Source organism: Ochotona princeps, chromosome 25 (genome assembly GCF_030435755.1).
Source record: "Ochotona princeps isolate mOchPri1 chromosome 25, mOchPri1.hap1, whole genome shotgun sequence".
NCBI classification, from domain to species: domain Eukaryota; kingdom Metazoa; phylum Chordata; class Mammalia; order Lagomorpha; family Ochotonidae; genus Ochotona; species Ochotona princeps.
The window spans coordinates 10,975,123-11,047,211 of record NC_080856.1 but is presented as its reverse complement, the minus strand read 5'-3'; the positions used below and the strand labels follow the sequence as shown (position 1 = coordinate 11,047,211).

General features: G+C 42.4%; 1 protein-coding gene across 3 annotated transcripts; it reads left to right on the top strand.

The window, feature by feature from the left end:
- Positions 1–21,301: 21,301 nt before the first annotated feature.
- TES (testin LIM domain protein) lies at positions 21,302–57,700 on the top strand. 3 transcript variants are annotated; one of them, XM_058681323.1, is made up of 7 exons: positions 21,302–21,842; positions 41,454–41,539; positions 49,002–49,254; positions 50,559–50,894; positions 51,577–51,792; positions 52,162–52,320; positions 57,396–57,700. In XM_058681323.1, the coding sequence occupies exons 1-7, from the start codon at positions 21,816–21,818 to the stop codon at positions 57,582–57,584; spliced, it is 1,266 nt and encodes a 421-aa protein (XP_058537306.1). In that variant the 5' UTR covers positions 21,302–21,815; the 3' UTR covers positions 57,585–57,700. The 3 variants fall into 3 exon arrangements, with proteins under 3 accessions (XP_058537306.1, XP_058537307.1, XP_058537308.1); XM_058681324.1 differs by lacking the exon at positions 21,302–21,842 and adding an exon at positions 22,580–22,975; XM_058681325.1 differs by lacking the exon at positions 21,302–21,842 and adding an exon at positions 38,982–39,001.
- Positions 57,701–72,089: the final 14,389 nt, after the last annotated feature.

Genomic DNA, 72,089 nt, shown 5'->3' with positions numbered 1-72,089 from the left:
GCTCTGGCCATGGTAGCCATTTGAGGAATAAACCAGTAGGTAGAACTGTCTCTCCCTCTCTCTGTGTAACTATGACTGTCCAAGCAAAATAAGTAATTCTTTTAAGATAAAGGACTTCACAGATTTCACTAAATATACCACACACACACACACACACACACACACACACACAATTTATAAATAACTAAATGTAATAAGGAAAAATATTTGTAAAATCTAAGCCTTTATCCACCACCTAATTTGAGATATAATGTTATGGAAAAATATTTCTGGCTCATGTTATAACTGCTAGAATATTTTATAATGATTATTTCTTTACTCTTCCTCAATATCAACAAGCAGTACAAAAATACTTTATGTTTTAAATAAGTATTTTGGGTAAGAAAATGACCATCTAACCCAACTAAGTCAAATGAGCTGGTTGCGTGAAAAATTATGCAAATGTCAGGAGCATGAATTCCCTCTTCTTGCTGGCTTCGTGTGATCTAACCAACTAAATGTAACTTTAGCCGGGTTTAACATGTTCACACCCTAACTATGCTCACTAAGCAAGTTATCTGCCATTAATTTTTAATTCTGACACAACTGCTCAGAAAGTACAAGGTGTGATAGTGGAGATCTTAATGATATGCAAAGGGGAAAACTTTAATCTCTGACCTACAAAAATATTGTGTGAAAATCATTTTGCCTCTCCTTGCTTAAGATAAACACTAGTGAACAAATAATTTGTATTTTTCTTTCCTTCTTATTTCAAGATAACACTGTATTGTAAAAAGGTAGCTACCAAGTCCTACAATATTAGTATAAATTTTATTATTTTGGAATCTCTCAAATCCTAAATCATATTATGAATTTAAGGAGAAATTTGATTAGTATACTTACTTTTTATATCTGCTCATGTAAAAAATATGAAGTAACAAAAGTCACAATAAGCTCATCTTCCATTTTTGTGTTTAAAAGGAAATAATGCAATGATTTATTATAGCATTTATTAAGCTTCAAATAATAATGAAAGTCCTTCTTGGAAGTTCAGATTTGAATACTGCACTTTATACCACTGATATCTAATTTAAGTGACTCATTTATTTAAAATTACTCATTTTCCTCTAAGAAATGGGCAAAATATTGAAAATATATTGAAATTGGAAAATAATAATAAGTCATTGCCTCATTTTCACTAAATTATAAAATTTGAATCTATTTAGGCTGCATCTTAGCAGAGCATAATTGTCAAAATGTCAAGTTTTAGGACACAAATCTTCACTAGTAACATACGCCACAAAACAAACTTGCCTTATGCTCTTTTTAAAAATTAAATAGATGATTAATAACATGTTTTGTACCGTGTAAAATAATTACATTTTCAAACAATTTCTCAGAAACACATTTTTACACAACATAAGGCAAACATATTCATGCCTAATTTCTATAAGCTTTGGCACACTTTAAAACCATTTCACACTACCAAAGCAAAACAAAACTTAGAAGTCTCGCGCATGAGAATACTTCAAAAAGCTAACAAATAGAGTGAAAACACGAATTATTTTAGTATGAAATATTTTGAAATTCATGCAGTTTTTTCAAAATATGCATTTTCCATAAAATTTTTTAAATGTTTTATTTCAATGACTCAATTCCCCATATGCTTTTTCTTCTAATTACTGAAGAATTATAATCAAATATATAATCAATAATGAGCAGACAATAGCATTAAAGTAGTATCCATTTCAAACATATTGGATAAATGTTAAATGTTAAACAAATCAAATATAAATAAATATTTTTCAAAGAGTAAATTGAAATTTAAAGTCATGATTTTAAAGCCACGAATAAGCAATTTTTGTACTTCCTGTTTTTAATTAAATAATTCAGAGGACAATTACCTTTGGTAACAGCGCAGGAGCATAATCCTTGAGCGATGCTCTGTCTATGTGCATTTGACTTGGTGTTAAACATTATCTTTGTTTACTCCTCCTCTGCTGTGCCTCCTTATAAGCAAGACTGGGTTGCACAAATGATGAGCTGGTTCCTCTTTTTTAACATTACCTTCATTTCTCATAATCATGACTACAGTGTTAAAGGGAATGAGATCATACCAGATCACGATGTGAGCAATTGGCAACCACAAAGAGAATTGCCTTGCTTTACTATTTTTCTCTATAAAATCTTTCACTATTCTATCAACCACTATTTACAAATAAAAGCTAGAGATGGTTAATATAAAAACTAAGATGTGCCTATACATATAATATCTAGTTAAGTAAGAGCTTTCATTTGTTAAATTGAGATAATAATAGTTTGTGTGTCTATATATGTATTGGAGTCTCAAATAAGAGAAAGATAAATTATCTCTCCATCATCATAATCTGATCTCAATTTCCCTGAATTTTACACATCTCTCCTGAAAAAAAAAAATCACAAGTAGAGCCAAGTGAAAAACATTTAGCTCACTACAGCCAAAGGGTCTGATAGTAACAAATTGTTTATTTCTCCAGAAAAGTAAAACATAACATAAAAATGTGTGTTTATGAATAAGTAGATCATTATCATATCACCCAGTCCCTCCCTTGTAGTTAGGAGTGACCATGACACAAACTCTGGTCAAGCAAGAAGAAGTGTTCAAAACATGAACTCTTCCTTCTCTGCCCTATAACTCTCTTCCAGCTGCCTTGCTGGTCAGTGAAACAAGGGTCCACACGGAGCATCTGTCAGCCCAGGTCACAAGTCACGCTAATGAACTGAGCCCCCATAAGCTCTGTTGGAGTTACAGCATCAATGTATTTATTGGTAATTCAATTACTAAGATGAGAACTGAGGATCGTGTGTGATTATCTAGCCAATCCTGACTGGCTCAGGGGATGAGATCATAACTAATCTATCTTCAGAAGGAGCATGTAGGGGCTGGCATTGCAAGTAAAGCTACTGCCTGTGCTGCCAGCAACCCATATGGGAACCAGTTCATGTTCCAGCTGCTCCACTTCCAATCCAATTCCCTTCTAATGGCCTGGGAATAGCAGCAGAGGATGGCCAATTGTTTGTATCCCTGCTACCCAGAAGTGAGACCCAGATGAAGTTCTTGGTTCCTGGCTTCAGCCTGGGCCAACACCATTGGGACCATCTGAGAAGTGAAACAGCGGATGAAAAATGTTTCTCTCTCTTTCTGCCTCTTTCTCTCCTGCCAAAACTCTGCTTTTCAAATAAACATGAATGAATCTTAAAGAGAGAGAAGTACGTCATTTAATACCCACATCTAGAACAACATTGTCAACTTGTTCCTGTGTGATACACAGCTACCTTCCCTCTTAGAGTAGATAAAGGAACATAGCAGTGTAATAGAAGAGAAACAGGACAAGCCAGGGGGAACCTGATGCTTGTCCCAAGCAATGCAAAGCTGTTAGTAGCAGAACCTGGATCTGTCACCAATAAGTTTCTATCACTGTGAGCAAGTCATTTAACACTCCAAAGTTTTTCATTTGTTAAATGGAGATAATAATAGTTTCTGTGTATATATATTTATTTCAATCTCAAATTCCTTTCCGTCGTCACGACTGGAAGACACAAGCATAGTCTATTATTCTCTAAAATCCTTATCATCTTAGTAATGTGTTCTATATAACATTAGGCACCAAACTGATGTTCATTAATTAATATTATATAGTCCTCCAACAAATATTTGAGCTTCTATGTGAAGTTTCATTTTGGTTTCTAGAGTACCTGATAACATAATCTTCATGAAGTGTTTGTTAGCAAATATTAGATTATTTTACTCTGTTGAATACTCAGTAATCACATACCACATGTCAGGCGCTACTCTAGGTGCAGGAAGGAAGGCCAGTGAACAAATGTGACTGTTCTTTTCCATGATGCAAGAAGCCAGGTGGTGAAAAGCAAAGATTGTGCATGGGAAGATGGAGGAAGGAAAGTGACTAGGAAAGTTTTTCTTCATTAAGTTGACATTTGAGCATCCAACTAAATGAAACAATGTCTACCCTTTGTTGCAAGCAGCCGGGGGCACAGCATTTGGAACAGGAAGGCTGCAGTGGGACAGGAATGTCAGGGGAGAAAGGCAGGGAAAAAGCAATTTCATTCACTAAAGGCTAGTTGATTTTCAAAAAGTTCTCATTAAATGGGGAAGATCAGGAATGAAGACAATCTAGATAAGAAGAGAAACATGGCTGCAAGATATGTGGCTTTAAAAAAAGGGGGGGGTGATGAAAGAAAAAACCAGCAACAGAAAAAAAATCACACACCTGTGTACCTCCTCCTGGACAAACCAAAAGTTATTTAGGAAGAACTGCCAGCAGGAGGCAGTGCAGACTATAGCAGCCTCTAAGACAGCTCAGCCTAGAAATCCAAGAGGAAAATTGAAATCAAACTTTCCATAAGTTTATAACCAACAAGGAGGCAAAGGTAGCATGAAATATCGCAGGATTACTATAACACTTCATTTTGTAAAATACTTCATAGCTGTTGGTCTCTATTGTTGCAACAGAATTCTGCTTTGTTGCAGACAATCATACAGGCAACAGTGTATGTCCTGGATACTCCACTTCCCATCCAGCTTCCTGCCTGTGGCCTGGGAAAGCAGTTGAGGATGGCCCAAAGTCTTGAGACCCTGCACCCATGTGGGAGACCCAGAAGAAATTCCTGACTTTGGATCCTGACTCAGCTCTGGCCATTGCAGCCATATGGAGAATAAACCAGTGGATGGAAGGTCTTTCCCTCTCCTCTTTGCACATCTGCCCTGGCAATCAAAATAAATAAACCTTAAAAAAAAATCACTAACATTTAATTCAAAAACAGAGCAGACACAGACCAATACTCCATAAGACAAATGACAGTCCCTTGATCATTATAGAATCACTTGTTCTTCCTGGGTCAAGAGAAAGAGTGCAGAATTCAGTCCAAATGAGCGTGAGGCAAGATGTTGGGATACTGGAACAAAGGGTAATGGCGGCCAGCATTCTGCATCACAGACAGAGGAGGACCAAGAAGCAGTTGCTACTTTAATCGCTGCTTGAGAGCATCTGAGACTGCTGATGCTGACACAGCCCAGACAGATCCTTACAACAGTTGCTCAGTTAAAAAAAAAGGTTCCGGAAACAAATTTTAAAGATCTGCCATATATCTAGTTGGCCAACCCTAGCTGTAATCTTATACTCCTGCAAATCCTGTTAAAAACTATCTGCGGTCCAGAGCTGAAAAACCATTAAGAATTATCAAGGATGCCGGGTAAATGTTAGCTGCCATTGGGTTCTCTGTTTCCTCTTAATAACAAAGTGACAGGGTTGAATTCATGTCTGTTGTCCACATCCTCAAAGGAAAACCCCTTTGACTGAGAATGAGATAGATAGATGGCGTCTATTTCACTCAAGTCATCACTCCCATTATCAAATGAACGCACACAATTGCCTGTGGATTATAATTCCTGGTCTTATTTAAAAAGTAAACGTACAAGAAAAGGTAAGAAAGTAGTTATGAATTTCTATGCACTGTGATAACATTAGTGAGACTGTACCATAATGGCCTGGGGAACCAATATGCACAGTGCACACATCACCTCTAACTGTAATGGCACTTCAGGCAAGAGATCAAAATCCTGTTAAAACTTAGGAAATAGAAGCTTATGGAATTTAAGGATGTTTTCCAAAATTACACAGCTTGTGAATGATGGCGTAGCAAGGCCAATCAAGTTCTTCTGATACAGATTTGCATAGGACATGCTAAAGCATCTTTCTGTGTTGTTGGTGCTATTGAATTAAAGATTATGTTGTATTCCATGAACTGTTAAGTGCCAGCTCGGCAAACCACCCTGACTTTCACTGAAAGTCCCTTGTCCTTGAATTTTCACGGCTAACAATTTTTCCTTCACATTTTAAGCATCTGGAGAGAAAAAGAATCTAAAGAAACACACACTATGAATTAGGAAAACTCTCTTTGAAAAATGTTAAATGTTAAGTGTTGACCTTGGCTCTTAGACTATGAGAAACAGAGCCCACAACGTGAATTTTAAAATGATCTACATCTTACTTCATTATGTGAACCTATTTGAGAACAAAAGTGACAATAACCAAAATGCCCATCATTTGAAGATAGAGGTTAGGGTCTTCATACTTTTGGCATAATCAATTCTCTGGCACTTTTTAATTTTCACTATTATTCCTGCTTGGATAGTTGGTGTAATTATGGCAATAGGGGAATTTGAAGTGCAGTGATAAATTAAACAAACATTCTGAAAGCAAAACTTTTTTCAAGAAACGGACCTATTTTCATAAATAAAACCTACAGTGGCATTTACTTTTCTTAAAGAAAAAAAACTGTGAAGACATGGCAATTGGCATTCTTCACTTCTCTATTCTTGTTAATGTAGTTCCTCTACATTCTACTTGGGTAATAGTAAAACTACTAACAATCTTAGTTCTTGTTAGAAAGTCCCTGACTGGCAATGAGGAGGGCAGATATTGGAATTGCACTGCTGACTCACTCTCACATGACTACAATGTAAAGTCTTTGAATTTGGGGAGTCAAGAAGGAAAATTTTGTATCACAAATATACCACATAGTCACAAGAAAGAAATGAATTTTGAATTGAATGGACTGTGCTGAAGGGATTTTCCATAGTCCTGATATTGCTTTGCTTTTAATTAAAAAGACAAGTTTATTTTGGTGCCAAAAGCATTGAAATGCATGTAGAATATTTTCCCTAGCATTCAGATTTATTATTATTATTATTATGCTTTCTTTTTGTTTTTTTTTAACCTGTATTTTTCATGATACAGTTCCCTAGGCTCAGGGATTTTCTCCTCCCTCCCCTCCACTATTTTCTCCTATATTAGTATAACAAAATATTCCTTCAACAGCAGTCAGAAGTCCTCAATTCTAACTGTAAAATCTAAGGCTCATTTGTACCTTCTCTGAATTGGTGAGGGAACAACTTGTCACAGGTCATTTGTGAGGATAGCGAGAGGGAAAAGTGCTAGAACTACAAGTTGACTTAGAAGACTAGGGAGTGACACTCCATGGAATTCTACCAATACATTACCACGCATTGCCTCAGTGCAGAAAGAGGAACTAAAGGGTATAACTGCAATTCTAGGAAACCTTGCTGCAAACCCAACTCGCTAAGCTCTAAGCAATCTTTTACGCCCTCCTCATGAACAAGGATATCGAGTTCAGCACATCTGGGTTGTGTGAACAAGCCTGAGACCCCTTGCAAGACCTGCCTTGGTGAAATGCCCATGGACTATAGTCACCCTTTAGGCAGCCCTGTGGAGGAGGTTGCAACACTTGCTGTCCTGTCATGGCTCATTTGCCCTCCACCCAGTCCCAGGTCAGGCCCTGGCTGGCTGCCCTACTCTTTTTCCAGTAAGTGGAGCTAATGAGCTTCAGGTGCTGCGCTTCCAAACCTCGTGCCCAGTGTCGTCTTGAGCTGTTTTTCTTGGAGAAGGCCTCCCATTAGACAAATGCTTTCCCTCCAACAGTCAACGTTGACCAGGAGGCTGGATTCCACAAGTTGTCAACTGATGAGGATAAATAAAATTGTGTTCATGCCCAAGGTGTCCAAACTGTAAGCCCTGGAACTGTGAACATGTGACTTTACACAGCAGAAAGGACCAGTGTGGCCATGTGAGGGTTCAGTCCGCATGTGAGCAAAAACCCCACTCAAAATGCAGATCACATGGTAAAAAAACAGGTTTTACAAGATCATTGAAGTCAAGTAAAGATAAAAATGGCAAGGATAAGGGGAAGGCGATAAGAAAATGCTGGCTCTAACAACTCAGGAAATTCCCAGGAGTATAACAGTTAACCGCTGTATATTTCCTTCTGTATCCCCACTCGCTTGGCTTTGCCAATACTAAAAATAGCTCATGCAACTGCTCTATGCAAACTACAGAGAGAAGCCCATTAAGGCCCAGCCATAATGGAGGGATCCAAGCTGGTGTCTTCCAGAGTAAATAAAAGTTCTTCCTTTTCACAAGTGGCTATCAAATCTCTGGCAATCAAACCAGGAATGTGGATAGCATTTGGAAAAAGGATTCTCCCCAGGCTCCCTAGAAAAAAAAACAAGGACCTGTAGCTGCTTTTATTTCAGCCCAATGAGTCCTCTGGACAACTTCCACCTATAGAATTCCAAGATAATGACTTGTGCTTCTCTTCACCACTACGTCTAGAGCCATTTGCTATAACAGTGCCAGGAAATTCAGACCCCTGCCTCTCGTTGGATTTGGCCAACAGGAGCCATGTGAAGATCAGCAGCTATGAGCAAATCCCCACAGTGTTTCCTGGTTGCTCCCCACCTGCTCTTGAAGCTCGTGTCCAGGCAGGGTAGCATCTCTCCATAGCTGGCATTCCTATCCTCACAGCTGCAATCCACCTCCACTGTTCCAGCCCTCAATGGGACCCTGGGACCCAATTTCCTTTCTGTCATTTCATTCCTAGAGCTGGAAAGGACTTGTCATTCTTCTTTATCCGTGACTCTATCCTCAGTTCCATAAATGGCAGCTGTAGCAAGCCGAATCATGCCCCTCCAAATCCATGTTCACTTAGAATCTCAGAATAGGATCATATTTGGAAATTGAATATTACAGATATATTCGACTTAAGACTATGGAGACAGAATCATCTTGTCTGTGAGGTGGGCCCTTAATTCCATCTCTGACAGCATTATAAAAAGGATAAAGAACACAGAGACATCAGAGAGTGAGCCAGGTAGAGATGGAGGCAGAGACCGAAACAACACCAACAAACACTGAGGATCGCGGCAAATGCCAGGAGCTAGAGGAAGCAGGGGCAGCTCTGCCCTTAGAGCTCCCAGAAACAGCCAACTCTGGCAACACCTTCATTTTGGATTCTAGAGTAAACTTTGCTTTGCGTTTGTGGTGAAGTTGTTTTGACAGCTGGAAGAAATTGGTCAACACCTCGGTCAAAGTCTCTTAAACAATTGGAGCTGGCTTCTTCTTTTTGGGAAAATAATGAAGGATGGAGACTTACACTGTGCTTATGAATGACAGAAGGTAGGAGGGAAAGTCAACTTCTGGACTGACAGTGTCGAAATTCTATAAACAGAATTTAATGGATCACATCTGGAAAATGCAAAAAAAAAATCACAGCATTGCAGTTAAATTTTTAAAAAACTCAGCTGTCAACATTGCCCATGTTACTTTAAACAAATCGCTGGATCGTCTTACCTCATGGTGCTTTGAAAGAAGAACTAGTAGAATACAGGAAAGTGGGCACAAAACTAAGAACCTTAAGACTTGGAGGTAGACCTGGCTTTGTCCTCATTGTCCTGGTATCTATTAGCATCTGTGACTTCTCCCTCCCTCATTGTGAAACCAAGGAGGTTGAACTAGACGACCTATGAGTGGATTGTTTGGTGATAAATTCTCAAAATTCATTACTTAGGACAGCAGAGATGTGAACAAAAAAGTCATTCACATGAAAAAGACCAAGGGGATTTTTGCTGGTTGATCACATGCTTCATGTTAACCAACTGTGTCATGTGACTGCTAAAAATAAACAAATTAATTGCAAAGAAAGAAAACGTTAATGTAGACTTAGTCTGTGTTCGAAGTACATCTGTCTGAAAGAAGGTAAATATTATACTAAGTTGTGTGATATTGTCAGTCATAAATACCAATTGTAAAGGATAATTATCAATAAAGACTGAAATCCAAGGAATGTGTACACCATAGAATTTAGCAAACACTAAAAACAAAGGTCTCTGTTTTCCCTGAAGACCCAGTGGTTAAACAATTACCATCATACTAGTGGGTGGTACCAACTTCTTGGATTGACCAATTGGACCACTGAGATTATACCACCAACACACTGCAAGCCCAGAGTCTGGTGAAGGATACAAGGCAAGAGAAATGACTCAAAGTGAAGTTAAAATTCCTTCAGAGTAGTATTGTAGATTCAGTTTCCAGTTCCACCCGTTGCATCTGTTCATTTTCTCCCACATTGGACATCCCCTCCCCTCCAGCACTGTTGATGCCTATGTTTCTTATCAGAGCTAACAAGAGACAATCCAATAAGGATCTTCCAGCAGATGGAGATTGTCATGCAAAAGAGAAATAAGACTGTCATTATTTCAACAACACCTTGTATCAGGCACAGTTCTATGGTATAATTAAACAATCGCCTCAATAATGACATCCGGATTAAAGCTACTTCTTTGCCGATACTGCTTGGCTGCCCCGTGAGAAAGCCATTTTAATATTTCTGAGATTTTGTTTCTCATCTTTAAAACAGGATTTATAAAATTAGAAGATTTTATAGATGATAAGGAAATGACAATATTGTTAGGTGCTATACAAATGAAAATGATATTGTTACATTTTATTTCCATCCTCATTCAAAACCATATTTCTATAACAGGAACAAGAAGAGTTAACTGCATATTCTTACTGCTTCATTCTTTACCCACAGCTTCCAACTAAATGTGATATGAACCAAAACAGCAGGGCCCGTCCTCATCGCCCCCATGCGATAGTGAGACCAGTCATGCACAACTTTTCTCCTTCTGTGGCTTCGTCCAATTGCTCAGCATTTTAGTGAGGATCTGCTTCATCTAGGATATCCCAGTCTGGCCAACTTCCTCAGTATGGTTCCTTATGTGATTCAAGAACCAAGAGCAAAAGATTTTGAAAATGAAAACATTTTGTAATACCTCACCTGTATTTTACCGCACATGAATCTTACTTTTTCCTTTCTTTATAAGCCATTCCTTCCACCTTGGAGGCTTAAGCACTTAGTTCCTTGTCCTGCAAAAAAGAACACGGAGAGCCTAAAGCAAACCACAACACTTGCCCCCCAAGAGAACTTTTGACCCAGCAAATATTTCTTAATACTGACATTGTGCCAGTCATACTTTGTCAGTGACTTAAGAGGCAAAAATAGACCCAGCATGTATTTAAATAAATACATCATTAAAATGGGTGTTTAGGGGGATGGCAGTAATCAACTACTTTAACTCATTGCTTGGGTGACTGCAGCTGAGATCTGGGTGGCATTTCACACACCTGGCTGCGGCTTGGCACAACCTCGATGGCCATCTGGGGACTGACGCAGCTTGAGAATCTCTCTCCCCCTCCAAATAAACAAAAATAAATAAAAGCTAAATTCACCTAAAAGCTATCTTTCAGTTACCCACACTTTTATTAAATGTAACTTAAACAAAATGATAGAAAACAAATCATGGGGGTTGGATTTGAGGTGCTATAGGTTAAAGCACTATTGGTGACACTGGGTCCTATATAGGAATACTGGCTTGAGTTCCACCTGCTCTGCTTCTAAGTCTGCTTCTGGCTTATGCACCTGGGAAGGCAGCAGGATTCGGTCCAAGCACTGAGTCCTTGCCATCCTCATGGAGACCCGGATGGAATTCCTGGCTTCTGGTTTCAGCCTAGTGCAGCTCTAGCTGTTGCAGCCATTTGGGGAGTGAAACAGTAGGTAGAAGATCTTTCTCTCTTTCTCTCTCTCTCTCCTCTGCAATTCTATATTTCAGATAAACAACTTTTAAGAAAGATAAAACAAATCATGATGGCATTAAGACCGAATTAATCAAACCAATTTCATAAATCAGATAGACACTTTATTCTCATAACATAAAAAACACATTCTAACAATATTAAAATGAAGACAAAATTTAAAAATCATTTGCAATTCAAATACATCTGCAGTTTTATACGAATGTTCAATGAAAAGAAATTCTCAAGGAATCATGAAAAATATCACTCTTCTCCAGCAGGTGGCAGAAGAATTCTTCCGTATGTTTGAAATTTCACCACCTTCTTGCCGAGTTTGGCAGATCACACCAAAGAGAAATAAAAAGTCCACAACTCTTCCTTCTCAGAAGGGATTTCACAAACAGAGGTGACTGGTGCGTTGATTTAAAAAAAAAAAAGATTTATTTATTTTTATTGGAAAGGCAGATCAGATTTACAGAGAAAAGAAGAAACAGAGAGAAAGATCTTCTGTTCGCAGGTTCACTCCACAGCTGGTCACAACAGCCAGAGCTGAGCTGATCCAAAGCTAGAAGCCAGGAGCTTCTTCTGTGTCTCCCACGTGGGTGCAGGGTCCCAAGGCTTTGGGACATCCTTTCCTAGGCCACAAGAGGGGAGCTGGATGGGAAATGGACAGCCAGGATGTGAATCATTATCCATATGGGATTCCAGCGCTTGCAAAGGCAAGCATTTAGCCAGTGAGCCATCGTGCTGGGCCCTGGTATATTGATTTTAATGGCTTACTGGTTAGGAAATCACCTCTTGAATTTAAAGGAAAGGTACAATTATTGTTCATTTCAATCCAAAGGATTCATACCAACATGTGTCGATACTGTAATGGATTCTTCCTAACTTGATGAAGTTAGATCCAGTGGGAAGATTTCAGCATGGAATCAATCAATGCTATAGCATTAAAAATAGCTGGCTCTCGCCCTTGTCTCCCCTTTCACAACATCACCTGTCTGCCTACTTCTCAAAAGGCCTAGAAATTTAAGCTTCCCCTTCACCAGAATACATTCTCCAAATGATCCTCTTGCTCTAAAACAACCTAAGGAAAGCAAAGATGTCCACGTCCTTCGCTTCCAAAATTAGAGGGGCTGTGTGTGCCCCCTGATTCCAGGCATGGGACCCCTCCTTGTTCTTGCCTCCATCGAGCTCCTGTGATATAGCAGTAAGGGTTCCAACAGGAACAGTCATAGCAGGTACAAGGATCCGGTGCAGTGACTGTAGCCTGTGTTGGGGAGCAAATCCTGAAACAGAAGTGGTGTGTAATGGTGCTCCTCCAGGGGGTTGGACTAGGCAACTGGAGAAAGGAAGTGAGCTTGGCCAGAATAGCCAACGTGTTCTGTATTGCCCAGCTGCGTGCGTCCTCAACCAGCGCAAGTTCCCAGACTCTTCAATGTGTCACAGATGTTCTTCTTTTGGTCTAACCAACAGACTTATCCACATACAAGGCTCAAGCAGATGTCTATGCACTGCCTCCAAATCCCTTAGTACCCACTGAAACCATCCACACCTGCTGAAATCTTGGCCACACCTTCAAGCGGTGGCGCAAGCATCGCCCACCCATTTCAGAACTAGTTAAGAGATCACCAACAAGAAACCTTTTACCTGTAGATTCCCACCCAACAAGGAGGGGTCAGGGAATGCTTGAAATCTCAAGACCCTTCTTCAAACCTTTGGTGTCTCTCCCTCTTACCTTCCAAGAGGCATCCCACCTCCCGGCTGTCTCTCCCGGGAGGAGCTTACCCTTTCCCTTCTTTCCCTGCTCACCTGATCCCTTCAAAATAAAACTTCTCTGTGATTGATTCCTGGCTTTTTATTTCTCTATTAAGCTGAGGAAAGAATCCACCGAGCTTTTCAGGCAACACCTACCCTCCCATTCCCTCCTTGGGTCTCTCCCTTGGCATTCAAATGCAAAGAAAAAGGATACCTGATGCCTGTAGACTATCAACAGAATAATCAATACCACATTGTGGAGCCAGTGCTGTGGTGCAGCAAGTTAAGCCTCCATCTGCCTCACCAGCATCCCATATAGCACACCTGTTATGTCTCTACAGCTCCACTTCCCATCCAGCTCCTGCTAACGGCCTGGAAAAGCATTGGAGGATGTCCCAAATGTTTGGGCCACTGCCCCAATGTGGGAGACCCAGATGAAGCTCTTGGCTCCTGGCTTTGGGTTGACCAGTCCTTTGATGTTGTTGTTTTTCAGTGAGCTGATTTTCCTTTATATTGCCACCAGAGGTCTCTATAAATTTGTGCAAAAGTCTTAGCTGGCCTTTCACAGCTTTTCCAGCAGGGGGGCCCCTTTGAGCAGGAAGACCACATGCCTGCAAATACCAATAATTTACTGGATTCCTAATCATCTTCAGTGAGCTGAAACTCACCAGATCCTTCAAAGGACTCGTGGTCTGTGGTTTTTGACCTCCAGGTAGTTTCTTGCATTGGCAAGCTTATTACATTCTAAATATATCAGAAATTTTCCATCTGAAGCATTAACACTAGCTGTCTCCTTAGACCCAAAATATAGATTATATATAAGGTGTGCTCAGTTCCCAGAGAAGATGTTTTCAAGTTTGTTTTTATTTGTTTCAAAGGCTGAGAGAATGAAAGAGAGCTTCAGCCTGTTAGTTTACTTCCACAGTGCCCCCAGCAGCTGTGGCTGAGGCAAGTTAAAACTCAGGCCCAGGGACCCAGCACGCTAGCATAGTGGTTAAAGTCCTCTCCTTGTGTGCCGGGATCCCGTATGGTCGCCAGTTCTAATCCCAGCAGCCCTGTTTCCCATCCACCTCCCTACCTGTGGCCTGGAAAAGCAGTCAAGGACAGCCCAAAGCCTTGGGATCCTGCACCTGCATGGGAAACCCGGAAGAGCTCCTGGCTCCTGGTTTCAGATTGGTTAAACTCCAGCCATTGAGGTCACTTGGGAAGTAAACCATCAGACAGAAGATCTTTGTCTCTCCTCCTCTCAGTATATCCCCCTTTCAATATAAATAAATAAATCTTAAAAAAAAAAAAGAAAGGAAATTCCTAATTACAGATGTTGTTCTATCTTCTGGTACTTGAATGATTTCATTTCAGGCTTTGGGTTTAGCATAAGGAAGGGATATAACTGTATCTTTTCCTAAAATGAGTTACCTAGTTGCCCCAGGCCAGCGTTATTTGAAACATTCTTCATTACCAATTAGTGCAAGTATAGTTAATTTATTTGAAATGTTGAATTCCCCACTGTGTGGATATGAAAATGAGCATTTGGGATGTTTCCATTGTTTTGGTATCATAAATATATGGCTATAAAATAGTGACATGTATTACTTTTAAAGTTTGTATCACTTACTGTCACATACCTTGCACCAGTAAAATAGCTACTACTAATTACCCATTCACTTGGACCTAGAAGAAATAAGATGACTAACATATTTGGGCTGTATGCCATATTTACTGGAAGAGGAATAAAGTCGAAGTTGGAAATGAATGAAATTAACTTGAATGGAATTTTTAGCCTGCTGTGGGCTAAATATATAATTAACAACTTATTTTTAGTTACTAAAACTGGAACCATATGCATAGCTCTTTATTTTTAAGGGTACAGAGATCAATATTACCCAGAATAATCTATCCACCTTTGACATTCTAGGAAAACATTTTAGGACTTAAAAAATTTTTTATTAGAAAGGCAGATATACAGAGAGAAGAGATATTTAGAAAGAAAGATCTTCCATCTGCTGGAATTTTTCAAATGCATATGAACACCGGCACAGTTGCTTTGATCTTTCAAAAATGGATGAAATATAACGGAAAATCGGTTGAACGATTTACTTTTCATGATTCAAAAAGACCACATTGGCCTTGTTTGGCTTTTCTTTCACATTTTGACTAACCCACTTGTTTAAATGATAAGCTTCTAGAAGTTACTGTGTCCTCTTATGGAAGAAGCAAATGTTATGTTTTTCAGAATGTATTCCAGTCTAGGTTTTCATCCAGGGCTTAAAAGCCTAAGTTATAAATGTACAAAATCTACATCTCTTTCAGAACTAATGGATTTCCCTCATTATCCACTGCTTTACTAAAATATTCACCAACAGGCTGGTACCATCCCTTTTAAGGACAGACTCGACTCATGAAAAATGAATTAGTAGCATTTGTTCACACTGAGACTTACCAGAGACTCCCATTTATGCGATGGTCAAAAGGCAATCTTAAAGGCACATTTCCACCAGCTGTAACATATTGGGCTTTCAGGAAATAACATACCCAAAGAAGGCAGTTTTAAAATAAAATCAAATCTTATCTAATTTTTTAAGTAAGAAAATTAATTAAGTGATAATTTTACAGAATACTTAACTAATAAGCATAGCTATTATTTTGCTACTAAGTAGCCATATCTCATTAAGATAAGGTTTGGGTTATAATAAAATTAGAATTAATACGTTTGTACTTGGAACCCTGCACCTATATGGGAGATCAGGAAGAAGCTCTTTGTCCCTGGCTTTGGATTTGCTCAGTCCTGGCCACTATGGCCATTTGGGGAAATGGATAATCTCTCTCTGTGTGTCTTTCCCTCTCTGTTAATCTGCCTTTCAAGTAAAAATAAATAATTAAAAAAAGAATTCATGTGTGGAAAAAGCGGACATATAAGTCTATCAAAAAGCCAAACAATGCGCATAGTTAGAAACTATTGCTGTTGTTTGTTTGTTTGTTTGTTGTTGTTAGAACGGAGTGCTTCCACTGGTCTTCCTATTGTGGGAAGGCTGGCAGGTGCACAAGTAACCTTGTCTATGTGCTCTGTCTTAATCACAGCTCAAGTAATTGTGCCCCATGTGGGCACGTAATTGAGTTCCAGGTTCCTGATTAGATCTGTCCCATCCCCAGCTTTTGAGGGCATGTGAAGTGTGAACAAATGGATGGAAATCTCCCTGTTGCCTATTTTGCAAAAATAAATAAATAAATAAATAAATAAATAAATAAATAAATAAATAAATAAATAAGATTGTAAAGTGCATCCCTGGCTGCTATGGTTTAGTTAGAACCTTTCTCATTTAAAATCATTGGTAAGTCTTTTTAAGTCTCTTAACCTTAACATAATTTACTTATGTCAGCTTTATTTATCTTAATCTTAAACATAAATAAATCTTAAAAAAAAAAAGACAAAAAATAATGATTTCTATTAAGGTATATGTCAGGCTTATAATGAAGTACTTTTTTTTTTGTTTTAAGAAAACTTCCTTTAGATCCACTAAACAGCAACTAATCAATACAATTCAGTGTATTCCCTAAGGTTCCTTTTCTGTGTACGGCACTTTTTTAGACTTTTGAACCTACTGTATTCATAACTCCATGTTCTATTTTGTTCTTACAATAATTATTTACCATTGCAAAGACTTTTAGGTTTAATTCATTAATAGTTGCATTTAATCATGTTTACTTAATGAATTCCCAATGTTTGACCAATTTTTTTAAACATTTATTTAAATTGGAAAGCCAGATATGCAGAGAGGAGGAGAGACAAAGAGGAAGATCTTCTGTCCAACGGTTCACTCCCCAAGCGTCGCAACAGCTGGAGCTGAGCCAATCCGAAGCCAGGAGCCCAGAGCCTCTTCCAGGTCTCCCATGTGGGTGCAGTGTCCCAAAGCCTTGGGCCATCCTTAATTGCTTTCACAGACCACATGTAGGGAGCTGGATGGGAAGCAGAGCTGCTGGGATATGAACTGGCACCTATACGGGATCCCAGTGTGTGCAAGGTAAGGATTTTAGCTGCTAGGGCTACTGTGCCAGGTCTGGTTTGATCAATTTTTAAACCTTGCTAGTAACAGTTTGTTCTGAGATGGTGGTTCCTTTTTTTTTAAATTTCCATTTCTCTTTTCTTATCTATCAATCTATCTACCTATTTATCTACCTATTTATTATGAGAGAGAGACTTCCCACTTACTCTCCCAAATGCTGGCTGTTCAACTTGACTCCTCTATTGTCTCCCGGGGTGCCCGTTAGTAGGCAGTTGGAAGCAGGAGAAGCACTGAGGTTTGAATGCAGGCACTCCAGTATGAGGTGTAGGCGTTCTAACTATTGCGTCTACTGCCCAGCCCCTTGTCATTGTTTTCTAAACAAAACAAAACAAAATGCCCTTTTAACTACCTGCAATCTTTCAAAAATTATTTGAAAGAATGAATAAAGTGAGGAGAGAGTGGGGAGAGAATTTTTCTTGTGCTGTTCACTCCTGAAGCCAGGAGCCAGGACCTCCATCCAGGTCTCTCACACAGGTGGCTGCTGCCTAGGTACTGGAGCCCTCATCTGCTGTCTGCCAGGGTATGCTTTAGCCTAAAGCTGCGCTGGAAGAAGAGGCAGGACTTGAACCATGGCACACTGTTATGAGATGAAGACATCCTAAGTCATGGCTTAACTCACTGAGTCACAACGCAAGGTCCCCCAAGCAACCTGTACACTTATACGGGCTGCTAATAAATAGTACTAGCCATATGAGGTTCACACAAAAGCCCCTTCTACAGGTGTTCATAAATGATTAGCATTTCTAAAAAGATATCCAGAGACCATGTCAACAGTTGAGGAGTCAGGGTGATCATCTTTAATCCTGGACTCTTATCTAATATAAAAAAGTGTGATCACTGTTTTTTCTGATGTGGAGAGTACATTTGTTTATTCTGTGTGTTTATAAGTATGTATGCTTATATATGTGTACATGTGTGCCAGTGTATATAAAAGTCATTCATGTTTCAGTCCCGTTGTTCATTTCGGTCATCAGACTCAGATGCAATTCACTTTCAGAAAATTAATGCATGCAAAGTCTTTATCCTTTTCAATCAAACTTCCTTTTCTTTTCTTCTGTTCCTTTCAGAAGGAAGACTTAAGCATATGTGTTACAATCAACATACTGTTCATTCTCAATAGGTTCCTAAGAGGGAAATAGAATCCTAATAATTTCCTATGTCCTCCTTTTTTTCTTTTTGAAAAAAAGAATAAAGCCAATCAAATCTAATATTTTCTACCACTTTGCTGTCATTGGTACCATCTTACTTGGTGTCATTGCTATTACTTTGCTGTGGTCCTCACCATATTCCTTGGGGGTTATAGTTCAAATTTCCTTGTTTTTCTGAAATGTATCACGTGTATTATTCATCCTTTTCCTTGTGATACACATATATCACTGTACAAGTGTATTTTTGAGATGTGCATTGCTTAGAAATGTTCAACCATTTCTCAATATTAATATCTCGCTGCTATATTCCTTCTTAATTCTTTTTTTTAAAGATTTATTCATTTTATTACAGCCAGATATACACAGAGGAGGAGAGACAGAGAGGAAGATCTTCCATCCGATGATTCACTCCCCAAGTGAGCCGCAACGGGCCGGTGCGCGCCGATCCGAAGCCGGGAACCAGGAAACTCTTCCAGGTCTCCCACGCGGGTGCAGGGTCCCAAAGCTTTGGGCCGTCCTCAACTGCTTTCCCAGGCCACAAGCAGGGAGCTGGATGGGAAGTGGAGCTTCTGGGATTAGAACCGGCGCCCATATGGGATCCCGGGGCTTTCAAGGCGAGGACTTTAGCTGCTAGGCCACGCCGCTGGGCCCAAACCCACTAATTTTTATTACTATTCTTTTATGATGCAGTTCCATAGGCTCTGGGATTTCCTGTCTTCCTCCCCAAGTCCCTTCTGCTCACACTGATTTCCCCTCTACTATTACAATGAGTAGTCTTTCATAAACAGTCGCAAGTTCATCTTTCTGTTACTGAGTAAAACCCACTATCTTCATTGACTTTTCTAAGGATAAAGATCTTAAGGATGTTCCTTAATATTATTGAGTATATAGATTTCCTCTCTACTTAATTGAAAATATCAGAGTTGACCACTTACTTGGCTGATGTCTTCATGAGTTTTATGAAGGAGCCAATTCAAACAATGCTCAAAACATGGTAGGGACAATGGGAGACAGAATTTTAAAGTGATATCTGTACCTGAATCGCGGTTCCCAGAGTCGCCAACGAGTTCCTTTTTGCTATGTTCAGGTCACTTTCGTTTCTTCTCTGCAATTTAATATTGTTGACTCACTCCTATTTGAATTTCCTTTTTCCCTTTTGCTGAAAATTATCTTCTAATTTTTCTGGTCTCTTTTTAACCTTTGACTACACTTTCTCTCCTCATTGGCCTGCCTTGGCTCAGCTTTGCCCAATTATTGTCTCTGACATTCCTCTCTATCTTACTGGTTAAATCTCCATTCATGACTTTCAGTTCTTTATCCACTTAGGAGGCCGACTCCTAAAAGCTCCCTTCCGGTTTGGGACGCATCTTTAATATTTCCATTTGAATGCTTGTCTTCAATACTCCAATCTCAAAGCCAATACTTTCAAAATCACGCCGTTTGTCTCCACCACCACTCAAGAAAGCACAGCTAAACAAAACCCCACTGTTTGTGCTTTTCCATTTACAGACCATTATAAAAGTTATTGGGCTAGAAACACCTTCCTTTCATTTCTGTATCATCCCCAGCCTTGTCAATATCTCTGTGTCTTACTTAGTCTATTGGTATTACTGTATAATTGATACATAATTGAAAAGGAACTTACAATTTAGTTCTGCTAATTTACTTATGTCAGCTTTATTTTCTATAAATAATCCATTAAGCATCTATAATTCTCCATAACTGGCACAGTGAGGGTTTCAGAGGGAAATTTCTCAAGGACAGCTTCCACCCTTGCCAATGATATTCACACCCAAAGGAATACTGAGAGAGCCAGAAGAGAAAAGTGGGGGGAGAAGACAGGACACAATAGCAAAATTAAATGTTTGCAGATTGTGTTCTTACTGTCATCTCTCCAACCCCACCAAATGAGGGCTCTGCTTTCATGTTATAACTTTGGTTGATGCCTTCAACTGCTTTACTGGAAAATTTCCATTTGTTCAGCCTTCTGAGACAAAATCCTCTTCTTATATGGCTAGACCTCATGCGCATGAGAGTTTGCACCTGGTGAGCGTTGCTAGGGAACAAACCTTTCAGGATGATTTAGGAAAATGAAAGTTTTATTTCAACTGAGTGAACAGAAAAACATAATGACCCATTTCTGTGATTTCACTTTTAGTTCTTAATAGGATAAGGAAAACAGGTGCATTATAAATCAATACTCAGGGGAACAGCACTAAAAACTGAGGAAGTGAAGGGTTCAAAAAAATTGACTAAAACGAATTTTCCAGAGGTAAAGTAAAGAGATCTATATTACTTGGGATTTACATTTTCGTTTGTTTTAAATAACAGATGAGGTAACAATCTGCTGCTTAGTTATTATTTCTTTTTCTTTTCTTGTTGAAGAAAATCGCTCTTTTTCTCAGTCACAATACTGTGTGTCCACCCAGAGAACAGGCTGGAGAAGTTGCTTAAAGACTTCCTGAGTGCCTGCTGTGTCCCCTAACAGGCTAAGGCTAGGCGGCAGGTCCTGGCACCTCTGGACCCTCTGCTGCCCGCAAAATGAAAGGCTGTGACAGCATAATCGCCAGGCACCCACCCACTCATCGTCACGGTTCCTGACCCAGGGCTTGGGAGGGACCCAGAGCTGGCGCTCTGGGCTGTCAGCGCTCCTGGACACAAGTAAGCATCTTCTAGGCCAACAGCAACTGAGCGCCACCACCTGCTCCGGAAGCCCTCATTCTTAGACACAGAATACAACAAACGTCATATTCCGGGGGAGCACGGTAATTTCCATGCCAGTGTCTGAAACTATGGAGAAAAGGTCATCTCGGCAACTCCACAGAGGAATTACAAGTCCCAAGTGAAGCACCTAAGTATCTTGACCATCTCTTGTTTGGTCATCTTTATCCGCCCACAAGTTGGTGGGCAAACTGGAGGACAAGCTGCCACACGGCAAGGACTGTGCCCCCTTGTTGAGCGACGCGCAGGCTGCACCTCAGAGCAGGTCCTCAGGAACCCAGCTCCAGCCCGCAGCCCGGGGAAGTGGGACCGGGCGCTTCCCGCAGGACACCGCCCCGAACGCGGCCCCGCCCCTCACCTTGCCCGCGAAGGTGCGTGCGGCGCTCGGTGATTGGCCGCGGCCCGCCGCTGCCCGGCTGCCATTGGCTGCTTGGCTCTCTTTGTTCCCGGTCCCCCCCACCCCTCGCCCGCCGGGGCGAGTCTGCCTGCAGCCGACCTCGACCTCGCGGCGGAAGTTCGACGGCGCCGTGCGAGTGGCTGAGGCGACGGCGCCGGAGTCCCCGGCAGGTCCCGCGGTGCCCGGGCCGAGCGGAGGCCACCGGAGCCTGGACGTGAGATCCCGGACAGGAGGAGGAAGCCCCTGTTGACGCACAGCAGCCATGGACTTGGATACCAAAATGAAGAAGGTATGGGTGGGTGGGTGGGGTGGCCCCGGTAGAGGACTGCGGGCGATTTCAACCTGCGCGGGAGTGTCCCCGCTTCCGCCCTCGGGCTGCCTGGACAGGTGGAACACGCGGGTCTTCCGGGTCCCAGCTCTGCGGGATCCTGGCACTCGCTTGGGCTCCCGGAGGAGGAAATGCCACCGCAGCCAGGCTCTCCTGAAACCCCGAGGCGACGCAGAGTAGGGGGCGCGGGCGCAGGTCGTGGCCTTGGGGTCCCCTCCCGTCCCAGCGATGGGAGGGGATTGAAACTTTCTTGGAGATGTTTGCGTTGCCCTTCTCCATCCCGCCGCCCCTCTGCTTCCCTGAGGAAAAAAAGGTAGTGGGCGACTACACCGTGACACTTTTTTCTTCCTGTCTGAGGAAGTTCAACTTTACTCAGCCTGTGGGGCTTAGGGGCGTTGCTGCGACTCTGACAGCCCTGGGCGCCTCCCCCTCGGCTGCCTAGAACCAGTGCTGATGGAGTGCCCTGCCTTTACTAGTGTGTTGCTGATAACTTGGGAAGTGGTGATGGGGAACCTCGCGTCGCCTGGAAGAGAGGGGTGGGGACCGGACTGTGACTCAGAAGGAATGCTGATGTCACAATCCAGGGTAACGCTCTGCGAGAGAATGTCTCCCGAGGGAACTTCGCTCATATTGCCTGCGGTAAATTGGAGCCAGCGGTTCCTTTTCAACCAGGGAGGGAAGTTTTGCGAAGAGGAGGGGAGAGTGGAGGAACCTTAATGTTTACCTCCTGACCATGTATGGCCCCTAAGTTTGTTATCCCGTAAAGACAGAGGTCCTGTCGGCAGAATTAATTCCATCTTATGCCCAGATTCGGAGTTTGAACACATGCACAATTACCAAATGTTGGGAAGCTTTTGGCCAACAAAAGCTTGGAGAGAGAAGTTTCTTGGTCCCTAATGACAGAGCAGGAAAAACCCAACTTGTGAAAGTAGAGGGATTACATTCCCTTCTCTTCCCGTTGGATTTCTTTTTATTATCATTTTAAACAATACTAATGTCTTGGTTGCTCTGGTCTGCCACCTGGAGGGCACTGCTACTTGCTGTTTAGTCCGTCTTCTGTTGATGAACACTGTTCTCATTTTGTTTTCAAGTAGGTAAGACATTGATACTTGTCTAAAATTGGGGCAAAAGGAGGTGTATCGTCCTCGCTTCCAAGCATTGATTCCGAAAATGATTTCATAAACATCAGCCATCCTTCAGGCGAGAAGGCGTGGAGAGCAGGATTTTAAGGGCAGTGGTACTTTTCTGTGTGATACTAGGAAGTTTATACTCCAATATACATTTGTCAAAACTTGTCGGATGTGTGACAAAAGCAGTGCTCCTGCTACAAAGAATGAATTTGGGGGGATGATAATGAGCTTTATCCAAGGTTGTCAGAAAGCACCACTCTGATGATGTGAGGTTTTCATAGTGTGACAGGTTTTACATGTTGGGGATGGGAAATCTAGGACGACTTTGTATTTTCTGCTCAGTTTTACTGCGAACCTAAAACTACTTTTATAAAATGGAGTTGTTTCATAAAGCAAAAATGAGTGTCTAAGAGTTTTTTACCCTGAGACAGTCATTTTGAGGGGAAAAAGTTCAACATCAGGAATTATGTGTGCTTGCAAGGGAAAAATCCAGACATTTATTTATAAACGGCTTCCGTAAAGTTTCCAAAGTGGATTATGATAAATGGCGCCCTTGACATAGGACCTAATTTTTATCCTTCATCCCCGCTTTCCTTTAAAAGGTTATCTTTCCAACCAAGAATCTTAGCTTCCAAATCCTTCCTCCCCTCCTCTCTACCCTCACCCCCAAGCAAACAGATTCCATACACATACAACTTTTGCACACAGCTGTAGGCCATGAACAAGTTGTCGCAGATTGAGAGTCTCAGAGTCCTCAACCATTGACAAATTGGGAAACCACAAAAAGACTTAATGCTTGTCCAGTTGGCTGACACATTTCCTCTTCCCTTGAAGGAACTTGTTTGGACCTGATGTGCTGTGATTTGGACAAGGTGTTTCACAGTATGAATTTGGAGGCATCCAGGAATGTATTTCACAGTCATAGCTGTGATGTCACGAAAGAAATTGTAGTCTATTATACCCAAAGAAGGAAATAAGATGCGATGATCTTTGACTTAGCAGTAGCATTTCCTCGCCCACTTACATGGCTTTAAGTTTCTTTCTTTTCTTGAATTTAAACACACAAGAAAACATAGTCTGAATGTACCTTAAGAAAAGGCAGGATGGAAAATGGAATAAAGACAACCATTTATATGGCACTAAACTTCTGTGTTTTAGGAAATATGGCATTTCCCCCTTCTAGAACCTTTGTGTGGTTGATTTCATAAGGAATTTTGTCCAGGCAGATAAGAAGTGATTTTTTTTCCCCATTAACGTTTGTGTAGAAAAAATTAAAGAGAGTTATCTTTACACATAATGGCTTAGGTGGATGATTTTCTTACAGGATTCTTGATTTGTATGAGTTATACTCAATGTCCACATTGTTTGCATAAATTTGATTACTAGTTATATCCCACCATCACAAAGAAGGAGGATTTTATCATTAGATTTTGCTGTATTTTGTTTTGTTTGACTCGAGCAAGCTGTTGCTAAGACATGGGAGCTAGTTTGGGTATATGAAGTTTTTGTTTTAGTAACATTTTCAAACAGAATCTGACTTGTACATCCTTGCCCATCTTCAGAGCCACTAACTCTTCTTCCTTCCTGAAGTCTTCAGTCCTCTGCTGTAATTGACTTTGTGGAAATACAGTCCTTGTCTGCTTGGGGAAAACAATGGGCTTTGAGAGGCAAACACAGAGACCCATTTTGTAGTGAACAGTAAATCATGACCCAGGGCCAGCTGTTTCCCTCTTTCCTTTCTGCATTACTCTCCCATGACAATCACCTAAGGGAAAAAAAAATACCAGGGAAAAAGAGCCCCCAAATTTCCCTTTCATCACTCAGAATTGCTGCAGGGTTTTCATTTTACTTTATTCCCTTCTTGCCACCTTTCTCTTCCTTTTCTTTTTATCCATCTTAGCATCTTGCATACTTTTCTTAGGACTCTTCTCTTGCTTTACTTAATTTTACTTTTAAAAAATGAGATGGGGGCCCGGCGGCGTGGTCTAGCAGCTAAAGTCCTTGCCTTGAACATTCCAGGATCCCATATAGGTGCTGGTTCTTATCCCGGCAGCTCCACTTCCCATCCAGCTCCCTGCTTGTGGCCTGGGAAAACAGTCGAGGACGGCCCAAAGCTTTGGGACCCTGCACCCGTGTGGGAGACCCGGAAGAGGTTCCTGGTTCCCGGTTTTGGAGCGGCGCAGCACCAGCCATTGCAGTCACTTGGGGAGTGAATCATCGGATGGAAGATCTTCCTCTCTGTCTCTCCTCCTCTCTGTATATCTGACTTTGTAATAAAAATAAATAAGTCTTTAAAAAAATGAGATGTATTCTAAAGACTGTCTTGTATCTAAACTTATTCTAAAAGCTTTTAGTCATCAGCCAGAAAAGCATAATGAAACAAGTGGTTGCAATTGGAAAAAGTACTGAATCACAATAACTTCCATTAGACATGCAATTGGGCTCTGTCTTAGGTGCGCCCACAGTGGAAAAGGTGGTGCTGATCTGGATACAAATCTACTGTGGGATTTGCTGCTCAAAGTCATGTTCACCCGCAAGTAGCACTGACGCGATTGTTTGCTGCCTGTGATGAACAACACAAGGTGAGAGCTTGGTAGAAAGGCACCATAGCCAGGGACTAGTGTTAAGGGCGGCTTCCATTCTGTCTCAGAACAAATACAGAAAAAAAAGTAGAATAGTCCTCAGCTGGACTTTCATCCCTTCTAATCTTCCGTGTGATTCATTACATTGAGTGGATATAGAAGGTGCTTTCTCTTTCCCTGAATATTATCTTAAAGAAAACTGTGGCGGTGTCCGGCTGGTTTTGTTTCCTTATGCTGTGAAGTAGAGCTAGGGGTTTTATCTCTGCTGGCTGTTACTCATGTACCATTTTACCTCCCCTGGTGACTTTGGGCAGTGTTCAGGCTCCATCCATCACACCAAGTTTTACTGCTCCGTCAAGGTCCACCCCAGCACAGCACATCCCCCACTCAGAAATCTTTCTCCACGTTCCCACCTGGGTGCAGTCACTTTTCCTGAGTAGGCAAGGCATGTTATTTCCAACTCTTAGGACACACTTCACTTTCCACCTATGGGTTACAGTGTGCATTTTCTGTTTCATCATCTTAGCTTGGCCAGGCGCTCTTCTGGGTCTTCCATGCAGGTGCAGGGTCCCAAAGCTTTGAGCCGTCCTTGACTGCTTTCCCAGGTCACAAGCAGGGAGCTGGATGGGAAGTAGAGCTGCCGGGATTAGAACCGGCACCCATATGGGATCATGGTGTGTGCAAGGCGAGGACTTTAGCCAGTAGGCTACCTAGCTGGGCCTGAGTCTATTGTTTTTATGATGTTGTCCTTAGCATCTCAGTCTCCATTTCTGGAAAAACCAGACAGTGGCTTACAACAGTGGTTCTTGTTGTAAGACTTCTCCAAATCCAATAACTCCTTTTGACTACAGAAAATAGTAATTTATCAAATAAAATGTTTTGTAGTGCTTAAAGATGACAAAAGCCAAAAATCTGTGTATGTGTATGCATTGATGAATGAAATAGTGTATATAGTTTTGTACATCAGTGAATTCCATGAAGAACTCTGTAGACTGAGAATTTTTGCTCATGTCTTGAGCTTTTATTGTATTTTATTAGTTCATCTTCATTTTCTGTATATATGGGGTGTTGAAGACATTGTTTATTAGATTTGCATTTTGAAGCGTCAGTCATATGCAACATAAACTGTTCTAGTTGTAATGGACCACATAAGACTGGGAGTGAAGTGTTACATTACTCAGTATTTACTTAGAGGAAAAGGAAAATAGAGTTTTTATTGCCTTTAGAAGTTGTGTCTTCTGAAGTAAGACTGACTGTTCATTTAAAAACTATAAATGCTTTTTTAAATGCTAAGCACTGTTTTACACTCTGAAACTCAGGAACAGAAAAGAATTGTATACTTGTATCACAGAATTTACATTGCTGTGGCTGAGAAATGATGGAGCCAAAATGAATAATAAAGCATGTGTTTGGAAGTAAGCACGGTGATATTATAGTTCTAAGCAGGTCAACTATGCACCAGATTTCCAAAACTGACACTGGGTAATTTGGGCGGTGATTCCTGGTTTTGCAAGCTTTTTATTTAGGAGTTCTTCTTTTCACTTAAGTAATGAAAAATGAACCAAAAAGGCACGTTTTATCTGTTGGACTGTGAAAAAATCATAGATGAATATGATTTTTAACTGCCTACATCTATAAAGCATACAGCCTTCTTCCTGAATCGAGATGCCTTATAAAGGAGTCATTCTTGCACTTCCTGTTTGCAGTCATTGCCAGCTTTTGTTTGGTAATCACTCCCATGGTAACTGAAGTCATGATTGATTTTGAAAAATCTGTGTGTTGGATCATTGATGTACAGGGCATACAGGAATGCCTTTGCTTTACAAGGTGGTGGTAGTTGGGGAGCTTCTATAAATTACAAATTGTGAAATCAGCTTTTTGGAGGAGAGGAAGCTAAAGAAACCAAGGATTAACCAAATTAAAAATAGGTTTCAGGACCTCAAAAATTTTCAAGTTTTAAAGAAAAAATATACAATTAATAACCTCACCATTGTTCTTTAAGTAATTATCTGTGTATCAAAGTTTGCAATCAGATGATTAAATTTAGAAGTTTTGCCTTTCAACTACCCAACTATAGTCTGTGACTAAACCATGTACTGATTTAGTGTAGTTTTATCATTTGTTTGTTTCCCCCACCTAAGTTTCCTGACTTCCTAACTTTCCTTGTTAAACAGTGGGGAATTAGATAAGGGTACCCATGGTGCATTTTCTAGGTTTCAGTACTTTTATTTTGGTCATATTCCAAAAAGGACAAGAGCACAGTTTAGAAATGCCAGTTCCTCAGCGTCTGCTTTGTCTACTCAGACTTAGGAGCTGCCTGGGCTGGTGCAGGACTGGAAGCTGGGAGCTCTGTGAGACACCATCCACAGGGAGGCATTGAGCGCTCCTGTGTTGTGCAGCACCGGGGTTACTCCTGTGTAAATCTGCCTCAAGGGCTGACTCACTTGCAAACCATTAGTAACTTGGCCTGTGGTTTTGTAGTGACATTCTGACCACCATGAAAACTCTCCATGCCCTTGGCACAGTAAGCCTAGCAAGAACACAGAGAGAGAGAGAGATATCAGAAAACTGAGCATACATGCCGGATGCTGAGCCCATTGAAAAGTCTATAGCCATGATGAACTGGCCCCAGCTTTGTTTGATTAGAAAGTGGTATCCTGTATTGTTGCAAAACAATTGTGCAGATGGTAGATAAATTTGGGTTTTTAATGATCTTTTTCTATTAGCATCCTCATGGCCTTGATAGGGTGAGTCACAAAGTCTAAGATAAAGTTTATCTTATTTTTTCCATTTATGGCATACTGGCCTATAGTGCAAACAACAGGGCTGTGCAGAAAGCCATTCTGTTTCTCACAGGGAATCTTTAAAGTGCAATTTTACAATGACAGACTCTAAACTTCATTTTTATTAACATCACTCATTGAGCTTGCATCTTCTGAAACACTGTGATGTCAGCTTTGAGCAATCAAAAAGAAGGAAAGGAAAGAAAGAAAACTAGTGGACAAGACAAGTATGTAAATTGGCAACATTGCTGGATAGAATACTTATTGTAATAGACTGTTTCTCTTATCTATGATTAGAAACCCCTTTTTAAGATTTCTTTCTTAGAAGTCTTAAATTTGTAAATTAGAGATTAAGTCCTTGTGTTAATATTTTGTCATAATTACACCAAATAACTACCCCTCTATTTTTTCAAGGAAACTTTTATGCAAAAAATAAAAAAATCCATTGTCCAGCATTTTTAAAAACATTGAAATTAACAGCTAAGGCAAAACAAAAACAAATCCAATTACAATTAAATGCAGTAGATATAAAAATCTATTTGTTGAGTACTTAAAAGTCCCTGTTTGCTTACTCTCACTTTCCTTATGCATGTTACCGCAGACTGGCACACAGGAGTGCAGTAATTCGAATGTTGATAACTATATTTTGGAATGTCAGAATTAAAAGTAATTTTAATTTAGTGGGCTAGGCATATTTTATCCAGGGAACAACTCCCATAGGTTAAGATTTCACAAGGCAGAAAATAAATTTGAACCAAAGCATGAACCAAAGGCATGCAACTCTGAAAAGTCAGTGAGCCCATTCTTGACAATCACACCATGAGAATTTGCAGCTTTAACTTTTCGAGCCCAAATGCAGAGTAGATGAGTGGCAGTGATCTGTGCTTTTCCCCAGGCTCAGGCTTGACTTGAAGCATGTTGCTGAGTTAGCACAGCAGCCTAGCCCACAAGGAGGATCTACTCTTCCATCCTATCTTTGATCCTTCTTTTATGTGTTTATATCTACTGAGATAAAGGAAGAAATTTCACTCTGCAGTTGGGATGGCACAGTTGGGGCAGGGTTCCGAGCATAGTCTAGGCCTACACTGGTGCCTCCTCCTTCAATCATGCAGTACGTGAAGCTCAGAGTTAGAGCATCCTCGAAGGCTTTTCTTTTGCTGGTGCAGTCACGTGTCCAAGCCCAATATCAGTAGCCAGGATGAGGCTGTGGTGAAGTGCGGCTATTAATAAGAATACATGGGAATAATGAGCTGGGGTCATCCCTTCCTCTCCCACATTTGCTGTGATAAGCTAATGTGATTAGTCCTAACCTGTGTAAAGATTTTTCATGCATCAAGAGTCTGTACTGAGATGGTATTATTTATAGCATCACATTTCAAAACAAGGGAGTCTTTGGCCATTCTGAGCAACTGTGAAGGAAAACTGATTTTGCAGAATGGTTTATTGGCTTTTTAGAGGGTGTATACTTTTCAGTTTGGCCACTGATTTGTCAACTTCAGGATCCATCTCCAGATTCTATCCAGGCAGGCCCTGTGACTTCTGCATTGCCTAAAGAGATGTAGAAGCTTCTTATTGCTGAAGATGACAAGACAGTTAATGTTTTTTAAGGGAGTTAGCAAATCTGACCTTTTAAATACTGCAACAAATTTAAAAACGATCAGTGAGACAGCTATATGTATTATATCCCAAGAGAAACAGGCAGAATTTAAAGATAGGCAGGACATATTGGGTGGCTAAACTTCATGTTTTTGAAAAGATGTCACAGATGAAAGAACAGAGATGTTATTCAGAGGAACTTTTCTCATGGAGCCATGGCAGTTAAACCAGAGGACAAGAATGTTCTGGGGACCCCTGCTGCCCACTCCCCTGGAACACAGGGAGTTTAAAGGCAGAGCGTGAAGTTTCCAGATGGAGGCTTGAAGTGCAGCTTTGATATTTGCCCAGTCATTTAAACAAGTTTCTTAGTCTTCTTGGCTACAGGGAGCTAATCTGTGCAATATGGATAATGCCTTCTGATTGGATTAGTGTGAGATTTAGGCTAAGTGAGATGTGTGAATGTCTGGAACAGTGCCCAAGAGAGCAAGTACTCCATCAGTGGTAGCGCAATATTCTGTGATCAGTTCTATTTCTTTAGGTTAACTTCAGTATTTGGAATAAGTAAGTATTTTGGAGAACACAGGCCAGGCCCCAAGGTGCAGAAGAACAAGCAGAATATCATGATCAGAATAAATGGCTTTGTTGTACACTGTGTTCAAGAAACAAGTGTCTGTTGACCCCATACCTGTCCTCATTACTAGGTGTGAGTTTCCTTAGCCTCCCCATGTGAAAGCTGTGCCACAAGGTCTTCGAGAAGGCTCTGTTCGCTGTAAATTACCCTCCTGGCCCCACTACATGTGAAAAATAAATCAAGAATCAGTGTAGTGTAGCTTCTGGACTGTTGGTGATTGGCCAGGTGGGTCCTTTTCTAATCTAGAAGAATTTGGTTTTGATTTTTCTGCTTGTGGTTCCATTAAGATAATGGAAAACTTGGATATGTAATCTTGTTTGCCAACAGCTGTTGCATGTGTGCTTTTAAACTTGTCTGCTTCTCCTGAGCCATAACACAACTCTAAAGTGATGTTTGTGTGTCTTCTCTAGTGGGGAAATCCTCATGCTGTGGACTAAATATAGAACAAGTAGTGCAAACTCTAATAGATCATCAGTTGCGGACAGCTGAGAAATGAGTTAGGGTTCCTACGATTTACACAGCACACTCTACAAACATGGTTTAATTTTCTCAGGGTCAGGGAAGGTGTGGGGAAGCTGGAAAAGAAATGAGGAGGCAATTTCAAGAACCTGACAGTGGGATCCCTGCATTTCTGTCCTCCTTCTTTCGTTTCCAAGACCCTTTTCTGCTACCTAGGTCTTTATTTTTGTCAAGGTCTCTAAATGCTCATCCTGGGTCTAAGGGGGCAAATGAGAAGGTTGTCTGCTTGCCCACATCCTTCTATATTTTCTGCCTTCTCTCTTTAGGGTAGCCATCTCCCTTTGGAGGTTTATGCACCCAGTGGACAGCCTCTCCTACTGGCTCTCTGAGCCTGTACCACAAGACTTTCCCTTCCCTCTCCAGTGAGAACACACACCTGCCCTATCCCCTTTCCCTGCTTGTGCTCCAGGTAGGAGGGAAGTAGTGGCAGAAAAGCACTTCCTGGTGCAGTTACCTTCCCCATGCTCTCATCAAAGTGTTATAAGATTACTCTGGAAGAAATTACAGTGTAGCCCCTGAGGAATGGCAACAGTGCTGGCAGTGTTCAAGTTCTAGGGTACAGAGTTTCAACCAAGACCCCTCCAGTTGCAGCTGTCTGTGGAATCCACTCCTTAGACCAAGCTATGGAGGTAAGTGACACAAGACCAAATTAGGATTGTTTGCTACAACCCACGTTCCTTTAAGGAACTGCTACAGCTACTTTTGGGGTCAGGTTTTAAAACTTCCTTTTGGGGCTGTTAAATGGGAGGCTGTGAGGGCTGTACAGGCGCATGCTGCTGCACAAACCTCCCTGGAATTGGCCCTAATTAAAAAGCAGTTCCAGTCACCATCACAGCCTATTAATCGTGGCATTTTAATAGCCTGTATTTTCTTAGAGTAACAGATTTCAGAGACCTTTCCTGGAAAAAATGCATACAATAGGTAGTCTGTGGATGAACATTTCAAGTGACTTCCTTCAAGCCATCTTGTAAAACTAATTTTATCATTGGGAGTTTGAGAAATGTGTCTAAGACACAAGCATAAATTGATCACACAGAATGCATTGCTTGTTATCATCTGCTGAACTGCAGCAGGTACAACCTTCACTGATCCCTGGTAGCAGATTTACAAGAGGCCCTAGGCAGCCTATCCCAGTAAGCCACTCCCAGATCCCTGTCTGATGCATAGAAACTGTGAGATGATTCATATTTGCCATTTTTAAACTCCCAAGTTTTGGGGTAATTTTTTAACTGATATGGAGGTTTTCCATTATTAATTTGGAAATTTAATTTTGGAAAAAAAAATGAAAGGAATGATATCTCAGCTTTTACAACATGTCATATTGTCCCTGGTTGGATTGTACAGATAGTATAGTATCTTCCAAAAAATACAGTAGATATTCTTTTTTTTAATAGTAGATTTTTCAACACCAGTGACATGTCTTCATGTTTTGAGTGAAGCTGTTTCAAGTATGAGATGTATTGTATTCATTCATATTTCCTTTCTTATAATGAAGAAGAGATTCTCTTGCTAAAATATTGCAAGAGACCTGATTTGCACCTAGATCCTGGATAGTGGTCTTAGCCCCAAGGGTCCTCTCTTGTAAGTTAATCCCATCAGGGCTTCAGCAGCAGTCTAGCTGGAGTGCAGCCTGTCAGTCATGTACCGATTTCCGAGCAGGAGCTCCTGGCTCATTATTACAGACATTTTCTTTCTGGTCAAAATTTATTGTTTTAGAGATGGTACAGATGAAGAATATTACCCCTTAGATGATTTCTTATCTTTAAAGTCTCTATTTCTTGAAGGAGGAAGTTAAGAGCCCAGAAGTTGGAGTTGAAAATGCCAGGAATCAAATACCAGCTCAGCCACTTATTTGTGGTCCCTAGGGCAGGATACTTGAACTCTCACCAAGGTCTCAGTTTCCTTGTTTGTAAAATGGATATGATAATACATTCCCCACAGGGGTGGTTGAGGCTTATGTGAAATGATGGCTGCATTGGGACTAGCGGATAATAACACTTAAATTAGGGTCATTCCATGTCATGTCCTATGTTTAGAAACAACATTGGTGGTTAAGAACAGACACCCTAGACTGTAGATGACTGGGGGCAGGTTAGCAGCTCTCCACTGCAGTTTCTTGGTCTGCATGACACACCTTGAACTCTCACTGGATTGCTAAAGGGGTGAGTGAGGTGAAGCACACTGGTCCAGAACCGTGCCTGGCAAGGGCAGTGTTTAGTGCACGGCAGCTGCTACCACAGGCACCGACAGAATCTTGGTGGCAATCCTTGGGCTGCAGAGATTCTGGTAAAGATCCTTTGAGAAGTCAGTAAGCCAAACTTTCCAGCATTGTTGCAAATGTCACAGTGCAGTGGCAGGCTGGGGGTCCACTGATGTGTGAACGTTCATTGTACAGTGAAGAAGGATTCCATACCAGGCTAAGTAGCAAGACCCTTGAAATTCTAGAACTTTGCTGGGGACCGCTCAAGAAAGGCCTCAAAGTAAGTGCCATTAGAAATAGATCTGTCGGGCCCGGCGGCGTGGCTAAAGTCCTCGCCTTGAAAGCCCCGGGATCCCATATGGGCGCCGGTTCTAATCCCGGCAGCTCCACTTCCCATCCAGCTCCCTGCTTGTGGCCTGGGAAAGCAGTTGAGGACGGCCCAGTGCACTGGGACACTGCACCCGCGTGGGAGACCCGGAAGAGGTTCCAGGTTCCCGGCATCGGATCGGCGCGCACCGGCCCGTTGCGGCTCACTTGGGGAGTGAATCATCGGACGGAAGATCTTCCTCTCTGCCTGTCCTCCTCTGTGTATATCTGGCTGTAATGAAAAAATGAATAAATCTTTAAAAAAAAAAAAAAAAGAAATAGATCTGTCTGCCCAGAGGAGGGTGGGATTTGGGCAGATGAAGATCTCCTGGCTCAGAAATCAGACAAGGGAAAAGCTCCCCTCATGGTGGGCGGGGAGTGACTGGAGGGGAGGGGTGATGCTGGGATGCCTAGGTCCTTCTCAGCCATGCTGAGAAAGCGGAGTTCACTGAATTCATTCAGAGTCTCTAACAAGAGCAGTGGCATGGTCACTGTTCGCTTTACTGAAATCATTTGAGAGAACAATAATAATGTTGTCCTTTTTGTATTCTTACCTGATTTAGGAGACTGTGATCCCATCCTACTAACATGATGAGGCTTTGCTTGTGAGCATTGAAGTGGCGGGTGGGTGGGCGTTGCAAAAGAGCAGAACTTTGTGGCCAGGAAGCTTCTGGGTCCCACAGTTGTCACCACATTGAAGGGTGATGACCCTCTTCGCCCTCCTCTCATGTATTTCAGACCTGAGTGATGGAAAATTTTATTCTCATGAATGGAGAAGAGGAAGTATAGCAACGATGACTAATTGTAGCTCTTAACCACAATATATTACTTGTTTCCTAAGAAAAATTGGCAAACTAAAAATGTTGAAGAGCGCATCTTTGTACATTTAAGTTTGGTTTTGTGTGTAAAACTACGCCCAATCCACCTTCCTTTTTTTTTTTTTACTGCTATTACAAAAAGTTGGGGAATGAAATAAACTACAAATTTCGGTTAGAAATTAATTTTGTTAGAGATTAATCAAAATGTATTGACTAGGGTAGAATGGGTTTTCCAAGAGAGCACTGAGAGGAATTTTTTGGAAATGGAGAGAGAGAGAGAGAGAGAATATGAATCTGCCTTCAGAAATGCAGTTCCTTTGTCCAGGATGCTCATCTCTGTCAGAAAGATTTAAAATGCTTTCCAAGGAATGTATGTGCATGTGTGCATGACAGGTAGGTAAACATACATGCACATTGCACATATTGATACACACATGCCCCAAAAAAGAATCTCTAAGTACTTCACCAAGTTCACAGTGCTTGAGATTGGGATAGGGTTTGAGATGCTACTTTTTTTTTTTTTTGGAGGCATCCCAACATGGGGTTTGAGTCCTGGCTCCCCCACCTTGCTAATTTGTACCCCCGGGTGACAGCAAAGGCTTCGGGAGCTGAGTCCTCGCCACCTACGTGAGATTTGGGTTGAGTTTCAGCTGCTAAATTCAGCCTTACCTAATTCTTGGCTATTGTGGGCATTTTGGGAGATAGGAGGCCTCTCTCACCCCATCCCCTTCCTCCTTTCCTACCTCTGCTCCTCTGTCTCCACTCTGAGTTAAAAAAAAATCTTGGAAACCATGCCATTAATAAATACATTTAACTTACTTAGGTAGAAAAAAATGGGAAATTCTTGCAGATTTTTTTTCATAGAAAATGTGCACATTTTCCATGATCTTTTTTAAGACCCCACAAAAGCATGAATTTAAAAAAGCAGAATAAACTTACCTTTGAATTTCATTTCCCCACAGACATTGAAGTACTTTCATATGTTTCGCACAGTCTACCTTGGTCAGCTTCATTCCAAAATGATTAAAGCAGTGTTAGCTACACTTGCTTGTTTAGTAACCACATATGATTCTTTGCCCCAGAGGGAATTTGGTTATAAAAACTGCATGAATCAGATGATCTCACCCTGAATACCGCATAATATCTTCCAGATCCAAATTGTCTCCAAATCAGCTCAGATCGTGTTTGCAAAACCAGATGTTCCTTGTTATTTTTCCCTTTTCTGTTAAAGTATCTGACATATAATACCCCTTTCTGGGGGCAGGAGGGTACCTGAAGCATTGCCAACCTATCCTGATTGCTTGAAATTATGAATTTGGAAAGATTTATTCCATTTCTATTTCTTACTCTCAGACAAGCCTGCGGGGCACAAAGAGGGTTTTTGCAGGCACTGTTTGCAGCTGTATAAATCCTGTTTCTGGTGGCTGGAGTTAGAACCTTTTAAAAGTCCTGTTTGTCTATCGCTGGTGTTTTGTTATAAATACTGTACTCATAGTCACTCTTACTTTTGTGGAGAGCCTTGATAGGTATTCTCAAAGCTTGCCTGTAATTTCTCCGAATATAGTCAATCCCAAGGACCTGTTTTCTTGGACACTGAAGAAGAAAAATTAATCTGTCATGTCCTTTATTGATGCTGGCCAGAATGTGCTACTAAAATTACATGAAGGAGACAGCTTTGGGGCTTGTGAGCTTATGAGAAACATGTGCTTATAGGGACCAAGTGTTGGCTCTGGAGGGAATCACCACATCACATTTGCAGTTGAAACAATTACATGCACAGACCTGAGGGGTGGGAGAAGCCAGAGCAGTGCTGTGTGAGCATTCCAGAGCAGCCTGTCGAGCCTCCGTGGGACCCCATTTCCCAAGGCGTGGCTGGCAGAGCTTGCCAGACTCTTGTTTCCTGTGCATACTTCATAGATTCTTCCTCCAGATGAGTCTCTCTCTCATGCGCGCGTGTACACACACACACGCACACACATCCCTGTGCTCTGGGGAATGGTATATCAGAGCCCCCTCACTGCTAAGGTCCCAGCATGTGGACTCATGAACATGCATGTGTTTGGAAAGGTGAGGGATGGGGCCTTTTCCAGGAAAACAAACCTTGCTGGAGAGAGGTGGTGTGCAGGGAAGCCTTGTGTGGAGCGGGACGGGGCCGAAGGGTGGGAGAAGCCAGAGCAGTGCTGTGTGAGCATTCCAGAGCAGCCTGTCGAGCCTCCGTGGGACCCCCTTTGCCATGTGCATACTTCATAGATTCTTCTCCAGATGAGTTCCCAATGACTTCTAACAACTTTCTCAGGGATTTTCTGTAGTAAGTAAACTTTGAGCTGATGATGACTGTACCAAATATTAGCTCATCTAAGATGAAATTAATCTGACTCCTGATTTGCAAACACAGTGTTAGATGGAAAAATTTATGTTGAGCTTGACCCAGTTCACTTCCCACCTTATCTAGCTGAAGTCCAGAGAAGAAGACTGACTTCTGACGTACTGGACTTGAGGTGCACTCGGGCAGATCCCAGAGTTCCTGCCTCCTCCTCCCCCCCACCCCCAATGCTGGGTCAACCTCTCACAATTTTCTACTGTGGTAGTTCTCTGGTAACTGTGAGCAGGTACTCTGTGGTCCTCCCCACACCTAGAAGAGAGTTTCTCATCCCAGCAGTGTCACTTCCTGGGACACATATCCTGTATGCGCGTTCATCTGAGGAGTTGGATTTCCCTTTATAAAACAGCCAATGTGGCTTAGCTGAGGAGTTGCTGGCACTTTCTGGGCCCCCCACCTCTCCTGACTAGAGCTACAGAAGAGCTGGGGGGAGGTCCCAGGTCCTCTGACCCTGTCCCAGAGGGTCTGGCAATAGGCCCTGTGACACAGTGCCTCGGGCAAACCTCTTCCTGTTGGTGTTTTCCTGCATCTGAGATGTGTTTGACTTGGCTGGCTCAGGAGGGGGAGAACAGAAGCAGAAGAAATTGGCTCACATCCACAGGAGAGTGTCTGCCACCGTGCAATTTTAACGTAGAAATTGAGTTTGATAACTGCATCCCAGAGTCTCATTAGTTTGGAATCGGGCCCATCCACTACACAGGGGGTCGCCAGTGTTGAATCCCATGCCTCCTTTGTCTGAGTGATTATCTGCTTTTCCATCCTAACAGGGTGATTGCAAAGGAGAAGGGAAGGAGTTGCCATCCCGACACACAGCATGCCTTAGAGACCCTCAGTGCTGACTTGAGGTTGAGGTTGTGTGGCTATATAATAATCTCGCTTATTGAAATTCCCCCTGGGAAAACAAGCTCCTTGCCTGACGTGCTCTGTAACTGCTTTAGCTGCTCATGGTGGTTTTGAAAAGTAGGTGCCTTTGGGTTTGTGTTTAGTCTCATACTTGTTTTAAACGACTGCTTCTGTGGAATTGCAGTTGGAGACTGGCATGATGCTGTGTCCTCTCTCAGTCTCATTCTCTCTCTGTCTCTCTCTCTCCGTTTGTCTCTCACATCCCTGTGCTCCTAAGGTCCCAGCATGTGGACTCATGAACATGCATGTGTTTGGAAAAGTTGGGGAGGGGGCCTTGCTGGAGAGAGGTGGTGTGCAGGTGAAGCCTTGTGTGGAGTGGGATGGGGCCGAAGGGTGGGAGAAGCCAGAGTAGTGCTGTGTGAGCATTCCAGGGCAGCCTGTCGAGCCTCCGTGGAACCCCATTTCCAAGGCTCGGCTGGCAGAGCTGGCTCCTGCCTCTCCCCTGCGTCACACACGTGCCGCTCCTGACGCTAGACTTCCCGTCTCATTCATCTGCACAGCTGCCTTCTCTGTTGAGCCTGGTGGATCTAGTCGTACTGTAACATGCTACCTCACAGGTTTTCTTTCTTCCTAGGGCAGAGGAGCACAGCAAAGCTGCCTGCTCCAAGGCCAGCCCTGTGGCCCCTCAAGTGCTCTCAAGTGACTGTGGCTCTGCCCCCTCCCTCTTGTGCCACAGGGCTTGGCGTGTGTGCTGCTTTCAGCCCCACATGTTTCCCCTTGCACCCTGGTTGAGGTGGAACTTGCTCATCCTTTCAGTATCAGTTCAAGCCTCCCTAGTCTAAGAAAGCTTTCCTGGCCTCCCAGATTTGGATGTCCCCTTGATGAAGCCCTCAGGAAGTCATCTACCTTGCTGATGTTGTTGTAAGGTGTCCGAGTGTGTCTTCCTTTATCTTAGGTAGATGCAGGCTGTTGCTTCTCTTTGGAAAACTGAAGGGCTGCCCTTTGATGCCATGCATCAAAAAAGGGACTGGTTCAGGCTAAGGGGTATGATTTGGCCTTGAAAAATGTCATCTTACCTGTCATGGTGTGGTCATAGCTGAGTAGGACAGATGTGCCCATAGTGTGAAGCCAGTGCATACATCAGGATGATTCAAGAAAAATTAATCTGCCAGATTGGGAAATTAGAAGCAGCCACAAATAATTACACCTTCGTAGATTCACTGTTCAGAGAAGATTCTTAATTACGGTCTTTACAAAGACCAGAAAACTCAAGTAAGAAATTTTTGTTTTTTTTAAAAAAAAAGGCTTTTTTTTAAACAAAAATAATTCCTGTTTCTGTTTTAAAAATTCACTTTATTTTTGTATTATGACCTTCAGTGATAAGACAGCAATTTGATTCATGAAACAAACAGTTCAGTGTTGATGTTAAGCATATACTGCAGAGACATTCAGTTCTTATGAATATTGGTACTTCCTACAGATGATGCTGTGTATTCGTGTTAATGTTCTGGATAACATGCCTGAGACGTGCTGACTTGATAATACCATGGGTTCTCCTGCACAGTCGGGGTCAGTTGGTGTGAACCTGCCCTGGGATGCGGATGTGGCCCCTTCAGAAAAGAGAAGCGTTTCATGTCAACATCATGGCCTGCCATGCTGTTCTTTCAAGGAACATGTTACGCTGTGGTTTTGATTGTAGAATAACAAACATGACTTGGTTATGTTACCATGGAGTCCTTGAGAAAGGGACATTTGTCCAGCTTACACTTCTGCTGCAGACACCAGCGGCTACTACTTTGTCAGTTCCTGATGTGATAGTTAAGATGCTGGATAACCTGGTCACAAGTGATGATCTGATGCAAAAGTAGATGAATTTTTTTTTAAATTCTGGGGTGAGTTTTTGGGTAAAATACATGGCCATCTTGTCTCACCCCCTCCACGACCCCGAACTACTTCCTGCTCGTCCATGGTTCAGAGACTTGCCGAGGATGATTGTTTAATATGATGAGAACAATTCCCTGCAGAAAGGGTAATAGCACAGCCCGTACCTCACCGTCATGGGCAGAGGGGCCCAGGCCTCAGAGGCAGAGCTGGCCTCCTGTCTGCTCTACCCTGTTTCATGAACACTGTGGTCTTAACATTGTTACTGCTCTAGATTTTGGTTAATTCAGCTTTAAATTGGAGAATAATAGAACTGACTTTCTAAGCATGTTGTGAGATGCTCATGGCAGGGCCGGCATTGTGATACAGCAGCTGAAGTTGCCACCTGTGACCCCTACATCCCATATTGGGTGCTGGTGCCAGTCCTGACTGCCCCACTTCTGCCCCGGCTCCCTGCTAACGCATCTGAGAAAGTAGTGGAAGATGGTATAGATCCTTGGGCCCCCAGTGACCTAGAAGGAGATCCTGGCTCCTGGCTTCATCCTGGCTCAGCCCTGGCCATTACAGGCATTTGGGGAATGACCCATGGGACGAAGGATCTTTCCTCTCTCTCTTTCACTCTCACTGTGCTAATTCCCTTTTAAATGAATAAAATATTTAAATAAAAAGATATTAACAAGAAAATGTAAGTTCTTTCCTGTATTTCTAGCAATCAGTAACGTTTGTTGTTGATACCAATTTTTAGGATAATATAAATATTATTTTGACTGCAACTCTTTTTTTTTTAAAGATTTATTATTATTGGAAATCCGGATATACAGAGAGGAGGAGAGACAGAGAGGAAGATCTTCCATCCGATGTTTCACTCCCCAAGTGAGCCGCAACGGGCCGGTGCGCGCCGATCCGAAGCCGGGAACCTGGAAACTCTTCCGTGTCTCCCACACTGGTGCAGTGTCCCAAAGCTTTGGGCCGTCCTCGACTGCTTTCCCAGGCCACAAGCAGGGAGCTGGATGGGAAGTGGAGCTTCCGGGATTAGAACCGGCACCCATATGGAATCCCGGGGCTTTCAAGGCGAGGACTTTAGCCGCTAGGCCACGCCGCCAGGCTCGGCTGCAACTCTTAATGTATCACGCATTGCTTGTTTGTTGCAAGCTTTCTCCCTTCCCCCTTAAAAAAAAAAAAAAAAAAAAAAAAAAAGCTACTTATTTTGAAAGAGCTAAAAGGGGAAGAGATCAAAAAAGAAAGATCTTTTGTCTCCTGGTTCCCTCCCCAGATGGTCGCAAAAGCAGTACTGGGGTAGGCCAAAGCCAGGAAGCAGTGGATGGCAGGGGCCCAAACACTTAGGCCATCTTCCTTCCACTGCTTTCTCCAGGCCATTAGCCGAGAACTGGAGTGGAAGCGGAGTGACCCCGACACAACCTGGCAAGCATATGGGATGCTGGTATCACACACTATAGCTTGGCCTGCCATGCTACAATGCTGGCCCCAGGCTTGCTCTCTGAGCTCTACCTCTGTGGGTGTTCTTTTGCCTGTTGGTGAGAGAGATAAATTCATGACTTGTTGTGACTTGCGATGTTTATAATCTTCTATATGTTTAGTTGTACTCTGATGCTTCGTTTTTCATAAGAAGCAATAAGGTTAGGCTGTATACGTACTCGGAGCCGCCATTTACATAACTGGCTATCATCACGGACTAAACAATGTGATCCTCTTCAAATATTTGTTTGAAATTTGTATCAACTGGAGTGGCAGATGGGATTAGAAGTGCGATTTATTGGATTTTTCAGATTTTTTTTTAAAAACATAATAATAGATCCATGTTCTTTTTTTTTTTCTTTAACAGATGGGCTTAGGTCATGAACAAGGATTTGGAGCGCCCTGTTTAAAATGCAAAGAAAAATGTGAAGGATTTGAACTGCACTTCTGGAGGTAATGCTTTGGAAACTAACAACATCAGTCACGCACGTTCTATGCCGGTACCTCTTCCTCAGCAGATCTCTCCCGGTTGCTCGGGACTGGCTTCTGAGCTGCAGAGCTGGTATTTCCTTCTCTAAGAAATAAGTGCAAAGTAAAGCTGGTGTGTTTTCCCATCATTCAACTGGAGTGAATGGACCGTGATAACTGTATCCAGAATTGTTGGGTTTGTTTGCTGTTTTTGAGGTTTCCTGTGCACCTAGGTTACTGCAGATGTCGCTTCTGAATGGCCAACAAGGTCCCTGGGGGACTCCTCCAGGTGAGCGTGTTAGTTATCATTCGCAAAGTTCTCACAGTTCAGCCCAGTGTTTGCAATAAATGGTAAGTTTTGGTAGTGTATTCAACATTCACCTCCCAGTTGTCAGGAAATGAGGCTGAATGTAGGTTTCTTCAAATGTTTTAGCTGTAAGTTTACTACTGAAAAACTTAGAAGTGCTACGATATTTTTGACAGAAGCAAACAAAAACAATTAACAGTTCCTTAGCTTGAATGAAGTACACGTATATGCAGAACAACTGTTAGTAGATCAGAAAACAGAATTCTGAACAGGTTTTGTTTATTTAAAGTAACATTGTGTATCCTGTGAATCTAAAACTTGGTGTTTAATGGTTATTCAAAGGTCTGCCCAAGGTTAGAATCGGTGTATTATTATTAGAATAAAAATATGGGTGATAACTGGGATGTTAGGATGAGAGCTGGCCTCTGTCAGCTACTCTTTTATGACAGCCACTTCTGGGCTACAGGTTTCCGTGGGATACTCTGGAACAAGCCGTGCACAGTGGAAGTTCAGGGACAATGTAAACCAACATAACTTACAGCAATAGGCTCTTTTGAAAGCTCCCTATTTAATATGGTTTGGGGACAGGGACTGTTGTTTTGAATCATAAAGGCAACAAATGCCTTGGTCTTCCCACAAGTGCTGATATAGTTCTTTACTTGTAGGGAGCTAAGATTTTCTGTGAAGTTTTTTGTTTGCTTGCTTGCTTGCTTTTTTCATAGCCAGATGTGTACAGATGTTATTATGTTGCTGCTTTTCCAAGGAACACAGAGCTGGCAGAATGCCTGTTATATTCTAAAAAGATGAAGTCATTAAGTACAAAATGATTTTCGAGCAGTCAAATCTTTAAACTCTTAGCGAGCACAGCCTCCCCTGTCAGAGGGCTATGGCGCCCTCTGCTGGCCAGAGTGTTTACCTTGTGCTCTCAAGATAATCTTCCTCATTGAGTTGTGCAACTGCTAGAGGTTTTTAAAGCTCCTTCCTAAGACATCTCACCGTTCCCTGAAGCAGAGACCTTGTTTATAGTGAGATTTGTTCTGTGATATTTTTCTATTTGTAATGCCCCCTGAGCTGATCTTTCCAGATGCTAGTGAATCAGAGCAGAGCTCCACACATGACAATTATAACAATTACCCTTTTATCTTCGTTTTATCACAGTAAGATTCATTGTATCAACTGATGTTAGTCCTAGGGTCATGGAGCCCTAAGCGCCCAGGGCTATGCGAGCAGCCTGCTGTCTGCCCTGGGGCTGGTGCAGTCCTGGGCCCCGGACGTTTCTTAGTGGAGGCCAGATCCCTTTCTCTGCCAGAGGGCAGTCATTCCCTGATGTCTTCACCAGCCCCGGAGCGTCCTCGACCTCCAGGGGCTGCCATTTCTCAGCATGCCCTTTAAGTGAAGCAGCCTAACAAAGAGCCCAGATCTGATCTGGGGCCACGGAGCCCCAGACTTTGGTTGGGGTGGACATGGGGTGCCAGGAGCCTCCTCCTCTGTTTTGCGGGTATCATTCAACTTCTAGGACCTTTCACGTTTCACCCGAACAGTGTGAAATCAGGTTATTTTCCATCTATACATAGATCTTATTCCTTGCAACCACAGGAAGGCTTCTTGAAGATGGCTTCTGGGGTATACGCCCTGATAACTCAGGGATTCTCAGCTCTTCCCACAATACTTGAGCATTTAGCAAAGTTGCTGGTGTCTGTTAGCAGACCCCAGTGTCTGGCCTTGGCTCGCTTTGTCCAGCCTCTCTTTCTTCCCTTCCCGGCATCTTGTGTATCATCTGCTTGACACATGTGCTATTCCCTGCAGTTCTGTGCCTTTTTGTGTGTGTCCCCTCCCCAGAGGGACTCTATCTGCCATATTTAGGAACCAAGAACTGTCCCAATCAAGCACAACCTCAGAGGAATCTTTCTGGTTCCTCAAGGTAGTCAACTCAGTGTGGCTTAGCAAAATACCATAGACCTAGGGACTTTCTCCCAATCCCAGGCGCTGGCATGGGTGAGTTCTGGTGAGGCCTCTTTTCTAGCTCACACCTGGCTCTGCTGATGTAGCTTTTCCTGACTCCTTGCTGGCTGTCCGTTTGCATTCCTTCATTCTCAGCTCTGTGCATCTTCAGGACCAATGGAGGGGCTTAGAGTCCTTCCTGTATCTTGGGGCCCTCTGACTTCCTCTAATTATTGCTTTGTCAGGGACAGAGATGACTAGATCAGATGACTGACTAATCTTCAGTGTGCCCCATAAAGTAGTACAGTCACGGGAGAAACACAAGGGAGAAGATCCTGGAACCAGACCTCACACTTGCACTTACCACAGAACTTTATGGACTTAATCCCCCAACCCACTCAACACTCACGTTACATGTGCGAGATCAAAGTCTGGGCAAAATAAAATAACTTCCCCTAATGGTGGTGTGTGAATGGCAGGAGCTGTGGTTGAATGTAAGGCTTGGTAGCCTCTTCCTGATCACCCACTCGGCAGATTAGAAACAGGACAGCACATTTTTCGTTCTCACACCTAACCAGCTTATACCTGCACCATGCCTACATGGTGGCTATTTCGGTTTGTTTGTTTGATCACCGATGTCCTCTGGATCCCTGGGGTTCTTCAGCTGAGTTCTCCGCTTGTCCATTATGCCAATGATTGCAAGGATAGAGAAAGAAAACCCAATACCTCCAAAATAAAAATTTCTCTCCTTGCCGCACTGCCAGGTGACACTTTGAGACAGCAGCGATTTGTGAGCTAGAGCTGTAGCACACACCCAGTGCTTCCAGGAGCTCCTAGCCCAGCTCACAGCCATACAACAACCAAAGTTGTTCAGCCTTCCCTTTGTTAGATCCCTCCAACCAAACAGTTGCATTTTATAAAAACTGTGTTTCCTAATGTTAGCACACTTCTGCTCAAAGTCCTTGATTGGTTTCTAGCTGGCAAAAACTGAAAATTCCCCACCATAAATGGATTAATAGTTGCCTTGAATTCTACACCAGAGGTCCATGGCCAAGCCCATATATGTGTATCCCTGTGGGGAAAGGACAGCCTCCAGCCCTCTAAAATTATGGTTTGTAGCAGTGCCATGACCATGCCTTTAAATCGTCATGACTGCTGGCAGCATGTCAAAGCCTCCAATTCCTGCCACTCGCCTTGGAAAAATGACCATTTTTATGAATAGTGAAATGAAAAACATTTCTCTTTTTGGGCAGATGAGAGCTAATTCTTCGACTGCTTTCAATTGTACATTTCTAAATTTTTCTAAAGCTGTAATTTCCCTCTCTTCCCCATCCTTCATCTTCCAGCCCCAAGAATCTTGAAGTTGTAATACCAACTTTTGAGGATAGAATTTTGATTTGTCATGCCTGGTAGTATTTTGTGTGTCTATGTGTGTTAAGACACTAAAGATTTATTGTACAAATAACATTTTAGTACAAGTAACCACCATACCCAAACACCTAGGGCTTACATCTGTGCATCTTTTAAAAACCTCATAAAAGAGCTTGTTTGAATTCACTTCATTCTGCATCCCCTCCCCCACTTGTTCCACAAGTGACTTTTATTAGCATCCCATGAAGACTCTGGAGAGAGTTGCTGCGTAAAACCGTTTGGAAAATTTCAAGATGTAGCGTCTGTGCCAAGTTTGGAAGCTGATTTATAAACTCCTGAAAAAGCTGTAAATTATTGTCATACAAATCAATGTGGCAGAGACTAGCCGAGCCTCCATATTTCATCAGAAATCATTTGGGAATCAACTGAGGAAAGCTAACATGCAAACCTTGCTCACTCATGCAGAGTTTATTTCTGGTTTTGTTTGCTTATGGCTTTTGTTTTGTTAAGATGTATGTATTTGAAAGGCAGAGCAACAGAGAAAGGAAGAGATAGAAACAGAGGGGCCCTTCGCTGTTCACCTACTGAGTGCTGGGTCAGGCTTAGGTCAGTAGGGCAATAGTCAAGGGCTTATACATAGTATGCAAATGAGAAGATGATCAACTCCATGCAAAGCAAATTTTAAAGTCATCACAAAATCATTAAAATTATAGTACTGTATAATTCTTTTAAAGTGATTTGTTTATTTTTATTTGAAAGACAGACTTTACAGAGAAAGAGGGAGGAAAAGAGAAAGAAATATTTTATCCACTGGCCTACTCCACAAATGTCCGCAATGGCCAGAGCTAAGCTGATCTGAAGCCAGGATCCCCTAGGGTCTCTCAAACAGGTGCAGGGTCTCAAGGCTCTGTGCCATATATCACTGCTTTGCCAAGACAGTAAGCAGAGATCTGGATGGGAAGTAGAGCATCCAGGACATAAACTGGCGCCCACATGCGATGCTGACACCTGTAGGTGGATGATTATCCAGTTGAGCCATCATGCTCTCCCCGTGGCTTCCGCTTTGACAGCACAGCAGAGGACCGTGTCCAGCTTCCTGAGTCATGCTCCTCCCGTGGCCGTGTCTCTATAGTTCACTGGGTTGAAATGAGTACACAGCTGAGGCTTACCTATAGCCTAGATAGAAACATTTTAGTGACTAAAGGAATCATAGAATTTCTCTGCTTAAACCTGATAACCGAGCATAGTAGGACTCATTTTGTTTGTTTGCTTTCTTATTTTAAAACTACATTTCCCTTTATTCCCACTGTCAGGGTACATGGGATAGGCAGGAAAACAAAGATTTGTTCAGCATGTGAATTCTTCAAAGAATGGCTAAGATGAATAATAATTTTAAAAATGACAGAGCTTTCCTGTATATCACTGGTTAATATAAACTGTGTCAACACTTTGAAAGCAAGGTCTTTTACGCAAGATCTAGCTTCCTATAGGTCATTCCTCAGAGCCCAACAGGCTTCTTCTACTTCCTGTGGCTGTCCCCGTCCCCACCTTATTTTGTAATATTCATGGTGTCGAGGTACACAACTAGATCATAAACTCAGGATTCATCACTGACTCAGGAGCCTTTGAGTCATCCTGTTGTCCATGATGCATATGTACGCCATGGTCACCAGCCATAGAAGGGCCTAGCTAGCTATGCTAGGAACTGAAGCCGCCCTCGCCTCTCCTCCTTGTCTCTTCCCTGGAAGGTATTGCTTCAGACTTAATCCTAAGTAATGGAATCATTTTGCAAATAACTCTCTAGTTCTTGTTAACTGAAGACCAGAATTGAAGAGAATCCTGCACTTGTATAAGACACTCTCCACTAGGTGGGGGTGTGGGATAGCCCAGTGTAAGCCGACTTGCGCTGTGACCGGATGTGCGGGTGCTTCAACAGATGGGTACCTGGATTCCTGACAAATGCGTGCAGCAGAAATGTGGTCTCGCCATTCCCTGCGTGTCACCCGCTGCTCCGAAGGTCTCAGTCCGTCAGTTTGTATACCAAAAAGGAAAGGGCATCACTTAGGAGTTTTTAGTTTTTTTTTTTAATTTCTAAAATAAATTACATGGTTTGCATTTATTTTAAATCTTACTAAATCTTAAAACTTGATAAATCTAATCTTAAAACTTACTAAACTCTCCTTACTGCTGCTACATTACTGTTGTCCTTTTTTCCGGTCTAAGAAATCCTTAATAATGCCTCTTCACTGACTGGCCTCCGCGTCCTGAAGAACACCCACAGGGCAATAGGAATAGAATTGATGAGACCCATGCAGCTTTCTTGTTTCAGACCTTAAGCTGGTTTGTTAGGTGAAATGTCTGCAGAGTATTTGCTGGCTTTCCCAGAGGGTTTTCTAGAATTCTAAAGGCTGAAGTGACTGAACAGCACGGGATCATAGAGATGCTTAAGTGTGCTGAGCATTCCCTGTCTCCAGTGAGAAGCAAACACCCCGTTTAATTAGCTTCCACTGCTGTCTGTATTTTCCTTTCTTGCACTTTAGGCTGTTTCTACTTTGCCCCTAACTTACAGAGTTGAATATTTAATGTAAAATAAGCTTTTTTTTTCCAGTGTGAACATTTGAGTCATCAATGTCTTTGGGTATTAGGTTTTTTAACCTGCATACTTAACCTCACAGCATCAGTTGAAGTGGGGTGAATCCCCTTCCTGAATGGTGTAAGGACCTTAGAGTGTTTGTTAAAGCCCCGCAGCCCTGTGTGCATGCTCTCGTCGCCCTGTGCTTCACTCTTGTCCCGTGTCATCTTTTCCAGCTTCTGTTCTCCGCCAGTTTCTGTCCCGAGTTCTTACTTCAGCGCGGAGCCCTTCCCAGGTACAACTCAGATGTATCAGGTGTCATTCCTGGTCCTCTTCCTCCTCTGTGGTTGGGAGCTTGTTCTCTTCTCTTGCCCGCCCCTGCCCGCCTCACTCCGGGCACATGTGTTTTACGCAGATCTCAGCCCAAACAGCCCCTCGTGCAATGCTTCCCTTACCAGTCTCTCGAGGTACCCTTCACTCTTCTTTCCTTTCACAAATCCAGTTACGTTTGTCTGTCTCCCCATCACACAGTAAGTTCTAGAAGATTAGACTCTGGGCCCATTGTTTTCATTCCTGGGTGCCAGTATCAAGTCCATTGCCTAGCACACAGGCACCCATGCGTGTTGCAGGAGTCTGACTGCAGAGTCTAGTGCTGGACAGACAGGGGGTGGGCTAGGTGTCCTGAGCTCTGAGACAGCCTGTAGTCGCCTTTTTATAGCTAATTGAGCAGGCAGGTAATTAGCAAGCAAACGAGTCAGAGAAGCAAACAGAAAGATGAAAGCGGAAGAAAGGAGGAAGGAAATGCAGGAAGTGAAAAGTAACAGAAAAGTGCATGGGAAAGAGGCAGGGAAGGAAACGGACGAACTCACCTGGGGGAGTGTCTGATGGGAAAGCTTATCCTTCTCCTTGTCTCTCACCTGAAAGTAGTAAAAACAAAAAACTTGAACAGAGGCAGTGAAATGTTAATGTGAAACAAAATGTGAAACCTTTTCTTATTGTGATAATTTTTTAATGGATTTTTAAATTTAGCTATTTATTTTGGTGAGGACTGTCACCTAGGGTTACTCTCTAGCATGCCCTAAGAGCATGCACTCTTGAGTAACTCATAGGAAGTAAATAAAGATATGTATCCCACCCTCTTAAAAAGGAGTTATTCCTGCATTCCATTATGTGAGTACATTTTCAAGCATTTTATGAACTGCATGAACACACAGAATGATTATAATTAACCCGTTCTTACTTATTCAAAATAACAGAAAAATATGTCGTAACTGCAAGTGTGGCCAAGAAGAGCATGATGTTCTCCTGAGCAACGAAGAGGATCGGAAGGTGGGGCGGCTCTTTGAAGACACCAAGTACACCACCCTGATCGCCAAGCTGAAGTCGGACGGAATTCCCACGTACAAACGCAACGTCATGATACTGACCAACCCAGTTGCTGCCAAGAAGAATGTCTCCATCAACACCGTCACCTATGAGTGGGCGCCTCCTGTCCAGAACCAGGCATTGGTAAACAGCAGGGTGAAGGGGCGTTGGTGGACGTTCCTTAACCACTTAGAGCAATTCGTTGACACGTGTATCAGTTCCCGGGCATTTCCGTAACTTTGGTCTAATTTTTATATATAGTCTTTGGAAAGTCAGGCTAGCTATTGCCTAGCCCAGCTGCTTATATGCATTTAGCTTCTTTATGGAATAGTCTTAACATTCTTACTCATGAGATGAAAATAATTTTTTTTTAAATCAATCTGATAATTCTGTGTTAGCCTAGAGAAGATTTTTTTTTTTAATGGTAAAGGAGCACTGAAGAAAAGAATTCCTGCCCTTGATGGAAACTGTAAGAAACCTCTCCTACTATATTTCTTTCACCATGTGAGGCAAAATGTGCAGTTTTGTGTCAAGCTCCTGCCACTGGTGTAATGACTCCAGGATAGCATCCCTGTCTTTTGGCGAAGGTTAATTAAGTCAGCAGGTAGTCCGTGCGCTGCTTCACCCGGCAGAAGCACCGCTGGTCCACAGACTGCTGAGGCTGTGCCCGCCTCGTGTTCTCCTTCACTGGCACCTGCGCTCACTCAGCACAAGTGTTTAGTTGTAGCCCAAGTCATTTTACAGGTTGCAAAGTTCTTTTCTCTTTTCTCTTTTTTCTTTTCTTTTCTTTTTTTCTTTCTTTTCTTTCATGTCACGGGTTTTTTTTTAACCCAGCTAAATCCATTTACCATAATCACTTTCTCATGTTATTTCCCCGAGTTCTTCATACTATCTGTTGGCTGGATGAAACCCACTTCTTCCCTGAGAAGCTTCTGGTGTATGCTGTACAGTGTGGCCCTGTCTGTCAGCCGGGACATTCACCTCGATGACCTTGGTCCCCCTCGTTGACCTTGGTCCCCCCTCGATGACCTTGGTCTCCCCTCGTTGACCTTGGTCCCCCCTCGATGACCTTGGTCCCCCCTCGTTGACCTTGGTCTCCCCCTCGATGACCTTGGTCCCCCCTCGTTGACCTTGGTCCCCCCTCGTTGACCTTGGTCTCCCCTCGTTGACCTTGGTCTCCCCCTCGATGACCTTGGTCCCCCTCGTTGACCTTGGTCCCCCCTCGTTGACCTTGGTCTCCCCTCGTTGACCTTGGTCTCCCCCTCGATGACCTTGGTCCCCCTCGATGACCTTGGTCCCCCCTCGTTGACCTTGGTCCCCCTCGTTGACCTTGGTCCCCCCTCGTTGACCTTGGTCCCCCTCGTTGACCTTGGTCCCCCCTCGATGACCTTGGTCTCCCCCTCGTTGACCTTGGTCCCCCTCGTTGACCTTGGTCTCCTTGTGCCCAGGCCAGGCAGTATATGCAGATGCTGCCGAAGGAGAAGCAGCCGGTGGCAGGCTCGGAGGGGGCACAGTACCGAAAGAAGCAGCTGGCAAAGCAGCTCCCTGCACATGACCAGGACCCTTCCAAGTGCCATGAGTTGTCTCCCAAAGAGGTGAAGGAGATGGAGCAGTTTGTGAAGAAATACAAGAATGAGGCGCTGGGCGTGGGAGATGTCAAACTGCCCTATGAGATGGGGACTCCAGGCATCGACAAACTCTACCTCCCTGCGGGGGACAGAGGCACCCCGACAGTCACGGGGGCTGTGGAGAGCAAATCTGCCGAGCCAAAGAGAACGCAGTATGTAAGTGCAGTTGCTGGTTTGATGTGTTACAGCTTCTTTCCTTACTTTGAACTTGTTGCAGCAGGAGGGGGAGGGACTCTTTTTCAGTTTCCAGAGGGACTCAGAGAAGTAAGTTCATTAAAATCCAGGTTAGACTTTTGTACATAGTAGTTGGCATTGGCATCCTGCTTGAATCCAACATACGAATCTAGAATTTGTTTCTAAACACAGTTCTGTTAAGTGCTCATCACTTCCCCGTACATGAGAATAATGTGCACTTTGGTAACTCAGTTTTGTTTAGGAGTATAGCCCCGAAATTCAGACTTAAATTTCCATGGATATATGAGCAGGCTTTTTTTTTCCAGTTCTCCCAGAGAGGGAAACGTCAAGTCTTTTCTGGTAGCATGAAAATAGAAAACAGTTGTGACTCAGATGAGCAAGGCAGAACTAAGCTTACCTGTGACACGGAGATCCAGCCAGCATATCCAGCCAGTCAGGCTGGGTCCTGACAAAGGAGTATCAGCAATCTCTGACGTCATCAGTCTGGAGAGAACCTACATAAAATCAGGGTGAAAATCACAACGAAGCCGCCTTTTCTGCGGATGATGCTAAATTAGGCAACATCACTGTTCTAGACCAGGATTAAAAAAAAAAGTACCTGTTGGGCTCCCGGGGACTGGCTGGTTTACATGCTCTCTTTCAGTTCTGCTCTTGCTGCAAGCTGCTCATGCAGGAGGGCGAGCCCGCCGTCTACGCCGAGAGGGCTGGCTACGACAGGCTGTGGCACCCAGCCTGCTTCACCTGCAGCGCCTGCTCGGAACTCCTGGTTGACATGATCTATTTCTGGAAGAATGGGAAGCTGTTCTGTGGCAGACACTACTGTGACAGTGAGAAGCCCCGCTGTGCCGGCTGCGATGAGGTATGGTCTCACAGTCGGCTGCCTGCTGGCTCTTGCCCGGCAAGCAACCAAAACTAACCAAACGTCAATTGCTTTATAGATATCCCAAGATATTAAATTAAATGAAAGAGACTATTGATTTCGTTCACTCTGAGCGCCCTAGTTCATTGTGTTGACTAAGGAAAGACTTGGCACAGCCACCGACTTGGATTGAATGGTAAATTAAGTGGAAGGCTCAAGCTTCAGATGGTCGCGCTCAGACTTCAAACTCTGACAGCAGACTGACGTGTTGTTTGTTGAGCTCATGCGTTCCTTCGTAAACGACCTAGTCTGTGTCATCCACAGTAAAGAGGAAAAGCCTGATTCACTCTGTTTCCATGCTTTCTGCAGCTGATATTCAGCAATGAATACACCCAGGCAGAGAACCAGAACTGGCATCTGAAACACTTCTGCTGCTTTGACTGTGACGGCATCCTGGCTGGGGAGATCTACGTGATGGTCAACGACAAGCCTGTGTGCAAGCCGTGCTACCTCAAGAACCACGCCGTGGTGAGCAGCGCCGGGTCCTCCCCCGCACCCCTCCGCCAAACAATGAGCTGGATTTGTACAAAGTGAACACATTTTACAACAGATTCAGGAACACAGGGCTGCTGCCCACCTGACTCACTCTCCTGCCTACATTCCCACATTCTTCCTTCCTTTTTTTTTTTCTAATTTTTACAATGACACATTTTCATTTTACTTCACAATCATAGGCTTAATACGCCATTAGGTACATAGCAACACTTAGCAGGTAGGGGAAAAAAAAAAAAACCAACTTCCTCAGTAGTATAGACAAAGACTGTGACTAACAGTCAAACCCCAGGATGGCAATCCCACTCATAGAGATGACATTTTTTGGTACCCTGCATATTTCTACATGAATGTACAGTATAATGGTGAGCGTTACAGATTTCATTTAACTCACGTGCCCAGGTGCTCTTTGTGTTCCCTCGCTCTGTGTGTGTGTGTGTGTGTGTGAGTGTGCTGCTGGACCACCCACCAGGACATGGTTTTGTTACCTGGAAGTTGTTCAGTCCCTGTTTCTTAAACCCTCGTTGAACTGATTTAGTATGACAGAATTTGATCTGTAGATTTAGATTTTTATGTGGGACCTCATGCTGAAGTACTTCATGTGAAAGTGTATTTCTTCTTTGCTCTGCTCTGCTTACACAGAACTGCTATTGTCTGATGGCCAAGAGATAGATAACAAAGATAAAGGGCATAAAGTTGACCATATAAGGTGAGGTTTATGAGTTGGGAGTATCAGGAATGACTGTTAATTCTTTCTATGCTGGAAAACGTGCTAGTTAAAGTCCTCCTGAGCCTTTAAGCAGGGGAGACTCCTGGCTAAGGAATCTAATCATATATTTATGTGGTTCAAGAGTGTGATACCATGGAAATAAGTTAATAAGCTTAGTATCAACACCAATTTCCTGCCATTACCATTGTCATACATACGATTATTCATTTTTTAAAGTTTTATTTCAAAGGCAGAGACACACAGAGATCTTCCTGCCCCTGGTTCACTCACCAAATGGCCACAGTGACAAGGGCTCGGTTGGGCTGAAGCCAGGAGCCTGGAACACCACATAGGTGACAGGGGCCCAAGGCCTAGGGCCATCTTCTGTATCCCCTGTCTGGGAGCCCCTCAACATCTTCATCCTGCAGCTCTAAGCTTGATGTGATCTTTTCTTCATTTTTGAGGGAAACACTAGCTCCCACATCTGTGTTACTTCCTGTTTTGCTGCCTTTCCCCATGGCCTTTTGGATCTGTGAGCGTTCTTGGTTCTGTTAATGTGTGTGCCCCCAGGGCCTTCAGTCTCTGGTGTTTTGCTGGCGTTTTCTGGGACACCTTTCTGGGGTCCGGGAGGCTGCTGAGCGACAGGGACAACACCCGCTGTGCACCTGCGTGGGGAGGGTTTCTCTCTGACCTGCCTTCTTCAGGCAGCAGGTGGGACATGCAGACCAGAGCAGATCTGCAAGCTGACAGCTGTGGCTGGAGCAGTCATCGGGAAGGTGTATTGTGCGACCAGGGTGACCACATTTTCCTGCTATTTGAAGTGTGAGTCCACATGCTGTTCCCCAGGGATCCCGAGTCTTCCTCTCGGTTGATTCCGACAGCTCTCTGGTGGTGGGGGGCGGGGGTCAGGGTACAGATCCTTTAGGTGTGGGCTGACTCAGTTTTCTTCCACGTTATCTGTGGCCCCTCTCCAGCTGCTCCCTCCCTCCCTTAATGCCTGCCCTCCTCAGAATGGGAGGCACCCCATCTGATGCCTGTGGGTTTCTCTTCACCAGTGATGTATCTTATGGGTTCCTTTGCCTCCCACTGTCTCCTTGGGAGAGACAAAGACTCCCGCCGGGAGTCTCCCTGTACTGGTTAAAAACTCACCAGGCTTTTGTCTCTGTCCCTGGTTGCAGTCTGCATTCACCCTCCTGGACTCCGGCTGCAGTCCGAGTGTTTTCAGCAGCTCCCTTCACCTGCGTGGCACCTGCCTTCTTCTGGTGGACTCCAGAGAGCTTTGGTCACCTCGCCCATCAGTTCTCTTCTTCCAGCTCTCCGCTCTGGTGGATCCTGTCCCTAAGTTTTCTGCACACACAGCTACACCTGCTTGCCTTTGGCTATCTTGAATTATCCTCCTTGGGCCTTCTGCTGCTGCTTGCCTGAGCACATTATCAGGGGCTGGCTTGGAAGTGGAGCAGCCAGTATTTGAACTGGCACTCTCACATGGGATGCCAGTGTCACAGGCGGCAGCTTAACTCACTGCACCACAACACTGGCATCCAATTATCCCTTATTAAAGAACTCTGCTGCATTACTATGTCTCACATCCTCACAGCTAAAATTCTGTTTCAGCCTGTTTTCTATTTGAAATTTTCATCGTTGTAATGTCTTGGAACTTTTCTAATGTCACCTTGCTCCAAAGCCACCTGCTATAGAGATGGTAGATACTGTTTCTGAAATTCAGATGTGAACACTAAGTCTGTATTAGACCTTGAGTAGATTGTGCTCCTTCCGTTAGGTATGCAGCCTCATTCGTGCCTTTCTGTAGCATGATACCTATGTTTTCTGGTTTATTCCCTGCTCTTTCTCTTTTGCTCACTCTTGCTGGCCTGACACATCCACCTACTCTGTTACTCAACTGTACTTGCGCACTCCTCTGGATTTAGTTTGATCTTGACTGTTTGCAGAACACCCTCCTTGACCCTGACTTAGTCCTAGTCCTCGCTGTCTCAGGCAGGCTGTGTGTGTCCCCTCCTATGTGTGAGTGGCTGTTAATATCACTCAGTTATACTGGAAGCTTCTGGAGGTTAACAGCTTGTCTTCCTTTCCAAGTCCTCAGCGTCTTGAGTGAGTGATGAGTGTTCCTATTGTCTTTGGTTTGGCGTCCTTATGATCCTTCTTTGAGCCGAGAACAAAATGTTACATTGCCATGTGACATGATTTGTTATCTAACTGATGCTATAAATGGAGTTGCAACAATTTCTCTATGGAGTGCTACCATAATGTGTCTTTATTTTTATTTTTTTTATTTGAGAGACATAGACTAATTCTCCATAGGATTATTCCTCCAAGGCTCATAGTGGCCCTTGGGCCAGGGCAGGTACTTAATCTGGAAGCATAAAGTGCAATTGGGTCTTACTGCTGGGCAGGAAGAAAATGGGAAATACACAAGTTTTATGTAGAGGCCTGGAATTCAGTGTCCCCGGAATTCCTTGCAGTTTCTTGGCTAGTTCATGCCTTGTCTACATAGAAAAGAAGGAAGTAAAACAAGGAAGTAAGGGCTCTGAACTACTGTGAGCTTCAAGAACACGGGAACTCCAGTGCCAAGCAGTGAGGGGCGAAACGCGTCGTCTCTTGCCATGGGTTCTGCAGTACCCAGGCCCTTGGAACAGCCTGGGCAGCTTGAAGATGTCTGACGAATTCTGGGTCAGTAGATTGTCCCTAAGATGATCTGTGGTGCTGTGAGATGAACAACAATCAAAAATATTATAAAACCACAAATTCTAAATTCTCACATCACTCATATGCTCCTCATCAGTTCTTGTTCTTCCCAAATAAGTTCTTTAACTTCATGTGTCACTGAATGCTAGTTCTCTTGGTGAAGTGAACATGAATATAACGGTAGACAGGGTCCCACCTAGTACTCAGGCTGCAGAGAGACAGGGAGGAAATTGCTGGAAGCACAGGAATAAAGCATTGACTGAAATGCTTCCATTTGACACAAGCATGCTTCAGAAAACTGAAAGATGAAGTCATATGAAATACAGAAAATGACAAGAAACCGTGCTAAGCAAACTATGAAAAGAAAGTGCGTGAGGATATATCCAAGAAGCCCACATGCTTGAACGGTGGCACGACCAACTGGAAATGTGCCTGCACTCATTGCATTTGTGTTGTGTTCCGGAGTAGTTCATTGATCGTGCAGAGAAGGTGCCTCTCTCTATCTAGGAAAAGCAGGTTCATCTGTAAATAGAAGCAGTGCTGTTCTAAGGATAGGGAAAGCGTGTGGCGGGGCTGCGGCTGCCTCCCTGCCTGCACCCAGTGATGCATGCAGCAGCAGCCTCACTCAGAAGTCTTGTCAGGTAGGGAAGCCATGCCCCTCCCTCCACTCACGTATTTTCCACCATCAAATCTCAGGGGTTCTTGGCGGTCCCAGTCAGAGACCAGGAGTGTTGAGGTGAGACCAGCGCTTTGCCCTGGACAGTCTTGCGCGTGTCTTCATGTGTTTTAGAATAATTTAAGCAGACACTTGAAGCCATCACATTCACTCAGAACATGTGTAAACAAGAACTCACATCGTCTTGCTAGTGTTTGTAGAGGTTTCAACTGGGTAGTTTGATTCACTTATTTTCTTCCTTTACATGGCCGTTAAAACTGTATGGGCATATGTGGATGTATGTTTGTGGTTGCATGTGTGTGTATGTATTTGAGCTATATATGTCTGCATAAAGTTTGAATATATAATATAATGAAACAGGTATTATAAGTAATATGTTCTACAGTAATAAACTATCATAAATTATGACTGATCTCATGACAAACAGAAGCCAATTAACTGGAAGTTGATTTTTAGTGCAAGCTCATTATTCTCAAACAGTGCCAGTATTTTTAATTGAGTCCTTAATTACTTTGAGCATGTCTTTAATTTACTACTGTCTAGACATCAGTGGTGTTAATAATGTGTCATATGTAAGACTTGTTAAATTACCACTTCAAAAGTTTAATGAGTGAGAAAATACCATTTCATAAACTTCTTTATAGTTACTAATATGCAATCGAACAGAACATGCTAGAACCAAGCACACAGCTCTTTGGGACTATTTTGCATGTACCAAGTCACCTGTTTGGTCTTCATCTTTTATTTCTCACCATATTGAGCATACAGATCCCCATTAGCAATTGCTTTGGGAAGAGTTTAACCAGCAGGTCATCCTGAGTCATGTAGTTTTGAGAACTGTCACTCTTAGTTTCAATGTAGCATTCGAGAAAGGTGTTCCTTTGCCTCGAGGATGCCGCGTCACAGCTGATAGGACCTTTCACTCATCTTTTACTCATCCTTCTTTGTATTGTTACTGAACAGGTGTGTCAAGGGTGCCACAATGCCATCGACCCGGAAGTGCAGCGGGTCACCTACAATGACTTCAGCTGGCACGCGTCCGCCCAATGCTTTCTGTGCTCCTGCTGCAGCAAGTGTCTCATCGGAGAGAAGTTCATGCCTGTGGAGGGCATGGTTTTCTGTTCAGTGGAGTGTAAGAGGAGGATGTCTTAGGACAAGAGCACTGAGCAGCCTTGAGCCGTTATCTAGCCAAAGGGTATGCATTTCTACTGTAAAGTGCAATTTCAAAACATGATAATAAAAGGAAAAGAAACAGTTAAGGAAACCAAGGGATTTTGTTCGATATCCTTCTTTGCTGTTATTCCTTTTCAGGTTTTTTTTCCTGCTCAATTTTTAAAACCTGCTTGATTTTAGAAGTGTGTAAAGACTTGTCTTTCTTTAGCTTTCCAAAAATGAAATCTTTGAGTTGGAAGCTAGGGCTTGGTCATCTCCACATCCCTCCTGCCCTTGTTCCGCACACGGGATGTCTACTACTTCAGCGCTAGAGTACTGCATGGAAAGATGGGGGACCCGAGTTCTGTGCTCTTTCCCCCTCAGGTCTAGAGGGAAGAGGAAATTAAATGTGCCCTGATGCTAAGACTCTACATTATTTTGCCTGATGTCATTCAGTGCATTGTTCTTGACGAAGCAGAGATGCGATGTAGTGTTTAGAGCTGCTATTTTAATGCCTATGCATTTGCTATTTCCTGATTTAGGCAGAAGTGGCACTTTCTTTATTGCATTTCTCTATTTTTTTATTTACCCTACCTCTCAGTATTGTCCTTGTACATTGGTTACTCCAGAAATATGTGGCCTTGAATACTGATTATCACACGTGGCATAAAAGTATCCACACTTGTTTATTTCTATGGATGAGTTTCGACCTAGATATAAAAAGCAAGCCATTCACTTTATATAGTGTTTTCAATTCAGACAACTTATATAGTTTTTTATACCCAAGGAACTATAACTTGTACCAGTTGCACTTGTCTGCTTTGGTTTGGAAGAGATTTTTCCTTTGCATGGCTTTTATTTTTATCTAACAGATACCCTCTTGTGTTACATCTAAGCCTGTTGATGGATCTATAGAATGTCTTATTTGCCAAAAATTTCCATTCTTGGATATTTCTGATGTTTACTTTTCTCTGTTATACTCCCACATATAGCTGTGCAAACTATGACAATTAAATGGAATGAATGATATGTATGCTATTATTCAAAATAAAGTCTTTCACTTTAATGATTGGTGTTTTTCTTGTACTTTCAAGTGGAAAATTCTCTGCAGTTACGCACATCTGTCAGTAGGGGGCGGTGTCTTCCAAGATAAAAATCACTCTGATGCAAGGGAGCTTCTGGCAGGACAAAAACCAGTCTTCATTACAAGAAGGGATATGTTGTACAAACCTTTGGACTTTAATAAGAAGCATTTAAGTTATTTAAAGTTCATGCAGGATTTTTTTTCCTCTAAGAAAAAAGGGAAAAGTGTCATTTTAATTGAAGTCTAGGAAAGTTTATTTGTCCTGATAAATCTATTTTTAACCTATTCTTTTCAGTCATTTATTTTAATTTTAGTATTCTTTTAGTGCACCTAATATTTACTAAAGAGCTTACTTTGCTACCCATGTTTCCTTTTAAAACATTTATTTGTTTGAATGAATTACAGAGAAAAATGGAGACACACACAGAGATATTTTCCATCTGCCCTTCCACAATAGTCATAACACACATGCCTGGGCCAGGCTAAAGCAAGAAGCCAGTAGCTTCTTCAGCTCGTCCACATGAGCAGCAGGAGCCCAAGGACCTGGGGCATCTTCTGCTGTTTTTCCCAGGCCATTAGCAAGAAGCAGAATCAGAAGTGGGACAGCTGGGACATGAACTGGCACCCATACGGAATGTCAGCTTCACAGGCAACAGCTTTCTTACTGTGCCACAATGTCCCCTGCGGTATTCAGGTTTCAATTCAGGTGTCTCGATTTTTTCATGCCAACCTATTGTAAGAAAGTAAGAAACTGGGGAGTAGATGTGTTCTTCCTAACATTAGCATCCCATGAAGGTTTTCTTCAGTCTGAGGTATTTGTGTCATAGTGAGAATAGCCATTTTTTTCCTACTGTATACTCAGAACAATTTGTTCTTTGGATTTGAGTTTTTGCAGCTTGTGTTTGCTGGGCCAGCGTCCCTACAGCTCTGTTTCACCTGGCACCATCACCCCTCTATGAGCACACACATGTTTATTCCCTCTGCAGCACAGGAGAACAGACATATGTCATCTTATTTAAAGAAATAATCTGATTGCACAAACAACTGTATTTTAATTTTTTCTTTGCTTTTATTAATTTGAAAGGCAGATAAAATACAGAATTCTTTCATCCAAATTAATATTAGATCAGAAACTGGGAACTCAATCTTGGTCTACCAGATGGTTGGCAGGGACCTAAGTATTTAAACCATGACAAGTTGCCTCCCAGGATAACGTTCGCTGAAATCCGAAGCAGAACAGGGAATCCAACCCAGGTACTCAGAGTAGGAATGAGTGGTGTCTGAAGCAGAAAGCCAAATGCTTGCCCTGGACATACCATTTTAAATGCCATATTATAAATATCCATCATTGTAATAATCACATTGTACTTGCTTATATTTTGGGCCCTTATCTTAAATGACAATAGGTCCATTTTCCACACCATTCTGTCCAAGATTGAACATGTGCCCTTTGGGATTTGGTTGTGTGAAAATGAACAGAGCTCCCCTGCCTGTGGACTCAGCTACCTTCGCGTTCACTGCCCTCCGCACCTCACTACCACTAGCAATAATTCCATGCATATTCAGCCATTTCCCTTTATCTCAAATTGCTGTGCATGGGAGACACAGAATCACTAGGTTTCAACGTGGCTGCAGGATTCTATTTTTCTTTTACATGTATTTATTTGAAAGGCAGAATGCTGAAGAGATGTCTTCCATCCACTGGTTTACCCTCCACATACCTGCTGTACCCGGGACAGGCTGGGTCCCCACATGTAACCAAACCAAAAACAAAAACAGGAATTCCATTGGGTCTCCCACGTGAGTGGCAGGATGCTGTGCTGGAAGTGTAAAGTATCTGGGACTCAACCCAGGCACTTCAGTATGGGACCCAGGAGACCAAAGCAATGGTGTGACCCCACTGTATCCCCCACACGCCAGCCATATTTTTAGTTTGGCCTTGCGGTGCAGGAAAACGACCTCTCGTATGATTCTCAAGGAACTTGCGCATTATCATTTTAACATGGGTTCAGGCAGTCTATTTACCAAAGGCTGATCATGTGGAATCACCTTATATTCCAATTATGTCCTGTGGGTCAAATAATAGAAATTTCTATTACCAAAATCCCACTTAGGTTACACTTTTTTCAGATGTAATCTTTTAGATGGTTTGTTTATTCCCGGAATTGAAGCTCACGTCTGTGCAGTAAGTGGTAAACCCTCCCGATAGGAAGAAACAAATTGGAGGAAGAAAATACTTGATTACAGAACCCCGGATGAGAACACAAAGAATAAAAAGAACTGTCCTGGGAATTCTGCCCAAACTACCATCTGGGACAGTAAATGATGAGGAAGACTTCAGCTTTTCCTGTCCTTTGAGCAGCAAAGAAAATCTGAGATTGGGAGGTGGGGATAAAAAAGAAAAATGAGCTATTTGTTTAATAAGAACGAAAGATCCTGACACATTATCAGTTGCCAAAGTATACTGAGGATATACATTCATCATAATGGGATGATTATGAACTCGTGAATGAAATTTGAACCTGCCTTGTTCACCTCTGAACAGGAAAATCTTTCACATAGCTGTCAATGCATTTCTAATTTTGAAAAGTTGGTGGATTTTGTTTATCCCATCCTTGAGGAAATCTGATATGCTCTTGAAGCCTATTGGCTTTAATTTTTAAATTTTGTCCATTAGAAATGTGGGACAGAGGATTTCCTCTTTATTCAGCTGTGGCTAAGTAGATCCCAAATCTGACGTTGAAGTATTTCAGCCCCATTTTGCCAAAGATGAGACATTTATTCCTGACTCATTCTTAAGGAATTTCCAACTCATGGTGTTTAAGCTCATCCTACTTCTCCATGGTGACCAAAGAGACATCAGCACTAGAAATTGGCACAAAAGCCCTTGTCTCACAATGCCCTGGCACATCCCAACTTGTTCTCAGGGGATTCATTTAGTTCCATAGCAAACCTGTGTCTCCACTAATGCCTCCCTACAGAATGCTTTGCTGCCTTTTGTACTAGGAATTCTCTGCTCCTTCATGACCTCTGCTGCTTCCAGTGCTCAATGACAACTTCAGTGCCAGGGCTGAGTGCTCATATGGAAGACAGAGACCTGCTGTGTTCGGGTCCCTGGGTGTTCTGTCAGCTTTATTAGCACTCTTTTTTTAAGCTTACCAGAGGCTAGTTACCTAGCTCCGGCTAATTATTTTGTCCATTCAGACAGAGCAGTCATTGTACCTTCTATGTTATCCAACAATGAATTCTAAAACACTCAAGAACAAGATGTCATTAACCTTTTCCACAAGTTTCAAATGGCATTTGACGCTGACATTTATGAGAGCTACTATTGATTTTTCCTCTATGATACTTCTCCCTGGGATATCTTGACCTTCAGACAATAAGAAAACTGACTTGTCCCCAATTGTTTTTCCTAGAGTCAACCAGTATTGAATACAGAGACATTACGGTTGATTGTTCCATAAATGTCGACTGACAGAACAGCTATGATGAACAACAGGAGGGCTGGAATTCGAATTTTACACTGACATCTTCTTGGTCAAGCTCCATTGACTTACTGTGTCCTCCCCACAATTGCAATTGAGTAAGATGGAGGATGCAAAAATATTGGATTGGAGGAGAAGCCCAGGTGTTAGGTGGACATCAGTGAGCACATTGAATCCATCAGCATACCAGGGAAAATGGAAGAGAGTGAGCCAGGAGCTAAAGTTATCAAGGAATTTGGAGATGTATCCTGGAATTTTATATAAGTTGACCACTTAGGTAAGGCATGGATGATAAAATCTGAAGGCACGTGTTGTACTTCAAATGATTTTGATTGTAAAGATACAGAAAAGAATCAGTGGGGAACAAACAGTGGCCAGTGAAGAGGACATTCCTTCCAAGGGCACATGGAGAGCTGCACCTGGAAGACAGCAGCCTTTATTTGAAAATAACAAGGGAACAGACAGACTAGAAATATTCAGGTGTCCAAGCAGTATAAAGAAGTCGACAGTACCAGAGGAGAAGCCTGGTACGGAGGTGGAGTTGGCCGTGCCCGAGGGATATGCAGGTGATGTGATGAGGAGACTGTCAAGGCAAAGTGGCTATCCCACAAAGTCGAATGCCCTTAGATGCCTAGGGAAGAAGGGAGCGAGGGCTGAGATGGCATGCTGAGGTTAGTCCTGGCAGCCTTGGAGGTGAGTAATCAGGAATGTTTTCTGGTTGGAGGTAATTAAAAACACAACTATGGGTGGTTACAGACAAGCTGTAGACTGATCCCAAAGTGGTTCTGAACAAGCTCATTTTAATCCCCTGGTTCTGCTGCCACCTGCCTCACCTTCCACTGAGTGGTTTGCCGCTTTATTCAAGCACCACAGGAGAGCATCCAAGGTAATCAGAGGAAAAAGGATGCTGTGGGGGAGTTTCCTTCCTAGACAAGAGGCACGTTTTCCCCAGGAGTCTGTGGCAGATTTTACCCGCCCTTGCATCTCTCCGGCTGCCACAAGATCACATTGTCATGCTCACCAAGGCAAAGGGAGACAAAAGTTGCTGTGGTTGATGTAGTCAATCCCATTTCATACCCTGAGGGGAAGGCATGTGGCCAACCAGAACAAAACTAATTTTCTGTCCAAAACAAAATGGGAAAGAGCTGGCAAACAACGTAGCCACTCAGGTGAACAGCTGTTTAGGTTCAGGTTCCCAGGCTTCTGAAGCTTGAAGATTCTATTGGCCTGTGAAGTGTGACAAGGACATTATTTGGGGACATACTTCTTAGGCAAGACTCCACTTAACATCAGTAACATGTCCCGTGTTCCTGTCTTCCTGACAAAGAGGACCATGAACAGGAACAATTCCACACAGGGGGAAGAAACCCTAAATGAATTAGCTTTTTGCATTTTTTAAAAGAAATCATTCACTCTCTATTACACCTCAAAGTTGCATGAAGCTCTCCTGAGCAGCCGTGACTCTTGAACATAAGAATTTTCTATTTTGTGAGAAGATATGAGGAACTACATCAGCTGACTGCATTTTCTGAAGGAGGTTTTATTCTAGTATTGGTTTATTGGAAATTACAACTCAATGAGATTCACTTGGTCAGTGTTATTTTCTGCTGTGGTTATGCAAGCATCTTTATGTTTTTTTATGTTTGTATGGACATGAACCAGTGCCTGTATGGGATCCCTGTGCATTTCAGGCGAGGACTTTAGCCATTAGGCTACTGCGCTGGGTCCACAGAGGTGTTTTAGAAGTTCCATAGCACAAGCACGGTAAAGCAAATACGGTAAATGTTAATGGCTGCGGATTCTAGGTGAAGGGGATACACACATACTCCCTGCTGTTTTGCTTCCAGTTTTTCCAGAAGTCTGAAATTATGTTTACAATCAAAGTTTTAAAAATTCTCAGCTCATCGTTGAGGGGAGAAACTTGTACTTTTACTGTTTTATTTATTAATGTCCTGAGTTTAGGGGTCTGTGTTGTGACTCCACGGACTAACTTGCCATTTGTGCTTCTGGGATCCCGTATCAGAGCAACTGTTAGAATCCCATTGGATCTGCTTCCAATTCAGCTTCCTGCTAATGTGTCTGGGAAGACAGTGGAGTATTTGGAGTTCCTAGCTCCAGAATGGGATTCCTGGCGCGCGCTCTCTCTGTCTCTCTCTCTCTCTGCTCCAGAATGGGATTCCTGGCCTTTGTTAGAAACACATGCTAATTGTAACACTCAGTGGAACAATTATCTGCAGAATTTCTGTAAAACATGGAAATTTGTGCTGTGTGCTATAAGACATCATTTATACAAATGCACTCAATTTGTTCTTCACAGAAATGCATCACTTAGTGCATTGATTTTCATCTTCCTATCCACCTTTCATCTCCCCTTGCTGAAGGATTCACATAGCTATGCAGCACTAACTTCATAAGCCTTATTTGACAGCTTATAAACAACAGTAGGATCATTTGGAACAACCTGGATTCCAAAATCTGTGAGCACTATTTTCAGGACAGTGTGTCTTGGGGTTGGGATCAGAAACACAGAGCAAGCGGAAGGGCCGTGTTCCCTTGAGGGGTGCACTTCTGTCCTTGTTCTGGAATCCTTCGCATCGCAAGTGCCAAAGTCAGACAAGGACAACACTGCTATGGACCCAGCGGGAAAGAACCTAGGATACAGGGCTTTTCTCAGCCTCCAAGTTCTCAGCAATAAAAGTCACTTGATTAGGGTGATAATAGGACCAGTTACTGATGATCTATAAGCTTAATGTACTGTAGGTATAAACTTTTATAAAATATAAGCCTGAAACTAAATTCATTTAATGTAAAGTAGGACCCAGCCTCTTGTCTATCACCCCTAGCTTAGATTGTCTTTACCTGTCCTTTATCAAAAAGAATTCATTAGGGCTGGCATGGTGGTTTAGCACACTAATCCTCTGCCTTGAGCACCAGCATCCCATATAGGTGCTGATTTATGTCCTGGCAGCTCCACTTCTGATCCAGCTCTCTGCTTACGGACTGGGAAAGAACCAACTTGGGAGATCCAGAAGAAGCTACTGGCTCCCACTTTGGATCAGCTTAGCTCTGGCCAGTCTGGCCATTTGGGAAGTGAATCAACAGTTGGAAGACCTTCGCTCTCTATCTCTTTGTAACTTTCCCTTTCAAAACAAAATTCACTGACCAATCAAAGGAGGGTCATGAACACTACTGACCAACCAGGAATTTAGAAATAATTAGTGCTTATCGTGCATACCTTAGCCCCAGTTTCAAATTGTAAGAAAATTTGTCTCTAACACCTCAAGGAGCCTGGGCATTAAGCCACAGCTGCCGGGCTCCCTGCTCTGCACTTTGTAATAAAGACTTAACTTTCTTTCACCACCCTGACGTCATCCATTGGCTTTCTATGCGTTAACAGGCAGATGCAGTTTGGGGGTTTTATACTACCATTTCCAACTAATTTGGGGGTGTTGTTCAGCCATAGGCCTTGCCTTTAAGAAGCGCCAGGTCTCATATTTCACAAAAGAAATGAGTATTTAAACCATCCAGCAATCTCCTGGGCTAACAGTGTGGTAGAGATAGAATCTTTCATTGTCCCTAAAGTTTGTCAGCACTTCTAGTTTTTCAAAGCACAATGCCATGGAAGAACATTCACAACGAATTATTTAAGTGGTTTATTACAAATTTTTTCCCTCAATATTAGGAATCAGCATCTTTCTTCTCATTGAAATTGCTATCATGAAGAGCTTTCAGCATTTGTAAGTGTGCAGGAGCAAACGTGTGAGGGTATTGGCAGCCCACTCAACCAAGGCACATGTTAAAGAGTTACACAGATGTGTAGTCTTAATGAACTGAAGTCCATAAAGTTTATTTGAGAATTTACAAAGAGCAGAGACATTTAGAAAAATCTAGACTCAGCAAATCTGGTGAGTACCATTTTCTGGTTAGTGCATCTAATGCTATCAGCCCTCTCTCTGATCAAAACCATAAATGCTTGAGAGAAGGCCCAGGGGTATCCTCAACATTCATCCGGATGAAGAAGAAGACTGGAAATTCTCATTTCATTTTGTAAGTGAAGAAGAAAAGTTCAGTCTCTCTCCTTTTAAAATTTTTCTTGATCTTCTTTTAGAGAGTAGCTCTAGTCTACATTGTAAATGCTTCAGGCACTCATTTCACTCTCCCAAAACACTCAGGAGTGGACAACAGCCAGCAAAATCATTTGGTCAACCACACAGGGGTGGGAGTAGGGGAGGGAGGACTCAAGATTCAATAAATCTGTAACAGGTTAATTTTCAAGTTGGAAATTCCATCTGCGCATGCTGTTATAAATATCTGCATCCCCCAAACAAGGACCCCACCCCTGCCGTTATTTCATTTTTCAGATAAGATGACTGACGCCTATGGGGTTCTATCTTTGGCACCATGCACAAAGCTAGGAAATGAGAGAACTGGAATTTGCACCCTTATTATTTAGGCTCTGAAATCTAGGCTGGTCTATTCATCACATTGTACTGTTATTCTGAGATGAGTTTTCTTCCATTTTGTCACAGCACTCTCTCAGAAACAGACATGGTGCTTTTGTTTGTTTTGTTTTGTTTGTTTGTGCTTGTTCATCCTCTCCTCTTTGCCTCTTCTGAAAATCATGGCTGGTTGTATGCGGCAAAGGTTGCTCTCTTCACAGGGTGGCTTCTCCTTGCATGGTGTCTGGGCCGTGTCGACAAGTAGTAGTGCCGCATCAGCCTGCTAAAGACAAAGCCCTTTCTGATTCCCAAAGGAGTCCTTCATATTTGAGCTCATAGCCAGAACCTCTCTGCAGAGGTGCCAAGGCAAACATACTTTCATTATGAAGTGTTTCTAACAAATGCTTTGGCGGTTTGAAAGGGGCAGCTTTCTAGATATGTGAGGCATCTGCTAGTTAACCCAGGCCCGTGGGCCAACGTTGCAGCCCAAGCCTTGTCACTGGGTTGGACAATATTAGCTCTGAAAGTCAACGTAACTGTTGCATGCCCCATTGTCAGTTGTCCAGGCACACTAACAAACCATTTCTAGAGTTAAATAATCAAAATAGTATTCCAGGTCTTTGCCTGTTGAAATATATGCATTGTGAGTTCAATTTTTGCCATTCTTGAACAGAATTTGTAAGTGGAATTAAAGTTTATGTTTGTAGGGTTTATAATCATTCCACAAAGTTTAAGACGTCTGGCAGTGCTTGGGAAACTTAAAAACAGTAATAAAAGCTTTCCACAAGGAATTCAAATCTGCCTTGTATGGTAATGACCAGTCAAGCCACTGTACACTGCAGTGTTACAAGTTTAGCTGTGATGTCAAAGTTGGATCATGTTGTGTAGCTGAAGAGATGCTGAAGTGGGTTGCCCATAATCAATGTCATGTAATGGTAAGGAAAATTTGTCACTAATGTCTCAGCTTTGAAAATATATTATAGAAATGAGACTGGGGAAGGTGGGAGAACATGAGAATAGAGCAGTATTTGGCCTTGTCCACCGAGCATTTATTAGCCTCCTTGACTGTTCTTCAGCACTTAACAACCCCACCTAGCCTTGCAAATGTAAACCATGCACTTTGCCAACCTGGAATGCACATTGTGTTCTTGCCTGGCCCGAGTTCATGCTGAATCTGTGCTCTCTCCAACTGTGGGATTCAAAGCTCTTGATTGGTTGGCAGCCAAAAACGGGGTTTCCTCATGAATCATAGTTATTTGGGGGGAGTTTGGGTGATCTACCCTACCCCTGTGCCATTACCTATATGGAATGTACTGGAAATAGAAGATAGAAATCTAGAGTTTGAGCTCAACATTTGACTTCAAACACAGTCTCAGAAAACTCGAGTGTAATATGGAAAAAACTCACAGTTGCTGTCCTACTATGGGAAAATTTGCTCCTAGAAGGCTGCCTCCAAAGGGACAGAAACAAAGTTGCATGCATTCCCTCTCAGAGATCTCTGACAGAAAAGAAACCATTTCTCCCTCCCTTTTAGATTAACCAGCTTTCCTGTTCAGATGACAAAATAAGCCAATCCAGGGTGAGCTGAAGGGGAAGGCTAGCAAGGGAAGGAGATGATTTCACGTTGAAAGATTTGAGTGGATTCTGTGGAACAAACATGAACAGCTGGCACATCACATCTTTAACTGCAGGAAGAAAGCTAAAGATTGCTGCCTGATTAGATGTGTTTACGAAAGTCACAGTCATATAAGAGAACAATGTTCCCCACCATCTTCTTCACCTGTTTACAGTAAGTTCAATAATATAGATGTGTCTCTTAGTCGCATGCACTTGTCTAGTCATGCGAATTAAGAGTAGTTGTTAGGTTCTGAAATGCATCTCAAAGAAACAAGGTACATAGCACTGACCTAAGGTTACTCGCTTTCCTTTTACATCTCAAATCTCTTGAAATCTAAAAAGAATAAGTTAAAGCCTTTGCAATGAGAGAAAAAAAAAACACCTAAAAACTTTGTGGCTATCAGCTTAAAATTTACTCTGAAAACCAAAGAACTCAAATGCACATATTCTTCCAAATGAGAGAATGAATCACTTTTCAGACATGTGAAATGCATGCCACAGTTTTCCCTGTTACTGAGCAACAAAATAACCATGCCTTCTTAACTCATCAATCTCATAAATTGAAACGTGGCTATGTCTGGTATCTTCTGATTTTGACAAGTATACAAAGAATCAAGTTATATCCCTCATACAATTTACCACACATCTTTCCAAATGTAGTTAATTCATGTGAGAAAAGAGACATACAAAAAGAAAATCATCCACTTTGGGCTGTGCATAATTTGGGTGTGATATAAAGCATCTTTCAGTATTAATAATCTGATATGATCATGAGGTATAGCATGTCAACAAAGCCACTAACTGTTCTAGTAATGTGTAGAAGACACTAAACCCGTTTATTCATTCAATCACCATCAACACTCAGAGTTCCTCAAACGTTCCAAACACCATGACATTTTAAAAAGGGTTGCAGGATGGGGGAAAATAAGCAGACATGCAAACAAATACCGTAACTCTCATAGATACAGAAACAAGGCTTACATCCTCCTAGAACTCACATGTTGAAGTCCTTTTTTCTAAGGTGATGATGTTAGGAGTTGGGAGCCTTTGAGAGGCATATAACTTTATGGTGACAGAGGACTCATGAGTAGGATTACTGCCCTCACGAAAGCGATTTCAGGACAACCCTTGCCCCTTCCACCACGTGATGTTAAGACGAGAAGGCTGTCTGAGGACAAGGGCCTTCCTCCAAGTACCCAATCAGCCAGACTCGATCTTGCACTTCCTCGCCTCAAGAACTGTGAGAAAGGTGTTTTTCTTTGTTGTCAGCAATCTGGTCTATGGCATTTTGTTATGGCAACCCCAGTAGCCAAGACAGTTCTATTGCATGATAAGCCCTTAACACAGAGAGGATGGAGGAAAGGAGCAGAGCAGACTTTGGATTGGAAGATGACATTTAAACAGAGTCTTGCTCAGCAGTTTGAGTGACCCTGGAGAAGGAGGATGGGACATAGAACAATCGCAGATTTTCTGGGCCAGGGTCTCACAGTAACCAGGCAGAGAGCAAGGAACGTGTGTGTGTGTGTGTGTGTGTGGATATAGACAAAGAGAGTTTACACTGATGAAGGAGAAGGAATGCTAGCAGGGAACACAAGAGTTTGGTTTGGGCTGGCAAGGAAGAGAGACAAAATGTGGGTATTGCTGCAAGACTTAATGGAGAGTAGTAGACCTATAATATATTTCCTACAGTGTTTTGTAGGAATGTTACCACCTACTAAAATAATTTATTTATGGGATTACTTATGGTAAACCGACAAACAAAGAGAAACGCCAATTTCCTGTCTATAGTTCTTATGAAAATCTTCAACATGCTATATGAGATATATAAATTGAAATGGATTTTTCTACTCTTACTTGACCAAAGAATCCTTTTTTCTGCACAAGCTATTTTCAAAAGTTAGTGTTTTACACAAAGTAAGTTGAAAGTAATACTAAAAATAATTGAGGATGATGTAAGTTTTAATTATTAGTTGGTTCTATATGCGTGGATAATTTCTGGGGCTTCTATTCTTTGGTCCACATGTCCGTTTTTGTGGCAACATCAGCTGTTTTGATTACAACTGCCTTGTAGCATTCTTAAAATATGTTAATGCAATACATTTGGCTTTGTTTTTATAGTTTAAGACTGCTTTGGCTATTTGGAGTTTTTCATATTTCCATACAAATTTTAGGATAGTATTTTCCTAGATCTGAGAAGAATGTCCTGAGTATTGTGACTGAGACCACATTGAATTCATAAATTATTCCAAGCAGTGTCTACAACCAACTAGTCTTAAACTAATGAATTAAATCACTTAGTGTAGAACAAGATTCTTTTCAACAAATAGTGTTGGAAAAATTGGATTTCTGCATGCCGAAGTATAAAGTAAGATCCTTTCCTTACACTTGGTAAGAAATGTACTCATAATGGATAAGGAGTTAAACCTAAGACCAAAAACAATCAGATTCTTAGAGGAAAACATTGGGAAAATACTTCAACACATTGGCATAGGCAAAGACTTGTTGTCTAAGACCCCAGTAGCACAGGTGATAAAAGCAAAAACTGACAAATGTTAAGAAAAAAGGAGCATGAAGGATGTAACTTACTCTCTAGGGGAATAAATGTAACCATGTATATACAGGAAGAGAATCAAAAGGCAAATAAAACATTAAAAATTGGTGACCAATTTGGGTAAAAGACATATGGAAGAATCTAAGCATATTTTTGCCAACTTTTCTGTAAGGTTGAAATTATTTCATTATTGAAAATTAAAACAATCATCAACGCCACTTGGAAAAATTTATCTTAAGAAACACCCAGCAGGTGGAAAATGCTTGTAACTTCAATGATGGATGAACAGATACAGGCTAAGTTTGAGAGAGGAAGGTGTTAAGTTTGTTTAAGAGCTTGTGTATTTTATTATTATTATTTTTAAAGATATCCTTTTATTGGAAAGGTAGATCAAGTTTATGGCAAGAAGGAGAGAAAGATGAAAAGATTTTCCATCCGCAGCTCACTTCCCAGATATCCACAATGGTCAGAGCTGAGCCGCTCTGAAACCAGCAGCCAGGAGCTTCTTCTGGGTCTACCATGTAGGCCATCTCCACTGCTTTCCCAGGCCACATGCAGGGAGCTGGATGGGAAATGAAGCAGCTGAGACCATCACCACATGGGATCCTGACACTTACAAGGTGATGATTTAGCCATTGAGTCGTTACACCTGGCCCTATTTATTATTATTTAAAAAAATATTTATCTATTTGAAAGGCAGAATTATAGAGAAAGAAGGAGAGAGAGAGAATTTTCCATCCACTGGTTCACTCTCTGTATGACTTCAACCACTGGTCCTGGGCCAGTAGCCTGGAACTTCACCTAGGTCTCTCATTTGAAAAGCAGGAGCCCAGGGATTTGGGTCTTCTTTTGCTGCTTTCCCAGGCATACGAACAAAGAGCTGGATTGGAAATGGAGCAGCCGGGTCTTGAACCACTGGTGTCCATATGGGATGTGGCTTCACAGAAAGTAGCTTAACCTGTTTTAGAATGTCAGTGCTAGGATTGGTGCCTTGGCTCAACGGGCTAATGCTCCACACTGAAGCTCTGGCATTCTATGTGGGGTGAAATAACGACAATTTATCTATATTCTCCAAAACTGGTTGAGAATCATAATAATGTATTTGTTACATTTTCGAACTTCCTCAAGAAAATGAATAACATTTTTTTTCAACTTCATAAACTTGATAATGTACAAGTGTTGGTGCTGCAAGAGTCAACTTGAATACTAGTTAAGTTAAACAACACCACAGTGAAAGCAACACTTGCTTTAATAAAGACCTCCTCTTTGAGGGAGGCTCAAGGTAATATACATTGTACTAATATGCGATGCAGATATCAGGCTTTC

Bases quoted from the DNA above. Each gene is read 5' to 3' on its own strand.
- TES (XM_058681323.1), top strand. From the start codon at position 21,816: ATGGACTTGGATACCAAAATGAAGAAG. The intron at 21,843-41,453 runs GTATGGGTGGGT...TTTCTTTAACAG, and splicing joins TGGATACCAAAATGAAGAAG to ATGGGCTTAGGTCATGAACA. The intron at 51,793-52,161 runs GTATGGTCTCAC...TGCTTTCTGCAG, and splicing joins GCTGTGCCGGCTGCGATGAG to CTGATATTCAGCAATGAATA.